Raw genomic sequence first — 64630 nt, 5'->3', positions numbered from 1 at the left:
TAAGAGCATGTTACTTAGGCTTGTGTCCAGACAGCTTTTGAGTATGTCTACAACCTCTCTGGGCAGCCTGCTCCTTTCTACACTTTTTCACAGAAAAGAAAGTTCTTGAACTTTATTTTCTATTCTACAGCATCAACCTTCCTTCCAGAGAACAGAAGTATCAAATCAGCAGAGTTCTGCAATTACAACTACTTAGAAGCTGGAGACTTAAGAGTAAACATTCATTGACCTAAGTTGATGCTGGCACAATCTAAATATGCATATTTACCTGCCACTGCTAGATTTACCTGTGATCTAGAATATGCTTTGAGTTCTACTTTTTCAATAGGAAATGGTTATGTGAAGCACTGAAGCACCCAGAAATGACCCAGATACAGACTTTAAAAACAGGAAGTCCAATAATTAGTGAGCATTCTCTAATAACATGTTGCTACTTATGCATTGTAAGACTTTTTCATGAGTGCAAATTCCAATTAATTATATGCTAGAAATTGAAAAAAAGTACATCAGTTAAATACAGTTCATACCTTGGGAGGAGTAAAATGAGGCTTGTATTATCAGCCTTTTTACCTCCTTCAGTAGTGGGCTATCAAGTCATACGGAGGAAAACTTAGCATGTATAACAAAGAACTGTGATCTTTTTCTTTAATATTCTGAGATTTTAATTGTTCCAGGACCAGATCCTACCACTATTATAATATATAGCATACTGTTAGCAGAAAACATTTATACTTTTCTCACTTAGAGTTCCCTGAACACTTTCTTGCCACTGAAAGTCTCAACACGCACTCAAAGAAGAAAGGTTATGTAAGGTATACCCTCACACTTGTGTGTTACCCCATTGATTTCAGGCTGTCATTTAACTTGAGAAGTCACAGACTTTAGCAGAGTAATTTTCACCCTCTCTCATGCCTTTGTTTTTTCAATGTTTTTTTCTTTTCCTTCTCACTTAATTCTATGAAAAAATAGAGATTGGGTAATACAGTTAAAGGCATATAACCCCTATCAAGTTTTATAGTTTTTATTGATAAGTAGTTGCTTATTTAGATTTTTTTATTTCTTTCAGTTAGTAGAAAATTGAGAATTGCCAAGAATCAAGATGAAACGAGCATAGAACCATATAAGGGTTTGGGTTGGAAGGGAACTTAAGAGATGACTTAGTCCAACTTTGCTGCCATGGGCAGGCACACTTCCCACTAAGACCAAGTTACTCAGAGCCCCATCCACTGTGGGTCTAAACAGTTCAGGGTATCCACAGCTTCTCTGGGCAACTTCTTCCAGCATCTCACCGTGATACAATCTTTCACATGATTTAAAGGGTGGAGCTTTAGGCACTCATGCAGATCTTTTGCAGTACAGAATGTTCAGTCCTGTAGCTGCATGCAAGAATGAGTTGGCTTTAACAAGATCTTCCACTCTTACCAGTATGCACTAAGGGGAAAACGCTGGCCTTCCAGCATTTGCTCAAAGCTTAACAAAAGATTACTCATCCTTGTCTTGCATATGAAGATAGATGCATTAGCCCAAATTAACAAAAAAATGAAAGAGGTCATAAGCCTATTTCTTATCATAATAGTAAAAGAGGCTGAAACTATCAGAAGCTTTTTAACTCGGCATTCCTTAAACATGACAAATCAGTACAGTCTTCATCTGGTTATAACACCCTGTAATTAGGTATTCACTGCAAAGTTTGGCCTGCCAAGTTATGGCTTTTAAGAACTCTATTTGGGCTTAATCAGTTACAAAGCTCAATGCCATGGTCTAGCACACCAAGAGGCTGTTATGATCCTGATGAGCATCCACTCACAAGTCCTGCCTGGGGCCTGAGAAGATTCATTTAGCCTCAGGTTGCTCTATCCTATAGGTGTTACCCCCCACTCCCACATAGGTGTTCTGGCTTGTTGCCTTGCTTTTGCTCTATGATCTCTCTAGAAACTCCGTTGCTACAATCACTCTCCTTTGCTTCATCAGCTCAGGTGTGATTTGTCTGGGCCCTGGCAATGAGAGCACTACTCATACTCTACTGTGGCTGCTCTCAGCTCTCTGTTCCCCTTTAGCTTTGGAGTCTTTCTCTTGCTGCTGGCTGGTACTTGGTGGCCACTATTCCTGTCAAAATGAATGTCTCTTAGAAGTGAGGCCCCTGAAAGTATTAAGCATATCATGCAAACAGCTGTGCACGGAGCAGCTCAAATCTACCACTCACTATGAGCATTCTCAGTTACAAGAATTGCCTCCAGTAGCTTGCATTCTTCTCCCACTTTAGCCACTCCTTCCCAAAATGCACTAGTAACTCTTCCTCAAACATGCACATGCACTTGCAGGATGCTCTGCCTGGAATGGGGTAAAACAACTTGAACAATGCCTTATTTGCAAAGCTACCAGTGGTAAATGAAGAAAGGGGCATCAGACTGCTTTTGGTGTTGAATAAAGCTGAAACCAGTCTGACTCATCAATCCCAAAATTAAGCATTCTGATAGTGAGATGAAGATGTGGTAGGACAAGTAAAGAAGCCAGAAAATGGAATAAAGAAATGATACTACCAATGACTTATCTAAAGGTGCTGAACTGACACAGCTGGCCTGAAGACGCATGATTGAAAGTCAGTCACCCTGTGCTATATAAGGACAGTCCCAAATTTTAGCAGCAGTCTTCTAACACATTCTTTCTTGGAGTGTATGTGTGGAGGCTCCTCCCATGAGTGGAGAAGTCTATCAAGGCTACTTCTCCAGGCTGAGCAAAAGAGATTTGCCTACAGTCATTGGTATGAGTGAGTAACATCCATCTCTACTTAATAATTGTTTTTGCTAGCTTTAATACAAGTGCTTTAATATAATTGCTTCAACATTGCTTTACAATACACTATAATAGTTAATCCTATACTGTGTAGTAAATAATTATGATTAAGATATATTTATATAAGTATGTATTATTTATTATTATAATAATTAGAAAAAATATCTGGTTTGCCATCCTTAATCTTGAAGGACAAAGTTCAATTACACATATATAATCCCTTAGACTGTTGACAAATCTGGGACTAAGATTGGATCCAGCCGCACCCAGGCTCCTTTCTAAGGAGTTCAGAGAGTAAAGGGGTCTTTTCTGCACCCTGTGACTCAACAGGAGGGCTTCTTTAATAAACTTTGTATGAAGCTCCCACTGCCCATAACAAAAGATCTGGCTGTGCTTCAATCTATATGGCTTTGTATGAAAACAGCTGAAGGCAGAAAAGATCTTGCCATTAGTGCTAGGGGCAACAACTGGAGAAATGGCCAAATAGAGAAATGCATACTGTTCCCCATAGCCACAGTCAATTAATTGATTTCAGTGATGGTATCTTACTTAGCTAATATCTCAATTTTTTTACCTTTCTCACAATTGCTCCAAGAGCCAGTGGATAAAATGGGAGAATGTTCAGGCCATTTAATTCTTTTTACTGTATACCTAAGGCTGTGGTGTACAACTGTAGATAAGGGACTTTAAGAAAACACTCTAATTAACTGGTTGAGAACAGATCTGCTCTAGAGATACTTTGCAGCTCTCCTAACAATGACGTTGCATCTAATTTAATAAATAGTGTGCTCCTCAAACACAGTTATGAAGTTTCACTTTTAGTGCCCTTGCCATCTGCACATATATCAAAAAAACTTAATACCCAACTGCATCATCCAGAAAGGGGGAAAAAAAGTGCTAAACTTCTGCCAAATTTGGAGAAAAAATATCAATAGTATTTTTTTTAAAGCATGAGGACTTTGGAGGAGGCTAAAAGAAAAGATTATGTTCTGTTAGAACACTTTCCAAGAGCATGCTGCATCTTAAGAACAAACCTTTTGGTAAGCCTCCTGGATATAATGTAGTATTTGTTCATGTCTCACAAAAATTACTTAAACTGGAAGATATTATATAATATGAACTTAATATATTTTTTAATATTTATAATTTTTTTCCTTGTCTTTTTGGTAATCTGTTGATAAAGGATGCTTTTATACAATAAAAAGAAGACCAAGTTTATGTCTCTAACAACTCAATCCTATTGATTAAGAGATTCAAATTCTCTTAGGGAAAAAAGAAATATATAAACACAACCTTCTCACTTTGCCAATATATTAAATGTGTTAGAAATGGAACTAGAAGCATTTTTTGACACATTTACAACATGCAGATAACTTTCATCATCTTTCCTACTTAACTATAAAAGTTACATGTAATAAATAGAGTACTTGGAGACTATTAGGTATCTGGTAATCAGCTAATCTTAAAAGCCTGTGAAATTATGGAACATAGGCCAGCTGACTACTAGTAAGAGGACTAATGTACACTGTATACACTAATACACTACAGGATATTATCAGCCCAAATACAGAAGAGAGGCTCCACAAGTTAAATTTTAATCCATATAAATTACATATTGTTCCATATTTGATTAACAAAACCAGGCAAAAATAAAGTGAAAACATTTATTATTTTGAGGATAATATTTCTGCTGTTTGCTATAAATACAGCAACTTCCTTTAAATATGACTCATTCAAGGGAAGCTCAGAGACTGTCTTTAAAATATTAAACCATGGTGGCATATAATTTTTCTTGGTTTGAAGGACTCTGTTCCTTCTAAAAAAAGAATGTTATAAATTTAGAAAAGCACCCTATTGATTTAAGCAAAAGATGACATAAAGAGTATGTTGTTGACTCACTGTCAGCTACATCTAGAGACAAATCAACATATTTCCATGGAGAATGTCTCGTGCTTGCAGTTTACAATCAATAAGGAGGACAGAAGTGATAATATATGACACTTTCTGCTTACATATTCATTTTGTATCCTAATATACCTCTGAGACAAGTTACAAATGGTTTAAAGCAGAAATACTAAAGGAAGACATTTCTTTTTCCAATCACAGGTCATGGAAAAAAGTAATATACATGAAATCTAAATAACTGCCACTTGCCTTGGTACCAAATTCTAAAAAAAAAATTTAATATTTGATTGTGTGACTAGATTTTGTAGTATGTCAGCCATTAGCTAGATGTGCTCAGTTTATTGTATTTAAGAGCAACATTTGGTTAAGCTCTTGGCAGTGACTACAGGCCACTGGAATCCTTCTCTTGCTACAACCTCAGGCTTGTTCTTAACAGAGAAAAAAAACCAGGAAAGTGCACACAAGAATTTGGAAGATTAATCTGAAGAAGGCCAAACAACTGATCATGAGAGGCATCCTTAAGACCAATTTCTATGGCCACAGACTCCATTTAATTTCATTCTTCGTTTCATTCAATTTGCATCTTTAAGTTAAAATATGGGTTTCATTGTTTTGGTATTTTTCTTTTTCTAGTATGTGCTTTCAATGTCTTAAAATCTGAACCAAGCTCAGCCTATGTTCTGACAACTAAGATACTTCTAGGTCCACACCATGCTCTGCCCACTGCCAGAAGCTCTCCCAAAAACTGCTCCAGAGGGGCTGAGAGTGCTAACACCACCCTAGCAGAAGATTTCATGGCAAGGAGAAAAAGCCTCATGCACTCTCCTCACAAGTGGTATGTAGGCATATCACTTTTGAAGATCATCACTGCTATTCCTGCCTAGTCAAGACTTCAGAAGAAGATGTTTTTGCTACCACTGTATCACATTTCTTTTAACAAAGTTGCTAAAAAATGTGACCACTTAAATGGTGTGTGAGAGGTGGGATGCACAGAAAAGATTACAGGCATCCCAAACAAATATATGCAACTCAAACCCCAATACATTTTATTTGGTGTGATTCAGAGGAGTATGATTGTGATGCATAGCATTAAAAACATTGTTCAATTGCTTAATGCAATTCATATTTACAAAAAGTGCATTTGAAAATTCACAGCAATGAAAATCCCGATCCCCAAAAACTCAAAATGCCTTAGCAAGTTACAGTAACAAACTGCCTCCCTGAAGGGGGCTAGAAAAGAGAAAGGATGAGCAGCTCTCAAAGAAAAAGTAGCAAGTCTTAAAGACCATTAGGAATACTGAATGGAGGAATCTGGCACATAGACAAGCCATGTAGTAAAGGTTGATTTACTCCTTTTAAAGGCACTCTTTTCAATCACCTAGCTCTGGAGCTTCGGAAAACGTTGCTCTGATCTAAAGCTTAATTAGCATACAACCAAAGCTTAATTACCATACGACCATTTTTATGTAAGACAGTAACACTGGGTTTGTTTACCCAAACTGCAGATTAACAAGGTCAAAGATGCAGACACACTATACACTGTGTATGTAGATCTTACCAGTTTTACAGGTGAAATCTTTCAAGTCTCATCTGCCAAAGCAACATTGTACAAATGTGACTAAACTGCTTTCAGAGCCAGGACACACCTCAAAGAAGCGCAGCTGCAGGTTCCAGAGGCCCACATCACAGCCTATAGATGATGGTTTGCCAGGCTGGTGTCTGGCCACCCATGGGGACTGCAGGTTACACTCTGACCAGTCCATTACAGCTTAGCTATGCGTGTCTTCATCCTGGACCTGAAGGGACTCAGCTTGGACTTGGCACTCTCTGGAGGATGACCTAGCTCTGTTCCTGGGAACTTGAACATTACTTACCACAAATCTTTGGAAATGGCATGATGACTGCTGGGATACAGATGAGAGCCACAGAAGGTACATTGGAACATCTGAAAGCAAAGAATGCAAAACCAGAACATTTTAAAAATATGAAAGGTAGGCCAAAAATTCAGGACAAAATAAAATGCTTTCCAGAAGCGATTCAATATTTTTTCCCTTTGCATTACTTGTGTTGTTTTCAATAACACACTACTTTTACTCTCTGAGATAATACAGTAATGCAGGAAGACAAAGGCTGCAAGACAGGGGAAGCCACTGCATCACTTCTCCATTTCAGGCCCTCTTCCTGAAACAAGCTACACCAATGGGATGTGTGACACAGCGTGAAGTACGTGCTCACTGTATCCAATTGCCAGAAGTGGTATCTGTTGTAGAGAGCAGAGGACAACATCTGAAAACTGGAGCTGCTGGTTATGTAGCATGTCTTTTTTGTTCTACACCTGTAAAACCAACTGTCAGGAAGAAAATCTACCAAAAATAAAGGAAAAGAAAGAAGGCAATCAAAAGAAAAATTAAAAAGACAAAGAAAGAGCTCAGTGGATGAAAGGTATCAGGGAGTTACCAATATGAGAGAATATATAAAATAGATATAGGAAATTAACTGTAATTTTAAAATGTGTGATAACTAAAGATGAAAGAAAAATACAGAACAAAATTTGTCTGGTGAAAGGAAATCTAATAAGATTGTGGAAACTAGAGGAAAAAAAGAGTTGCATGCAAAATGAATCAGAAAATGGTCACTTCAAAATGACAGTGAGTTATAAATATTTTCTAAAAAGCTGTGTCAACATACAAATGTATGCACCACGGTGTGAAATAATTAATTACAAATAGCAATAAACTCTATGTCTCTAATATCCTTATCCTTTCCATTGACTTTCCAGAGATAAACAACAGAAGTTCTTTACTTGGTAGGAATAATCCAAACCTTAAGAAATCCTACAAAACATTATACTGTCACAACTTTATTAAAACTAGATTGCATTGCAGAACATAAAAAAAAGTATTTTAAATAGTATCAGCTTGAGCTCCACCAAAAATTTTACAAATGTAAGCTTTATTAGATTAGGAAAATAGCATATATGTCTAAAACTAAATGTTAAAGAAAAATACTTTAATATCTGTTTTGTATGTTCTTTGTAGTATTAAAAATACTTTAAAATGCTTATTCAACAACAGAACATAGAGTTAAAACTGATTCAAATCAAAGTACCTTAAATGCAATGATATATAAATGGTTTTCATTAATTAGAGATGCGCAAATGATGCATTATTAATTAGCTTTATGCCAACAGGATTGTATTCAGGGAATGTAATTTTCACCACTCTACTTTTAAGCTATTGCTATTGTTAGGAATGCCAAGATGTCTAAAGGACAATTTTTTTTCTACATAAATAAGAAATTAAATATGCCTAATAATATGCCTACTCAGTATTTATGACATGATCTTTATTTGAACCTGTTTTCATTATAAATTGCTGTGTATATCCAATTTTCTGTTCTGTTTCTGTGTACTATAGTAACAGTTAAGTCTAAATACTTTACCATTTCTTTGATAAATTTGAAATTTACTAGGCTGTCTTGAGTACTTATCCATTAGATATCTGAATGTTATAACCTTCACCAGAAGCACAAAATAAAGATTCACCAGAGTCTTCCACATAGTTCAGACTTTATCTGCATGATCATGAAAGAAATAACAAAGCAGCAGGACAAAATACTGAAAAAGTAAATTATGCTTAAATCTGCGGATACAATAAAACACCAAACTTGCACAGAATAATGAAGTTTGGGGGGAAATTTAGCCTAGCCCATTGTTTCATAAGGGTGAAAGGATGTTCACTGTGCTGCAGTTGAGAAGTGGGTTTCGTTATTTCATTCAGTTAAGAAGTGGGAAAAGTGGTTTTGGGTTCAGCAAGCTTACACAGAGCTTGGATGGGCCTGTCACGTAATACTTTAGCTTTTTATGAGACTATTAACTTACATTCAAATGAAAACAAAGGTTGCCCAAATGATGCAAATTTCAAATTTAAAATAATGTGACAACAAATACCTTTCACATCAAGATGCAGAAGTCATATACTGCATCAGAAAATACACACCTTACTTCCTTTTTAACAACGGATGGACAGGAATTAGATTTGGAGAACGATAATGCTTGGGTAAAATTTTCTGCTAGACCTGAATGCTGAAGCTTCTTGTCAGCTCTGAAAGTAGATGGCGGAATGGCCTTCCTAATTGTATGTCCATGTTCACTGCAAATGGAAAAAACAGTATCAGTTCAAGCATGATAACTTTTTTCCCTCTAAATTATCTGAAAAATTCTCTTAAAACTGAATGAACAAAACAGCCATAACATCTGTCCTGACTGAATACTGATTAAGTGCACCTTGTCTGACAGACAATGACTACATGGTGCTCAGGCACAAGAATAGTTAGGATTTGACGGAAAGAGAAGAAATCAAAACCAGGAACTCTCACAACACATACAGTAGGCAGGGAATGATACACTCTTATTATATCTAACTAAAAATTCTTAATAGAAACAAACTTACAATACTCCAGCAAACTTACAATAAGCCAGCAAAAATTATTCGTTTACTGATGCAAGGCATATTTTAATGTAAAAATTTAATTTATGTGTTTTTCTCCCTTCTATTTCTCTCATTCAAGGAGCTATTAGTTACATCACTAATAGGGTGGCAATTTGTAGCACTGTTTGAATCACTCACTGACAGGGAACCTATTTCTGAGTCCCAGCCTCACAAAAACTCTCTCCCTTATATTGCCAATTATCTTCACCTCAGCTGTTGCCATCTACAACCATTATGCACTCCAGGTATTAACTAATCCTGCCCCTCAACAGAGTAATACTAACTCCTGGCCTCTTACCAGCTACACTTTTATGTCCTTCATTTCTCAGGACTTTTAGTTACAAATCCTGTTCCACCACTACTCAAACTTTGGCTGAAGCTCAAAACTTTATGCCTCTCAGCTGCATTTCACAAAACACTGTGCTTACAACACTCCAGATTAAATTATCATTGTAAATGTCTACAAGTTATCTAAATTAGTTTTATTGTAACTCTACATCTTCAGGTTTTCATATCCATTATCCTGAAATCCTTAAATACTACGCCTTTTGCCTGATTGTTTGGTGAACATGAACTTACTGTTATTGAAGTGTGAATGTCATCCTTTTTTCTGATACTGACCTCGGGTGTTTCTCATTCCTTTCCTCAAAGAAAACAGATTAGTCAAGTTGCTACAAATCCTGAAACCCGTGTAACTCTTAATTCTCTCAGTATTTACCAGCTGAACTTACTTTCTCCACTGACTCTCCAAAGCCCACAAATCCAATTCCTCCTTACCAAATCAAACGTGAGACAATGCCTCAGAAGTGTCACCAGAGGCCAGGGCTCAGAATGACCCAACACTCTTCATCACCTTGGGCTGCAAGTCTTCACTGGGGCTCCAGGCTTCCTTGACTTTCCACTTATATATGGCTATTTCCTTCCACACTACTTCTTCCTTTCCCCAATTAATAGAATCATAGAATATCCTGAGCTGAAAGTGTTACACTAAGATTACAAATGTCACACTCCTGGTCCTGCAAAGGACCACACCAAGAATCACACCATAGGCTTGAGTGTTGTCCAAACACTTATGTCAGACATAGTGCCCTAACCACTCCCCTGGGGAGCTTCTGCCAGTTCTCAATAATCCTGACAGTGAAGGATCTTTCCCTAATATTCAACCAAAACCTCCACAACATTTTCACGCTGTTCCCGCAGCCCCTTCACTGGTTACCAGAAGGAAATCAAGTGCCTCCCCTCTCGATTTCCATGGAAGCTCATAGTTTACCACCTTTACAGACCCCCCCCGCTCCCCCCCAGACGTTTTCTGACATTTCTAATGATTTTTCTGAGCTTTCTCCGTGGTCTCTCTTACTTGCTATAGTTTTTCCAACTGTCCTTCGGAGCTTCGACAACAAAGCCCAAGGGCCCTTCTCTGAGGCCTGGGGGAACTTTCTGGTCCCCTTGCGAGAGGCCCTACGGAAAGGTCCCGCAGAGCCGCCGCATCCCCTGAGAAGCCCGGTGAAAGCGGAGCTATTTCGGACAGGCACCGTGCGCATGTTTTTAAATCCGGGCCTCCGCCGCGACCCCCGCCGCCCACCCGCAGTGCTGCCGCTGCTACCGCTCCTCCCCGCCCGGCTCGGCCCTTCTGCAGGGCCATTCTGCTGTCCATCCTGGGCGGCCCACGGGAGACAAGAGGGCCGGGGACACGGCACGGCCGGGGACACGGCACTGTCGGCGCTCCCCGGCCAGCGGGGAGGGCGAGCGAGGCGGGAGGCAGCGCAGGCACCCCCCACAGCCCCCGGACGACTGGTGACGAGCGCCGCGAGCGCCGGCCGCCCATTGGCTGTCGCGAGGGGGGCGAGTGGCCAATCAGGGCCGGGCGCGGAGCGGCGCAGCGCTCGCCCTCGCCTCGCCCGGCGGCCCCGCGCGCGGGGGGCGGGGTCACGTGACGCTCTGTTTACATCCTCTCAGCTGTCGGGCCCCGCCTCCCCCGTCCCGTCCCGGCCCTCGCACCGGCACCGGCCGCCGAACCCACCCGCGCACCCTCGGCCCTCGCACCGGTACCGGCCGCCGAACCGACCTGCGCACCCCCGACCCGCGGCCGCCCAGTGCCGCCCTCCGCTCGTTCGGCCGTTCGCCCGTGCTCGGCCGGAGCGCTCTCCTGTCTGCAATTCTCGCCCCCTCCAGCCCAGCGGTCTCGCCGGTGCCGCCCAGCGCAGGGTCCGGGACCCGTTGCGGAACGGGTGAGTGTCCCGCACTGTGGTGGGGGGGGGTGGGCAGAACTGCGCTCTGGCCGCGCTGTGCGGCGCGGAGGCCCCGTCGGACGGCCGGGACGGTTGGGTTGCGGTGGGGGAGGGGGGGAATGTGGCTCTCCAGCCCCTGCCCTCCGGCCCCTGCCCTTCGCCCGTTCCTTGGGCGCTCCGATCCCCATTGTCCGCGGGCCCCACACGCAGGCGCGGGGGAAGGGGGATGGGGGGGGCGGTTGTTTTCGCACAGCCGGGACAGGGCGAGGGCTCGCCCTGGGGAGGGACAGGACGGGCTCTGTGCGTGCGCCGTTGGCAGCCCCTTCGTCTTCCTCCTCCTCTTTTGCCCGACCCAGTCACCCCTCACGCCGTCTGCGTAATAAATAATCTCTGGCCCAAAACGGGTTGGGAGGAGGAGAGTACGTTGGGCCCGGGCAGCTGTGAGAGGACGGGGACAAGAGAGAAGGTTCTAGCCTCGAACTGCGGGCAGGGGCTGCTGGTACAGGCAAGGTGAGGGCAGCGCTTGTCCCTCGCTGCGGCTCAGCGCCCTGCCTCCCCCCCATGACGGCTGTGCGTTTGCTTTTTGCCTTTGAGAGAATGCAGTGAGAAGGGGAGCCTGCGTTTTGGCTGATTTGTTTGTGCTTGCTTGGTTGGTTTGTTTGTTTGTTTGTTTTTTTCGCTGTCGAGTCTCTACAACCTTAGGGGTTGGTGGGGGCTGCGTCTTCCAGGCCGAGGCATTGTTGAGGGCTGCGTGAGACATCATCGTGTTTTGTTTCAAGAAAAACCCGTGGGCTAATGAAGGGTATTTCTCTGGAGAGTGGAGGAGGCGGTGCGGCTGCAGCGAGCGGAAGATACTTTGTTTACATAAATAAAGTGTGTGAAATACGCGATAACTTCGCTTTTCGCCCGCAAAGCCAGGGTGAGTCGGTCGGTGAGCATTCCTGGCGAGAGCTGCCGGGGGAAAAGGAGAATGCTACTTCTGCCCCTTGCTTTGCCATAAACGCACATTTTCTCTCTGTTTATGTTGTGGTCTCTGTTTTGGCTGGGAGTAAGGGGAGGAGCAGGAACTGGCTCCGGGGCTGCCACCTCCTCCCGGCTGTTTTCTTTGTTGTTATCTGCTCGAGGAGGCGTCCTGGGGTCACATCTGTAGCTGAGCTGCGGTCTGCGGTGTTAATAGGATTCCTCTTGAGCCCGAAACCTCGGGCCACCTTCTGCAGTGTATGTGCGGGTCTCGCCTGCCCTCCGCCTGCCCTCCTCCCCCCTGCCTCGGCAGTTGTCGGCGGCTCGCTCTGAAGTTGCAGGAAGGGGAAGGGAGGGCAGAGGGGGAAGGAATCTTGGCATTTATTTGATACTCGGTCAGCAGCCTGGGCCTGCTTTGTGCAGTTCTGTCATAAAAAAGCCCCCCGAAAATCAAAAAAAAACCCTAACAAAACAACTAAAATGGAAGCAAACACCTAAGGTGGAAGGGTAAGGGGATGTCTGTTTGAAAACAAATTCCTTATGAAAGTACTAAACTGCTCCAGTGTGTGGAAAATGCTTGTGTCCTTGCAGTACTTGCCAGTGCCAACTTACTTAGTGTTCTCCTCGGCGGCATTTTTTTTTTTTCTCCTGTCAAGTAATAAGCACAGTTGAACTGCAGGAAGTCTTACAGGAACTTTAGCAAGAAGGTAAGGTTTCCTCTCATAAAGAGCAGCAAACGGTGAGACACACATAAAAAATACCCGGAATGAGGCTAGTCAGCGCTTCAGCAAATTAATGAAGATGCCAAATTCCTCTTGACCATATGACTTCTGTGTTACAGAGAGTACTTTTTAAGATGCAAGAGACAAAAAATCCAGTGCTTAGAGTTAGTAAATTACAATAATGTGTTGTGAGAATGTCTTTGTAACCTTAGACCATTATGCTTACAAATGTATTATAACGTGTGATACTTTTTTTCCCTCAACAGGATCATTACGTTATTCTGGGCTGACAGTCTTTGGAAGGAATCAGGCTTGGATAAATGGAGCTGTCTTCTCAGAGCTCCTGCCTGATCAGTTGGGAAAGTTTGAAAAGTATTTTAGATGTGTAGGTGGAAAAATGTATGACAGATCTATTGGTATTTTAACTGACTTTGTGTGAATAAATATAATGAAAGGAATGTTAGAAGTATGTGAGTGAGGTCAGAGAGCCACAATGAGGGCTTTGGAAATGGACACTTAGCCAGATGTTCTTAACAACAGTCAGTGTCCCTCAGAAATGCTAGAAAATACAATTGGATCTTGTTGGGAGGTCTGCAGTGAGGAGAATATAATGAAATCGCAGAAACATAAAAAATGTAATGCTGAACAGTCTTGGATGGCCAGATTTTATTACTGTGTCTATGCAGGGTTAGGTTGTTCCCCACATAACCTCTGATCTTCATTCTAGAATTCTAGTAATAATCTTCCTGTCCCTCTAATTGGCCTTCTCTCTGGATTTTCTTCTTCTAATCTGTGTCATGGCATGCTTTAGGTATGTCACTGGCCAGTTTCAATTTTGCAGTATTCTATTTATAAATTATGAAATCTTGCCATTTTTATAATCATAATCTTGGCGTTTTGGTGGTCTTGGTTGTTTACTTTTCTTTTTGCCTGTCAGTGACTGCCCCAACCTGCAGTTCCTTTTGAAGAGGCTTCTGCCGAATAGGAGACCTAAGAATAGGACCTCAGTGTCAGGCATATATTGTAGTTTTTCATGCCTGTGCTGGACCATACCAGAGCAGTCACTTGGCTGTGTTTCTGTAAACTTGAAGCACTTTGAGACGGGAAATGTGTGTTCTGAAGCTAAAGATAGGCTTATTAGGGCATGATATCAGTGCAGGTGGAAGTCTTAAGGCAAACTTAAAAGACATTAGCATAAAATTCCTACTGAAAGACATGATTCTTGTTTTTTCCCCCCAGAACCAGGCAATAAAATCTCCCCATGCAGTGTCTGAGAAAGGTTTATGTCAGGTGTTTCAAAAGTTCCCCAGAACAAATACATTAAAAGCAGTTCTGAAATATTAAGCATTATGGTAATGCTCATGCCAGTCTTATGTGCATGGAGAGAAACACCTGAGAATGCAGTAATTTTTTTCTGGATGAGAAGTGTCTTTGTATGTACCTTTTTTCATCATTTCTTGCTTTGTTGCCATTTTCTGCAGGAATGTCACAGAGATCTGCTATTCTACCCTGTTGAACTGAAAGTGATGGTCTGTAGTTGATGATTAATTAGCTCTCTGTGTAAGAAAAGTGGCTTGAAGTCTCCAGCACTTGGCACTCTTGAATGCAGGCATCGTTCAATATAATCTCGGGGTTTTTTTACCTACTTAGAATGTAAACTCCTCAAAGCAAAAGTGAGTAGAATGTATGTGCAGTTATGTTTTGCAAATGAATAATCAGGTGTGTGCCTAAGGCACTCCAGGAGTCTTCCAGTAGGGTCAGAAATTGATCTGCATGCTTCATCCTCTCCAACCAACAGGCGTGGATTTTTTGGATGGAGAATTCTTTCAATGTATCTACTTAGCAGAACTGTGTTCACACTGTTCTGCTTCATCCTTTATGGAGTTTTAGGGACTGAAGTGTGGTGGCTATATCAAATGTTATGGGTATAATTACACGAGAGCATCAGGAAATAACTACTGTGCTCCAATTCCTTTAGGACTTATTTGTGTGCACTGGATGTTAATGAAAGCCTTCAGGCCTCCTTCATGCAAGTTCTTAAAGCAGCTTCTGCTGCTGTGTTACTTAAGAAATTTGGACTGGACTTCTGGTCCTTAAAGAAAGGGTAGAATTTATAGCAGCTCAGGATGCTGAATATAATTTTTTGCAGAACTGAAGGATAGCTGGCTGGCATTCAGGAGAGTGGTGTTGATTTTCTGTCCTTTTTGTCCTGGTATGTCATGCTTACTTCATGTTTCAGAGAAAGTGTTGCAAAGTCAAGAGCGATGTTAACCTCCAGGAGCTTGGAATACTTACTGAATGTATGTGTGTGGATTCTTGCTGAATCTACTTCTGATCAGAAGCTTATTGGAAATATTGGAAGTAAGAAGTAAAAGTAAAATGTAAGCAAAGATATCTTTAAAAATGGCAGTCCAAATAAATTTATTTTTGGAAAGAAGAAAAGGATTGGAACCTATAGGGTTGGAAATGGGTCTGGGGAATAACTGTACAGTCTTTATTCCTTGTACATTATGACTACAATTGATATGTGACATATTTCTCAATTAGTTTTATCAGTCCTTTAAATTGAAGCACAAAAGTATCAATTGTCCTTTATTGTGAGGAGGAGACAGTGGTTTAGAGGTCATTACAGAAGACTTAAAATGAACAAAATAAAGACAAACTCCACAGCCCTAAAAGAGATTAGTTGTGACATCAGGAATCACCATGGGAACTCACAGACTACAGATTCTGGTGTATTCTCATATGGTGAAGTTCTAGAGTGGGGAATTACTGTGGAACTTCTCTTCTTAGAGGGGGGTGTGTTTGGGCAGAAAAATACTTGAGGCCTGCTGCTTAGAAAATGCATTTAATGAAGGCTAGTTTTGGAGCTCTGGCTTTGTTTCGTTAATGTTTAGTGAAGAAAGCCTGTAAAGATCTTGCTTTTACAGTTGGCGGTTTGAGATACTCTAAGTGTTGTTAAGGTGACATAACAGGTGAGGTTTGGAATGCCTCTCAAGTGTTGCATTTCACTTGATTTTCTCAAAGTACTATTTGCTCAGCATACAGTTGCAAAACAAAGTTTGACTTGCTGTGTTTCTAGGGTGTAAAAGAGTACAATTGGAATTAATGTTGAAAAAATTGCTTAAAGAAACAATTCAGAATTTAACATCAAAACCTTAAAATCAGGTTTAAAAGGCAACAGGCTTACATCGAGTGGTTTGATAGCGACATGAGATGTTTTTAATCCTGAATGAAAGACATTTATATGGAGGTGCTGCAGAGCATCAGTGTTGTCAGCATGGAGCTGATAGATATGGGAGGATTTACGGGAGGCCTACATTATTTGAAGTATTAAAAAAAAAAGGCAGGATAAATCTGAAGTAGAGGTAGCTGAGCAGTTACAGAAGAGAGCCCTTGTCTTGGTTGATGACATATGTGCTTTACTGGAGATGGTGTGTGTTTAAAGACACACATGCACAAAGGACACGTGGACAACCAGACAATTCTGTGGCAGTGTAGAGACTGTAAACAGGATCTCTGTTCTGCATGTTTTTAGAACCTGATGATGACAGACTGGTTACAAGTCAGTGTCTCCAGGTTTGCTCTTTTGATCTCTTTTAACCAATGATGCCTTTTTATCTGGTTGCTTTTCCAGTCCCAACCGTTAGGTTCCTTTCAAAGCAGTCTTAAGTCACATAGAATGAGCAGCTCCTCTGACTTACTTGCAGAGAAGCAAAGACAGGATGTGGGCAGAAGAGTTTTCTGTTTTATTTAGCACTGATTGTTGCTGTAGCACCGGCCAAGTAGCCAATGGTTAGCATGAGCACCTAAAATAGCACTGGAGGTCTGTGTTTGAGCATTCAAGTCACATCACAAGTACCAGAAGCCTTATGTTTTTATTACAAAACCTTTTCTTTGCATAATTTCTAAATAGATAAGTCTTATTAAAGCTGTCAGTAATCATAATTATTTCTTCCTTTTTTTTTAACAATTGACTTATTAAAGTCTTAAGTGATAGGTGCATATTTCTAATGGCAAATTAAGCAATCTTGAAAACTATTTTCAGGATGAATAGTGACAACTTTGTAATACTGGATAATGTTCCTGCAGGAGGCATCTGTCACTGGAAAGTTTTGTTTTTTTTCCAGCTGATGTCTACAAATGTCTTTTTAGATTTAGTGGTAAGAGTTAGAGTCACATCAAAGTTGTTCTAAAATACTAGTTTAAGACGTAGTGAAAGGCAGTATGCAGTAATATTGTAATAAATATGCAGTAATATTTAAAGCATATATTGGTACCATTTTCAAGCAAAACAAATGGAATTTGTTATGAGTTGTCTTCAGGAGTGAAGGGGAGCTAGATTTCAAAGAGATCATCTCAGACGTGACGTCTTAATTATTTGTTCATATTTTACAAAAATACGAATCTGCCTTTCCAAAAGGTTTCTGTATCGGTGTGTAGTTTTGTTAGTGAAGTGCTAGTAATTGGAATTGTGTATAGTAATAGTTAGCTAGTGAATCACTAGCTTGTGAGCAGCCAGCAATTGATATGCCTGTGGCATCCCTGTCCCAGACGAAAGACTTGATTTGTATAGATGATTGTTTTAACATTGAAAGAGGAATTAGGACAATATGGTTGGCAGAAAATGAGAAGTGATTACTATTTTGAGAATCTTTTATTTCTTTAGCAGATATTTGGGAATTACCATGTGGTTTTCTTGCCAAAATAAAAAGACAAGTAATACTAGTCAACCCAGTCAGGATGACTGTGCTGTTATATCATGGTCCATATATCAAAGTCAAAAAAAGAGATAATTGGGAGAGCCACTATCCTCTTGATCATATTTTCAGAACAGTTGTTTTTGCTTGATAGGTATGACTGAAATGAATGCAAGTCAGCATTGCTGAAAGACTGAACTCCAAAGCAGTTGCTAACGGAGATGCTTAATTTTGACAAATGGTTGATATTTCTGCAGTACTAATAAATTCAAGTAATCAAGAATGCTGCATTTCTACTGGTACATCAGTTTGACATTACAGGATTTGACTTTTCTTGGAAAATCTTTGTCTGAGACGCACGAATTTCTCATTTACTCTTGTAGTTCTTGTTGGATTCTGGTGGATGGAGTTTTGCTGGTTCTGCTGGGCATATGATCCTGCTCTTTATTTGCAAAACTGTTTCCTATACCCTTTTGAGACTGAAGTGTGGTTTTCCTTCCATTCAGTGTAGTCCAGTTTGTTAAGCTTTCCTGTGTTCTTCCTTCAAGAAACTCTAAATTTGGCATTATTGTGGTCACAATGTCAGTGATAGTGGAAGGACACAGAAAAGTCAAGCTGCTGAGTTTCTTTGACTTCTGCTGAGCTAACATCTGCAGTATTATAAAATCCCATAGGCCTCAGTCTCTTGTTATTTGCTTCAGTTAATTATGCATTCATCATGACTAAGACTCATTACTGCCAAGTTTCCTGAGAATCTATAATGTTTCTGAAGTAATTCAGTTGTCAGAAAAAGTCAATTTAAAATTTGACTTCTCCATTCTGGCATGCTCTGGATAAACTGAAGTTATCCATGATGTAACTACATCAGGTTGTATGAGTGTAGCAGCCTCTTGTGTTACATCTGTAAACTACACTTGTGTCAGGTGAAAACCATATGCTTTGTATGACTGCAAAACAACTGATACAGTTAGATTGTAGGAATGGTGATTATCTTGAGCTGTGCAAGTGCACAGCTGCTATATAGGCAATGATGAAAGCTTCTCAACTTCCATTTCTTGCTGAAGTATTTGCATGAATATCTTGGAATGGTTACTGGAGCATTTACAAATGCTTCAAATCCCTTCCAGACAACATCTGCCATTGTTGGTACTGTAAGTAAATTATAACTTTGGAGCCACATTTACAGTAGTACTTGATTCATACCTGAAGATAAAGAAAACCAATAATTCAGAAACATTTTCAAATTTAACATGTGCTTATGTATTTTGGTTTGTGCCTTAAAGAAGGCCTATAAGGAGTTTTGTTCAAGTATTTCTAGTTTTCAGTTTAGGTGTCCATGGCCTCAGGTGCGGTGAGTTGTGAGGCTAAGCACGTATTGCCAGTAGCAAATAAACACGTGTATTCAGCATGTACGTATATAATTTGCCACCACACCAACACAGGAGATGGCACTAATGCAAGCATAAACAGCACCAATGGCCTCATGCTGTTACTCTTTCAGCATGGCCAATGAATGTTTGCAAGCATGTGTGTATATATTATGAAACTTTCCAAGGTACTGGGGTTTAGGCACTCATTCTACCCTGGAGCTCTTCAGTCTGTTTGTGCCCCATTGCCTTTTACACACGTGCACATGCTCAGCTGCCAATCCCAAATACCACAGATTGTCTAGCAGCTCACCTTGGACCCATCTTTGTTTCTCTAGCAGCCAACTCCCTCAGCTGCCTCACTCAGCCGGTGTGTCCCGTCCCAGTTCCAAGGCCACTCTGCGGGTTTGCTGGCCAGTCCTGCTTGGTACTCCCTGTGATTACACCCAGACCTGCAGAAGCTCACGCCCTGCTTTGCTGGCACCACAGACCCAGCAGTGACCTGTGGTCTGACTCCACGTCTTGTAGATGTATATGGGAAGCAAACAGAGGCCCAAGAAAGAGTTGCAAAAGGAGATTTAACAGTCCGACAGGATAGGCAAGGGCACAGCTGGACACACACGCTGACCTGCAGCCTGCTTGCAGGTGACCCATCTCTCTTGTCACCGTAGCCCTGGCTTTCCCAGGCTTGTTTCTCCCCTAATCACTGTGATTTTTCCCTTTCCCTACCTCTGGTTTTTCTCCCAAGCATCCCCTCACAGGACTTTTGCCATCCCCAAGTCCTTTTCTTCTGCACTCCATGGTAACTTTCTGCAGCTCTGTAAGAGTCACACCTTTGTATCTGAGAAATGCCTTGGAGAGGCACGGTGCTAGTTGGGAGTGTGGAGAGAGCTGATGGTAGCCTATGTCAAGATATTCAAATGTGGTTCCCCCACTTGTAAGTGCATCCTGCCCTGCTCCTTTATGTGCGGAACAGCTTTCTATCACATAACCCAACAAGGTTAACTTTGATATATGCAGTCAAATAATCTGTTTAATCATTTGCAAACCCTGTGGAAAATTTAAGGTAGAAGGTACTGGCTGGCCACAGAAGTGTAAATTAAAGTAATACTGTTACAAAAGCAATACTTTGAAGCATTACCTCAAAGTAGGGAGAATAATGAAATATTTGCATGAGGCTTTGTGAAACAGACTTTGATAACAGTATTAATACTGTAACCTTTTACACTGTAAGCTAAAGTGTTGATTTTTTTTTTTCCTGGATGACTAGAGACTTTTTGTTGGAACTTTAATACAAATTTAGTTCATACTTGATGTATGTTTTGAAAGTTTTGATAGATCATCACTTTCTTTTGGTTAGAACCATGACAAGAAATGCATTCTTTGACAAGATTAGACTAATTCAGTGTGCAAGTGTTAGTAAACTAGTTACATTTGAAAAAAATGGTAATTCCAGTGTGATGCTCCTGGAAGATTGCATCAGTGAAAGAATTTTGTTTTGTGGCTCTGAGGAAGAGAAGCAAGAAACAGGAGTAGGCTTTGCTCATTCTTCCCTCTTGAAAATTACAGGACTAAGTAATAGCATAACTTCTCAAAACATACTGTTGTATTGCACTGTATTGTTTTAAGAATCAAGAAAAAATAATTTGGTTTATTTTTTCCTTAAAGTGTATTTATTTAGCATCTCGTAAGAAGAGGATGCATAATAAATAAAAGTTGATTCTCAGGCTGTGAAAGTAACCATCATGATAATAAAGTATTTAAGTTATTTATGCTGTGATTATTGCGTGCTATTTTGAAACTCTTTAATACACTTCTGAAGATTAGAAACCAAAAAATTTTAGTGTACTTGGAGATTGATAAAGTTGATTGATATTTTTTTTAATTTGGCCTATTTTTTTGTTTTTGTTTGGTTTTGTTTTGTGGGTGGGTTTTTTTGGTTTTGGTTGGTTTTTTTTGTAGAGACTGAAGTAAATGCATAACTCCAAGATGAGGTTTCAAGTGTCAGGAATGCAACTATCTTCTATTTTTACACTTGACCTCATTTCTATTTTCTTTTGCTAAAGGCAACAGGCGTATGTTGTTCTGCTGCTGCTAGAAGTGAGTTATTCAAATAACTTGAAATGTTTATGTGCATTAAGTTTTTGAACTTTAATACTGGCTGAAATAGTGAAATTTTTGTCATGGGCCACATTTTGCCTAGTCAAAGTTATATGAAGTGTGACTTGATCTGCTTAAGAGCTGTGACTTTTATGGTAAAAGGTTAGGAAAATATGTTTCAGTTCTTGTATAAAACCTGTTTTTTATAAAAGAGGATTCTCCTTTCCCATCTCCCATTTGTTACTGGTTACTCTCTGAAGGTTACTCCTGGTAAAGGAGCATCATTTTTATGTTCTGGTCACCCAAACTAAATTTTTAACCATCTTCTTTCATTAAGAGAAACAAGTTTTGTTTTAAAAATGTTGGCTGTTTTACTTGTTCTTTATATATATCAAGGTGTCTTAGACGGAAAACGATCACAGTGTTAAAATTTGCAGTAATGTTTGTGTCACTTTTATGCCTTTTGCCTTTTCAAGCTAAACAGAATTAGATATACCAGAACCAGTTCTTTTTACACATCTCTCTATAGCCCTTCTGGTTCTTAACATTTGCCTGTTATGGCTTATATGAATCTGCTTGAAATGAGTACTCTCTGTTAAATATCCTTCTGCAAAGCTGTCTATTGTAGCAGTGGGTTTTGCAGCCTGGTCACTCTGTAGCTCAGTAATTTGTGAAATATGTGCACAGACAGCAGTTTCTGATATGCAAAACAGGTGTGTGAGACAGGCACAGTGAATATCAGACATCTGTATGTATTAAACATCATCGATCCATATCTCTCACAAAGTCTTGATATTTTAGGCAGTGAACAAATTGCTATTTCCTGGTACCTCCTGTTTCTGTGGGTCTGTTAGGCCCTCGTGAGAAGCTTTTCATCTTTCCCCTTTCTCTCAGCCAGTCTGTGATAAAGCTCTTTGGCTAGTTTATATTGGACAAACTAAAAATAGTTGTGGCCTGGGAACAGATAGAGCTGTAGGCACACCTCTCAGGAGCTGAGACCTTTACAAAATGTGCTGACTGCCAGGTTCTGTCACAGACACTGGTATCAGAGGAAGGATAGGGGATCTTCTGCATGCTAGACCTTGGGTTAAACTGATGTCCTTTGCTTAGGAGATCTTTAATGGGACTTTGAGAGGTCACTAAGTCTTGTTAGGCTCCCCATTGACAAGAGCATTTTGCACATTGTGTTACAACTAAGCAACACGAAATGTTTTGGGCAGTTGTGGGTAGAGAAGCAATAATCATTATTTTGAAGTCTGGAATTGATGGTGCACTATATGGTACTCAGAATCAGGGCAGAGCTGGCATTCATTCAGTCATAAAGGTATACATACAACCTGTTAAGAGGTAATCACTGCTTTGCCTATAACAATTAATGAGTCTGTGTTTGAAGAACAAACTGCTCCTGAAGCCTGAGAGGCTCAGATTTGCAAAAGTTTTTTGGTTGCCCAGATTTTAAGGAGTAGGGAGAGCTAAGTTAGGATGTGGGGTTAAGCTGCACATTAAAATTTTAGTCCAGGAAGTATGTAGGATTGTTTGCATTACTTTGTAGTAAAAGGTAATGAATTTTCAAGACTTGATCAGCATACCTGAGAACAGGTCTGACATACAGAACTATGTATAGAAAAATGCTCCTTTCAGCATTCAGTCCTTGGTATGGTGTGAAGAGGGTAGGTAGAATTTCAGATGAGAAGAACAAATTAAGTACAAGAGACAGCATAGACCAAGAAAGGAATGTCTCCTAGTTCTAAGAAGAGAGAAAAAAAATCAAACAAACACAAAGGCAACTAAAAAACGTTTTATGTTGTTTTATAGGGGTTTTTTGTTTTTTTTTTAATTCAAGTTCCTGTGAACTGTCTCAATGTTAAAAAAAGTTCAGTAGCTACTCAGCAAGTTAGTCCAAAATTATGCCCTTGTGTAGCTACCAAGGTTAAATTCATTTGATCATGTGCTTGTATGCTTGTCACTGCTCATACGTTTGTGGAGTTCTGTAAGTTTCAGAACCTCTTTTGAGAGCAATGCTGTACCATGTCTGCTGTTCAGCATGCTCAGGTGACGAGGTGGAGGAAGAGTGAAAGCAGGCACATACCTGGAATCTTGTGTAAACAGCTGTTGAAAGCTCACCCAGGAAGATCAGGGCTTAAGCTTACATCAGACTTGACAAACATTTTCTGCCCAAGTAGGTCAATGCAATTCAGGTTAAGTCAGTAGTTGTAGCTGTTTACATTCATTTGACTTAACGCTAATCCCGTGGTCTATTTTTTGTTCCATTGCTATATTGAAAAGAACCTCGAAGAATGCTCTGTGGAGCGCACTGCACTGGAGAGCTGACTCTACTTGGTTTTGTACTTATTTCTGTTTTACTTGAAGAACTTCTTGAAGTGACCCACTGAACAGTGGTTTAGGAGTAAATGTTTCAAAAAGTAAGATTAGTCTGGAGTATAAACTTCAAAAATGTGCAGTGTTCTTGACAGATTTCCCTTAATGCACCAAATAGCATAATATATCCTAAAACCAACTGATTTTCTTCTTTCAGAGGTGCTTGGAGTGACAAAACAAATAGCTGTGGAAGAGAAGGTAGTTCTAGTAGTTGGGTTTCCAAAGCACTTATAATTTTTTTTGCCTTTAGTATTAGTTTAGCAGTGAGGTATATGTGTAAAAATTAAAAATAAAAAAACTTTTGAAGATTTAATTCCAAAATACCTCTGTGTCCCACATTTTATTCTTAATTCTTTATAACTACTACAGTTACTGCCAGCACATACTTCATATTTTGGTTTTCTCCAGTCTTTGCTGGATGAAAGTAGTATTAGAACTATTCTTTTCCTTTCAGATCATAATCAATCATACTGTTTGTTTGAAAGCTCTTGCTGAAATCTTAAGCTCAGGTCTGCAGTTTGAGGTTGAATTTCCTTGTGGGAGTCACTATTATAATACTTGGGACAAAAAGGGAAGCTAAATTGGAGTCCTGTGGTTGTAGGAGTCATTGGATGGGATGAGGACAGGCAAAACATGATCTTGAGCAGGAGTATCACCTCTGGGGAGAAAGGAGTGGGTCTGATACTAGATTGGTAGCCTGGGGAACTTTAAATCTCTGCTGATTAGAGTGATGTTGCTGATTTTTGCCATGGGTAAACTGAAACTATTAACTTGACTGAATTGTTTCAGGCCTGTGTGTACATTCATGGTTAACCCTTCTATTGCCAGTAACAGAATATTCCTTTTTGGGGAGACTGAACAGCTGAATCCTAATATTAATTTGCAGCTCAGAGGCTTGTTGCTGTCTTCTCCCTCTCCCAGTAAAGAGGGACGAGTGACCAAGCAAGGTTGTATTCTATATATGAGTTTAAAGTAGTGTATTGTACTCCTGATTCAGTGTCATGTTTCTCTAAGCTGACGTGTTAGTGAAACTAGTTGTCAGGAGGAGACTTCAAATACGGCTAATTCCATTTATTATTCTATTTTCTATTTTTCGTTCTTTGAAACAAAGTAAGGAGATTAAGTTAGTTGGCTCAAGTAGCTTGTATTTCTGAGTAGATATCTATATGGAGTTCAGCTTGTGTCAGTATTACAACATACTAAATTTTAAGATACTTGACATTGTATGGATTTAGCAATGTCAGTGAGGTTTTGTCTGGCAAATTGACTGGATACCTTGCTAGCGTGGTGTTTAAGCTGTATTTAAGAGAGTGTGCTAGTCCTTAGTGGCCCAGGAAAATAGCTTGAAGTACAAATACATTTGTAGAAATTCTGAAACATGCAAAACTTGTGCCCCTTTAAAAGCTAGAAAAAAAAATTGGTTAACCTTATACCTTGTTACTAACTTCTCAGCTACTAGTTTTGCATATCTTATTAAACAGTGAAGAATTAAAATGTACTCAAATTGTTATCACTTCTTAGCCACATAGCCAAAAAATATGTGTTCAATTAATATGACAATATTAAAAAAAAAAAACAGCAAAAAAACCCCCCAACAACAACAACGAAAAAACCCCAAGAAATTATTTAATGTATTTCACTGAAATTGGTTACAAGTTAGATCAGAAACAGTTCAGAGGTGGTGGTATACAGTTGTGTGCATTGGTATGTAAATTTGAAAGTGTGTTTCCATTTAATTTTTATTGTGAATATGAGAAACTTCAAGACAGAGTTACAACTTCTGAAAATAAATTAATGAGCAGTGCAGAATGAGAAATTAAGATTGTTTTAATAATTGCAGTTGGTTTTACTAACTGAATTAACTTTTTCATCAAGACTATATTAAAATTTTAACTCCTACACTATAATTTCTGTTGGCTTCTGTATTCCAGAGATTCTTAGGGCGCTAAAAGCAATAGCTGTATTTTGTTAACTTGACAAACGTTCATCTTTCTTGTGAAATTATTATACCTTTTAGTGTAACAGGCAGCAGAATGCTGCTTATGCTCTTTATGAACTACATATGTTTCAGTTTTAATATCAGGGAGCTTCACGGGATGTTTCTGGTGATCATTCAGCTGTGTGAAAGTTTTATCAAAGTATGCTCTGCTGTTTTTATCTGGGTCCTGGGTCAGCTGTCACAAGGAAGATTTTACTAACTTGCCTTTTTTCTCCAGCTGTGCTAAAATGGCTTCCGAGATGTTTTCTTTTGTGTGTTTAAAATACCTATCATCTCTGCTAGTAGTTTTACTTCATAAGCAAAAGATTATGAACATAAAAGCATTGGAGGAAAGTGAACTATCAGAAAGTATTTCTCTGCAGCACAAGAAGCCACTTCTCACAAAAAGATCTATTTCTTTAACTTCCTATGGCATTCTTTGTTTTTGAGCAAAAATACTTTCCATTTGAGCAACATTTTTGCCTACCTATAGCTGTAAAGTGGAGAGTAGAGCACTGTAGATGACTTAATGAAAGCAAACCAAAACAAGATGCCTAAAAAGCAAGCACCATCACTGTCATCTGCCTAATGTCACCTGCTTCAGACAGAGCCAGTGTATCCAGAATGAGATGTAGCCTTCTACTGCACTGCCAAATTGCCACGCTGTTTTACTGTGTCTCATTCTTGACAGGAGATTTCATTTCTCTTCTCCCCTATTGCCCTCAATGTCATGGTGTCAACCATGACATTTTCTGTGCTTGCCTTTGAGATATTGTATGATAACCATTATTGAAGCTGAGACACTTAGTAGGTGTCATCAGTAGAAAGTCTTGTGATACTGCAGTAACTTGAGCCATCATACGATGCCAAGAATAAAAAATTACCAAATACCTAAAATAATTCTGTTTCATGCTGTGAATGCTGAAAATTAGAAAACTGTTATTTACAGGAAATAGATGTTACGTGAAATGAGTGAAAACCCTTGTGGATGGAAATGCTGAAGCTCTAGGTTTTCCCGTCCCCGGGCTCTGCACGTTTGCTGGCGCACTGCTGATGGCTAGCCGAGTTCTCCATCTGCTGGTGTGAGGTGGTGGATGCACCCTGCAGGAAGAGCTGAAAGCGGCATTCCCAATTCTCAAATGTAGCCGCTGAATTTAGTCGTTAGGAAACTCAGTTCTTATTTTTGTGGTTTTAGTTAAATTTTTTTCCAAACATATCTCAAGATAATAAGAAACTTTTTAATATGAAAGAAGGTAGAAACTATTGCTTTGGTCACTGTAGATTATTTAACTTAAGTATCGTTTGATTCATTGAACCTTCAGGTGTGGTGCAAGTGCAGACAAACAAGTAGAGCTGGAATATTTTTATAAACTATACTTAAAAAATGTCTCTCTCAGGTTTCATGTTTTCTGTCTAAGTTGTCCTGTATTTTTTTCACAAGTAGAAAGAAATATTCCTGTGCAGTTTGACACACATTAAGGTGTTCAGAAGTCTGGTTTTTTCTACTTTAATCGAAGGTTTTGTTGCTGGATAATTACATGTGATGACTTTTTACCTCTTCTCATTCCTGAATGTGAGTGGGAATTGATTTTGCTTCAGAGGAAAGCACACGGCTGAATGGTGAACAGTCATTATTGCACCTCTGATTTGCCAGCCCTGAATGTTGCACCCTCATCCCCAGTAAACTCTCTCCGGTTTATATACTGGCCATGACACTGTATGGTGTGGAATATTCTTTTGGCCAGTTCTGGTCAGCTGTCCTGGCCATGTTCCCTCCTGGCTTTTTGTGTGCCTGCTCGCTGCAGAGTGTAGGAAATGGAAAAGTCCTTGGCTTAACACTACTGAGCAACGATTAAAACTTCAGTATGTTATCAACACTATTCTGATACTTAATGTGTACTCTATTTACCTAGAAGTGGTACATTACACTTCTGTTTTCCTGTCTCCTAGTTTTCTGTTGCTATTTTACTGGTAATCCATGCAACACTAAAAATGTTAACATCTGGATTTTGAGTTTAGTAATTCATAATGAAAAAGCTGCAGATAAAATAAAGATCTGAAGCAATTATTTTGAAGTTAATATGACTTATTGCAGTGTTCTGTGTAGAACTTAGGAGCTGGAAAACTGTTAAAAACTGTTAAAAATTTCTAGGTACTTAAAGAGATTTTATTCCTCTAGTGGATATGACAGTTATTAGGAGATGCTCAGGTATTTTTTGAGCTTTCCTGTTTTGATTCTAGATGAGACCAATGTGCCATTGTATCTGCACTAATATTCTGTTTCAGCACAAAAGTGAACATCTTAAAAGCATCTCCTGGACATCATCCCTTAGTGGGCTTTGTTTTCCCCCATAGGGTGATCTTGGAGCATGGAAACAAATTTTCTTTCAAAATTTCTTTCTCCATCTGCTGTTGGACACAGTTCTTAGGATGGAGCTAGAGCTCGCCCAAGGGCAGCTGCTATCCCATCCATGCCCCCTCAAATATATAACATGGGTGATGGGTTCTTAGCCCTGTAGTGTTTGCAGTGTCTAGCAAGGAACGTAGCGTAAGGGTTTGCGTAATGTAGACAGCCCATGTTGACGTATTAAGCCAGTGTTTCTCAGCTCTGAGTTAAAATTTGAGGAGCAGAATTTTGATTGAATACTAGCTGTCCTGACTCTTAGTTCTACTTTGTAAAGTTACCCAGTGCTAGCAATATTTCATTACTTGCTAATGGTTGTTAATTTCTTTGTCTTCTGAAACTCAAGTTATGTAAATATATCTGTTTTGCAGGATTCACTTGTGATGTCCTTCTGAAAAAAACAGCTGAGACTCCATTACATACGTTTACTTTTGGGAAAACTCTCCTCCTAATGTATTTTGCAAACTAATTGAATTACCACAGAAGTTCAGCATGGGAGGAGCTGTGAGTGCTGGAGAAGATAACGATGACTTAATTGATAACTTGAAAGAAGCTCAGTACATTCGCACTGAGAGTGTGGAGCAAGCCTTCAGAGCGATTGATCGTGGTGATTATTATCTGGAAGGATACAGGGACAATGCTTACAAAGACTTGGCCTGGAAGCATGGAAATATACACCTGTCAGCACCTTGCATTTATTCTGAAGTCATGGAAGCACTGAAACTTCAGCCTGGATTGTCTTTTTTAAATCTGGGTAGTGGAACCGGATACTTGAGTACAATGGTGGGATTAATATTAGGTAACCTGAACGTTTTTATTCAAATATAGTGGGTTTGCATATTTCAGAAGATTATGCAAGCCCTGTAAAACCTTACTATTACTTTTTTAACAATGACAATACCATATGTAAGGCTGGCTCTTTGGGATGTGTTGTTAAAATATTGTTTGTTATTTACAAGCAGTTCACTGGTGCTGTAGTTTGTGACATTTCACGGGTGTTTTGGAAGAGGCAATTTTTCATGCATTCTGTAGTCTAAAATTCTCATTTGAAAGGAAACGATCCTTATTTTTGTTTGAAAAGTAAAGTGGAACAACTTCTGAAGACTAAAATTTTCATCTGCATTTGCACTCTCTCTGTGCCTTTACTGCAGGTTACTGTTTTGACCTTCAGTTTATGGAAAGGAAAATCTAAATTGTAGAAACTAATTTCTCTTGAAGAAACTGAAAAATAAATCTGTGGCAGTGTGCAAACAGTTAGTTTAAAATATATTTCATCAATTTTTTAGTGAGAAAATTTTGGTATGTTGGCTGATGAGACATTTTAATCAGGTCTGTAGGTTTTCAAGAGAATTTTAACATACTAGCACTGTGGGGTTTTTTTCTTGTTTTCAAATACATTTCCTATACGTAAAAAGATGGAACTAAACAGGGTTGCCTAAATTAAATTTTAAAACCTGGAGAGAAAAAGGCATTAAATCTGCTCATGCCCAGCATTTAGATTATAGAGCACATGCACCAAGGACTAATTTTTTTACAAATAATTTTATTGCATAAAACAGCTGTATAGATACAGTTTTGTTGACCATATGACATGCCGTTTTTCTTTGCTTGCAGAAATCTTGCTGAGAGGTAATATACAGATTTTGCTTACATTTATTTATATACAAAACTAAGGTGTCAAGACTCGGTTTATTTATTTTCGATTAATTTAGTTACTTTCTGTCATGAGCTCTTACTTATTGAAGGAACAAATTTTGGCTAATAGTGCATAACAAACATCATTTGTTGGTATCTGCAGTATGTTTTGTTCTAATAAATACTAATAAATAAAAGAGATTCCACTGTTTTGTGGAAACAAGAATTACGGTCAATCAGAGGTAAAAATAAGGTAAAGCTATCCACTCTCTTAGAGTGTTGCTTTTCTCTGTTTGGAAGTGTTTCTAATAGAGAATAGTTATTTTAAATTGGATTGTAATATTTAAAGTTCAGTATTAAAACAGTTAGTAAATATTGCAACATTTTTTTCTTTAAAATGTTTCTTCAGGGTAGTGACTAATGATGCTTTTTTATTTCTGTCTTGTGGAAAGCTTTGTTACTTCATTACTCTTTCTTAACGACTATGTTTGAAAAAAAGAAGAAATTTATATTTATTGCACTTGATTCTGTATATTGCACTTTTATTTCTGTACTTAACCAAGTTTGAGTGGCTGGTGAATGTTCCTGGATTTGACCTCTCCATATCAAGCAGAATTCCTATCCTTCAGAATAGTGTATATGCAGTTGAGGGAATTAAACAGGAAAAGCCTTACCTTCTACAGATGGTGAGATTGGCTGACAGCCCTTGAGGAGCACAGTTACCCTACAGATGTTCCCAAAAAGGCAGCTAAGGTGCTGATAGTCCTTAGCAGGGCTTGAGCAGCAACTGCTCAGCTACTTCCCATGTTTTGGAGTGCTGTACCCTGTCACCAGAGTTGTAGTGTTGTAATGTGTTTTGAGTTCTAGGCTGGGGCACAGAACATATAAATGCAATTTAATGTGTCTTTATTTTCTTACTATAATCCTTCTGATAAAATTAGTTACGTATAATAATTCTACTTTAGTGTTTGTTTTAAACCAAGGAACAGTTACTTTAACAAAGAAAAGAAAAACAGATGTAATTTTCTGACAAATAAACCATATTCATTTTTAAAACTCAATTTTTTTTTCCAAACCAATTTCAGCATACACTGCAGTGAGGAACAGAGCCATGTGGGTTTTGACAATAGTTGGGTGTCTTTCAATTTGACAATGCAGTGAGTAATGTTTCTGCCACACTGGCAGTGTCAAAATGACTAGGTTAATTTATCAAATAATTTGAAACTGTGATCATTTCTAAGTATAGCAACATATTAAAAAGACCACACGCTAATCCACAGAGATTAAATTAACTGTTGCTGATACTGTTAAAACGTAAATGAAGTTCAGACTAGGTGGTGGAATTGCTATCTCATTATGCTGAAAGAGGCCAGTTGATTACAGAGAGTAGTAGAGTAGCTGACTCTGCTTATATGTCCAGCTGTGACTTTCCCAGTGAAAGAAAAGAACACGTTTCTCATCTTTCTGTTTAAATTATGGATACTATGGAGTATGATGATGTGGTAGTGTTCTGCATTCATAGTTTGAATTTCAGGTTGTTGGAGCAGCTGACAAAGTTAGGTACTTGAAGGAGTGTACGTGTAAATTTTTGGACAGATGATGTTTATGCATTTTTAATTTACTTTTAAATTATCAGTTTAACGGAATTGTGATTAGTTTTTAGGTAAAGAAAACATACCTTGAATGATGCTGTATGCTGTAGAACTGTTAGAAACATCATAGCCTATTACGGTACAAGGTAATATTAGACAAACAGCTAGAAAGGAATTGCCTATGCTAATGCTTTTCTTAAAATGACCAATAATAAAATGAATTTACAGTAAAAATGAATGTCAGCAGGAGGTAAATGCTTTCACAATTTCTAAGAACATCTCTTGGATGAAGAACATCCTCTTGCCTGCAATCAGTGAGGTCTTACAAGCACTGCCAGTGGTAACCTAGTGGATAGATTTTATTTTGCCCTGCAGAAAATGTTCTAAATTATGTTAAGATATGCAGTTATTGATCAGATTAATGGTATATAGCTATATGCTATATTTTTGTTGCAGTAAAAAAAAACCTCACTTATCTGTGTCCTAGAAAAGACAGATTGAATTCTGTTTCACTGGAGTAACATCATGGACCTAAATATTTAGGAAAGATTCAGAATGCAGTAGAGGATATAAATATAAGTTTTGTCTAATCTTATTGATGTTTACTTTCCCCCTTCCCTCTCCCTTTTCCAATTCTATGCTCCAATGACTAAAGACCCTGGGCTAGGAGTGTATGTTAAATTTAGAATCCTTACAGCAAATGTGACTGTCTGATTCAGATTCTTTCCTGATGTAGATAATCCTCATAATACTGTCTCATGATTTCTTCTTGTTCCTGAAATATAGCATTAACTTTTAGCACACAGTTTGACTTGGAATTACACTTGGATATGATCACAGGAAGGCAATGCAGTTGTGATGGAATTGTGATGGGTGAACAGGATGTATGGGAAATTTCACTGTTCTAGGTGGAAATTAATTATTATTTATAACCAAATCAAGAACAAATTTCTGGTTTTGTAACCTGCAAAATAGAAGAGCATATGTGGCTAAGGAATATAATCCCCAATCTAAATTTTCAAAAGATGAGAGGTTTACCATAAGAAAGCTTCAAAATCTAAATATCAAAATACAGACTAATTTACAATTTTTATTTGATGTCTTTCAAGTAAGTAATGTTTTGAAAAAGAATTTGATCAGACCGACTTCAGTGTAGTCAGCTTATTTTCGACATGCTTACAAAGAAAATTCATTCTGTATTTGTTTTGTTGTAGTTCTGTCCCTGCCCTTTTATTGAACCTGTGGCCTTTTACCTTCCTCTTTAAGCACTGGTAATGCAGATGAAAAAAAAAACTTTGTCTAGCACTGTTTGGAGACTTCTTTGTGTTTTTAATGTTTTCACGCTATAATGGTGTTCCATGCAGCTTTGCTGTGCTTAGAGAAGAAACATTACAAAAATACACCATGCTATTTTTATTTACAGGACCTTTTGGGATAAATCATGGAATAGAGCTTCATTCAGATGTGGTAGAATACGCCAAGGAAAAGCTGGAGAGCTTCATAAAATACAGTGATAGCTTTGATAAGTAAGTATCTAATTTGTCTACCTTGGTTTGCAGTAACATTTTTGGTTTTAAACTCAGCGTGTCATTGCTTATGAGCTTAGGGAGGGGAGAAGAATGGCATCGCACAACCAAAACCTAAAAGTTGCAGTTTGTGGCTCTTGTTCGTGAGGTAAGTTGAGGCTTAAGAGAGCCCTCTTTGGAAGTATGGGGGTATTTCCGCTGTGCAGTGCTTAGCAAAGTGGATTTCCCTGCATTTTGGCGACGTGTATACATACACAGACATGTGTGTATGTGCATATACATGCATATATGCATTTGGGAGAGTGACATGATACATGGGTGTCTTTGCATGTGTAGAGCAATTTTTATCCATTGTCAGTTTTTATTATGTAGTTTTACATTATCTCTGTACACTATTAGCTTTTTTCTAATCTACCCCTGTTGAGCTGTAATTTTTTCTGATTGCCTTTATGTTTACCTCCTGAAGAGATGGACTTAAGAATATTCATCTATGCTCATAGCACTACTCATTTTTATTTCTGGTTATAACTCTGGGTTCCAGGGCTTTGAACCTGATTGCTTCTACATATTCAAATTTTTTTTATTATTTTAAGTTGGCCTGCAAGTGTATTGGCTATCTCTGCCTCTGTGGAAGGGAAAGCAAGGTTCTGGCTAAGACTTCTTTCCTTGCAGGCAATAAATTCTTGAACAGTGATTATAAGGTAACTTCTGGAAATGCAGAGTAGCTTTTCAGTTGTAGGAATAGCCTAAAAATTGCATTCTGCACTTCTTTCTTCCCCTGTGTAAGAAAATTCTTGCTAACCTTTTACCTGTGTAATGTGCTTTATAACCACCACATTCTTGATTATGTTGTCTGGAGCTCAATCTACTTTTTCCCATACCCCAAACTTCAGGAGATCATGTCTGACCACTAGCTTTTCTCTTCATTCTCCTAAGTAACAGAAGAGTATCTTCCTAGCGTTACCTGTCAATTTTGTAATTCTGACACTGGCTAGATAATTTTAGTACTGTGTTAGCCCAGTAAAATAAACAAAATTGCATAGGAGAATATGCAGATCTTTTATTACTCTTCTTAATATAAGCATTTATGAGGTTGATCTATAACGCAAGCTAGAACAAATAAAAATGGATTCAGTGAGCAGCTTTATGATGCAATTTATGTGTCTTTAAAAATGTGTGTGAAATATGGTCATTTGTGATCACTACTAATAGTGCATTAATGGTTCTGTTATATAAGATGTACCTGCTAGCTAGTGAATTCCTGCACATACCTGTACTTGTGCATTACTATAGGTGTCTGTACAAGACATATAAAAGCTGGTTTTGATTGGACTGTATTTCCAATCAATATAGGTTTATGTACAGAAATTAAAGAAAATTGGGTTAGCAATGAAGTTTTGTCATTATTGAAACAAAATTTGATTTGGATAGTTTAGTAAATGAATAGCAGAACACTGGGAGTGTCGATCACACTTTAAAACATGGAAAAACTTAAAACTGTTAAATATGATGTAAGCAAATGCTAGTGGTGTATGTGTTTTTGATACAAATGATACAGCACTTGTGAAAGTGCTTTTTGATACAAATCTGTCTTTAAAAGCTGCAGTGCAGCTGATAAGATAATGGTTGCCTGGTTGGATTTTGTGTTTTGGGGGGAATTTCCAAGTTGTCTGTACTGCTGATTCTGACTGGCTGCTTTCTTTGTAAATATTATATATTTTAATGTTGTTAATGAACTTTTTCTCTGGTAGGGTTCTTTTGTATTCATGTTTACTGTAAGTGTTAATATCATATTTTGAATTTTAAGCTGACTCTCAAAGTAATGTTCTTTGGCTCAGTAAGTCGGGTTTTGCTTCTTGTCTCAGTAACTTTTTTCTGCATCTTCATTTGTAAGTGAAAAATTTTTACCTCAAGTTACGGGACTGCAGCATATGACTACTACTTTGGTCAGCTTAGTATTTGGCTGAAAAACCACCCAGGGAAGAAGTGTGCAGGATCTGTGTGGTGCTGAACACTGGTGTATTCCAAGCAGGAGTCCTCACTGAAAATAGATTACATGGCAGACTGGTATGAATGGAGTTAATTGTCTCAGTGAATGTGTGTGTGAAAAAAAGCTTCCACTTGACCAGCAGCCTCTATCAAGGTACCCAGGAGACCTAAAGAGCACAGAGACCATGATGTGTGTTCCTGGCAATAATGGAGTTGTGCAAATGGGAAATTCAATAAAGCTTTGGTTTGCCACTTACCTGCATTCTATCTTTAGCATATTATGTTCTGCAGTCTGATCTGAATGTTCTAAGCATTCTGCTTTTGAAACAAAAACCAGGACTTTAAACTGACGGGTAGGTACTTGGAGAGCTTCAGCATGGATCATAATTAAACACCTTGTAACTTTGTTCGTTCTCTTGGAGTAATAGGCCATTGGTTTTGCACCTGACTTTTGCGTGGAGCTGGGTCATGATGATTTAGGTTGGTTCTTGCCCAAAAAGATGGAATATTGCCTTGATGCCATTTGTATGGGGGAATGTTCCAGTGCTGTGTGATAGTTTAACTTGCTTTTTTGATTCCTGATAATAATGTTGTTGAAGTACAATTAGATGTTTGCTTCAGTATTATTCAGGTAAGGTACTTCATCAGAGACCTGACATTATATAAAATTAGCATGTCCACAAGGATTTGAGACTCTCTCTCAGGGACGGCTGTCTATCTGTGATAGCTGGTCTTATCTCAGCTTTGGCCTCTGGGACTGTTCTTCAGAAGAAGAGTTCTCAGTTACCTATTTCAAATAATTGCAGTAATTACTTGTATCTGTATCCATATCCCACCAATCTATAAAAACAGTTTTCCTCTAAATGGAGGTGGAGTTGTACATTCTGAAAGATAAAATGGTGCTTTGATTTACTTGATGATATTTGCCAGTAAAAGCAGAGGAGTTCTTTCTTGAAAACATCTGAAAGTTTTATGATGGTTGAGGTACAAAGATTTTTAGGTATAGACTAAAGAAAATTCTGTGAGTCTGATATATATATAAGGCTCTCTTTCATTCTTGAAACCTTCAGAGAGTGCATGCCAATTAAGAGGAAAAGAATCATTCCTTAGGAAGGCTCTATCTAAAACACATATGTTCAAGTACCAGGCCCCGCTTCACCTGTTTATTGAAGGGGAATGTGTTGTCTTTTCTGCTCCCATTCAACTTCTAGACCTAGAATATCCTGCTCGAAGAGAGAGCCACAGGGCAAGGCTAGGTTGCCCATCTTCTAGCACCCTATCAAAGCCCAAACCTGGGTAAGCTGGTGAAGTCCCTGCTGTGAAAGAAAATCACCAACCCTTCTCAGGATCAAAAGAATCCACTTCAATGGTAAGTGACAAGAACCCTAGTACTAATTCTGAGATAACTGTTATGGGTGAAACTTCTTCCTGAAATCCTGTACTAGATTGTGATGGCATTAAAGAACAGTAAAGAACATCTTCCAGCAGAGTATTTTTCTACATTGAAATGTAAGGCTACTACTGGTAGGACTCTAAAGGCTCACTTTTTAAATTAAATTAGATTTGAAAGGCACATCCCTACTGTACATACAAAGAAAAATAGAGCTCTTCCTTGCTGGTCAGCTGGCTAGTGATTTCAGTAAAAATCCAAGCAGGAAAAGCAAACTGTCTACAAAACTTACTGATGGCTTTCTCAGTTTTTAAATCTTACTGATAACTTAATTTCAGATAGTGTGAATAATGCTTTTTTTAGAGGAGAGTGAATTCTTGTGGAGGTTTAATCTAATCAGAGCAACACAGGCAGTGGGATTCTTTGATGCCAGAGGCTATGTTAGACAAAAAGGGAAGGAAAATAGGGGCTGAAACATAGTCTTTTTTTTTTTTTTTTTTATTTAGATGTATGAGGGAAATACTATTTCTCATACTTTACCTTGTAAACCAGAAGGCTCCAAAGATAATTGAATCTGCTCTTACCTGGGAAGGAACTAAACCTGCATTTTCCAAGTATTTGATAGTAACAAAAAGTAGACATTCTTGCCTTTATAACAACAAGTAAAATACCTTTTATAAATAATTCCCATCGTGGACACTGCCTATGGAAATCTCTTTTGTCTACAAGTTTTGATAGTACTTAAAATTCTTCTTACATTAAAACAAGTGATGACAGTATTTGGTATATGACTCCTATAAAAGCTGTTGTTTCACAATAATCCACAGTAGAAAATATGACTTTTTAAACGTATAAAATAATTTTCTGCTTCAGTAAAAATAGAAAGAAAATACTTCTCTAGTTTTTGTTAACAGACAAATCTTTCTCTAGACGTTTTCTATGGGTATCATAGGGCCTTGACAATAAACTGAACTGACAAATTCTTTCTTTCTTCCCTATGCCCATTCACTTTTCTTAAGATTCTCTGTGGAATTGCTAAAAAGTCTTCCTTCATTATTACTTTGCATCTTACTACCAAAATTTAGATATAATATGATGAAGTTATATTATTAAGGTTAAATTTTGTAAATCCGTGCTGAAGGAAGGGTATCATGAGTCATAAGTATTTTTAAGAACCAGTGTTTGACTTTTTCTTCAGAAGTGATTGAATAATGTGCTTTGGTTCACTCAGTAAAACTGCTGAGAATATCAGAAATCATGAACAATATAGCTAAGAAGCAAGACAGTTTTACTCAGATATAGAAAACTGACAAGTACAAATGAGGTAGATACAGAGATTTTCCACTATGCCTATAGCATTGCCTGGAAGCTGAAAAAACGTCCAGGACAAAAGTATTGAATAGAAATTTTGCTAGCATCACTTTTGGTTATTACTGTAATGCTGATTAAAATTGCTGTTGTAATTGGATGTAAGGGACTTAATTTTAAGTCTTATGATGAGAGCTTTTCAAAGATACAATATTTTAATTTGTTTGTTTTCTAGTATACATGCAAAAGGTGTCAACAATACTGGTCGATGAAAGGTGTGTAACTTTTCAGCAAAACATTCTAGAAATACATAAATATGCATTTATACAGGAATGAAAGACTAGTTCAGAGGGCTTAGAAAAATACTTAAATGAGATGGAACGAACAATGGAGAAAGAACAAGAGGAAAGGTGGAAAGAGCTTGAAATCTTGCCCTGATACTGCCCCATTTCATAAGAACAGAATTAACACACTCTAAAAATTGTTTACCTTTGTATCTGCCTGGTGTTAGCTCAAAAGCATTTTCACTGTCAAGTGAAATGAGAGAGACTTATGAGTCATAGAAATCAAAAAAATATTTCATTAATCTTTTGCATGTTCTTGTGGCATGTTATATTACATGAAGCCATATGAATTTTCACCTTCATCTGTGGTTTTTAAAGAAGAAAAGTTTTGAAACCTGAAAAATTTACTAAATTATTTGAAAACTTCAAAGTTTCTTTCAGTGAATATATTAGTGTTTAAACACTAGGTTCTAGGAATGCTTGGAGTAAGATTACTGATTTAGGAAATTATTGGATATAAAGGGAACTCTGAGATTTTATTCTTAATGCAACTGCATAAAGAAGCCACACCTTTCTAGGTTAAATTATGTGTAGCTTTTCAATCTGTGTCTTCAAGTCAGCATGGGAACTTATTTTGCAACTGCAGTAGCTTTATACACCAGTTTTTGGGTTTGAGTCTCTTCACCAACAGATGTGCCAGAACTGGTGGGGGTTTTGTTTCTTGCTTTCCTCTCGTCCACAATCCTGAGGACTCAATTTTTGGAAAATATGGCCAGCAGTATATTCGAGCTAGGACAAAAATGCATTGGTATGATTAGATTACTCATCGCAGTAAGGAAAATTGTTTAATGTTTTATCGCGTATTTTCAGACTCTACATATTTTGCAGATTCTTTTCAACCTCTGGTTATTAATGTATTTGATGGTTTAAGGGTAATTTGATATAAAGCTAATTCCATGAGTTCTTATGCTGGATTTACTATTCTGTTTTGAAATATTTATTAAGATATGTTATGTTTTGGAGGTTTTTTCGGTACAAAGACTTGTGTGAAATTCTTTCTTGTAATGTAGTGTCACTGTAGTTCACATGACAAATGTGAACAACTTGCCAACCTTTTCTTATACATTATTAAAGTTGAAGGTAGTCCTTTGTGCCCTGTATTTAAATAAATTTAAATAAATTTCTCATTGGAAGGGTATTAGTTAAAGCAGTTTGATGGTACTGAATGTGAATTCAGACTTTTTAGAGCTTGGAGTTGACCAGCTAAAGGAAATGTGCGTGGATGGAGAAAAAATCATACTAAATTCATCCTGACATGAGTTTGGATTTTTTTCCCTAAGGGCTGTGAACAGTAAACTGAGATGTGAGTGTGGTTAGTATTTGTGGGGATAGGCAGAAGTGTACTGCCAGATGATATTTTGATGTGAATGTAGTAGTTGAGAGGTGTAAAATGTAGCTGGAGTGGTGCTGGTTTTAAGAAATAAATAATTCTTCTCTTAGCAAAAACACTTTAAAGTCGTTCCCCAGTATTGTTTGGTTTTGGTTTTTTTTTTTTAATCTTATAACATGTTTTAACATTTCCTTCAGATACAAATCTGTGGATGCTGACAGGTTTTGTTTTTTTTCCCCTCCAGATTACTTGATATTTTTTCTCCACATTGACCTTGTTCTTTTTTTGAAAAGTTAAGTCTGTTTACTACTTAAAAGAATAAAAAAAGAGACAGTCCATACCTCCATGCACTTAGTTTTGTTTTCACAATACATCAGCAAAACATCCTGCATTCATGGAGGTTGTATAGGTAGAAGAGCTTAGCCCGAGAAATGTCTTGTACACATTCAGAGCTGGAAGTAATTAAAGGTAGGGTTCATGGGTGATATTATGTTAGGACCAACCAGTGAATCCCTTTGTAAAAAATCCTGGCTACTAGGGAAGGTTAGTGCTATACTCTCCTGCTTCTTTATTTAGTGTTTTGCTATGACAGACACACTAGATTGGTGGATATGGATACAAGAGCAACAAATTTAACCTTAGGTCTTTGCTGTAAATATTTTAAATGGTTGCTTATTTTATTACAGTAGTAATAGTTTGCTGTGTTGCTATTTATAGAGAATCTAACTTAAAAACATTGGCAGTTACAATCTATTAATTTAAGTTTCTTCAGCAAAGGCAAAAACTCACTTTAAATTTTACAGGTTTGTTTTGTTTTTTTTTTAATTTAGCTGGAAGAAAAGTACCTTGGCCATGTTGAATACGAACTTGAAATGCCCATCCCATGCAAAAGTCTTACATGCTTGAAAGTGCTTGGTTATCTTGGGCCATTGCTATATGTGATCTGTGTATGCTTGAATTTATTCTGTGGCAAGTGTTTGTTTAAACAGAGATTTTCTGTTGCCATGTTACCGGTAATGGGAGCTCTTACTAATTTCTGTGTTCTTGGCTGTTGGTTCTCTTGTAATCAAGGTAGCAGATTCATCTGAAGAACAGGAAGTGACTAAACTTTTCCAGATAGTTCCAGCACTTTTTTCCCTTCCTTTGTTATCTGATGTGTGAAATAGGGTTTTTTGCATGTTACCAATGTAATGCTCTGTAAAGCCACCCTGATCACATACTAGAGGTGAACAACATTAAAGAGCACTTAGCAATTCCTAGCTGCATTTCAGCTTGGAAATAAAAAAAATATTTAAGTGAAATATTAGCTCTTCTTGATAGTTATATTACATGTTTGTAATACTGCATGTTAATGCAATATTTTATTTTCATCAATATTAATAAAAGATAGCTCTGTGTAACACAGAATGAAGTGTAATACCTAGTCTGTTTTGATACCCCAGATGCAATAGGAATAAAATAAACTTTTTGGATGTAGCGACAATTAATACTAAAAGAATTGGGGTTTGATTGGGGTTTAAAATGGAACTTGACCTAATATGGTTGATACTGCTTTTCTACTGTAAGACTAACACGCTTGTGATGCGCCTGTTAGGTATTCTGAATATGGAATACTTCCTTGTATTTGTAGAACCTTTGTATTTAAGTTTTAAGTGATATCCTGATCAGTTGATGGGGTCTCATACACTGGAGTAAAACCAATCTAAACTTTACTTTTTTTGAAAATTACTTAGGCAAGTTAGCAGAAAAACTTTTCAGAATTATACTTCAGTCTGTGTTTGAAGGTCATCTCTTATTACTGGATTGGATAAATACAAGAAAATGGTACATACCTTTATCAGCTCTTTCTGACTCAGAGGTGTGTGTATAATCGTCTTAAGATTCAGGGATCTGGGAGTCTTGCTGCATCATTTAGATCTGTGTTCCATACGAGTGTGGAGGAGCAAGATTCACTGTTTTACAATTTAACTAGTCCACGAAAAGTCCATGGTGCTCTACTAAGCAGGAAAGCAGTATGCTTTTCTTGTATTTGTGGTATATATGCTATGAGTCACTGTTCATACCCTAACACATGAAGCAGTTACTTTGGAATAATTTTGTGAGAAGCACAAATGAAGAAGGATTGACTTTTAAACAGGCATGTTGCTGTTACAAGAGACAGTTTATCACCTTTTTCTCCCTTTTCTTCTACCTACTTTTATCTTTCTGGATAACAGGAAGCTACATATGGCAGTTGCTGAACTAGAATCATTCCAGCAGCTAGCACACCAATTCAGGCTAGCTGGGGGTGGGCATTGCATGACCAGGTGAGCTGAGAGGTGTCTTCAGAAATTACATGTAAGCTAGTCCATAAAGTGTTTAATTTGGCTGTAGGAAATGAGTCTGTCAGGTAAACCACCTGTTGACAGACTGGGTTGAAACTAGCTGAAAAACTATATGGAGGAAGAAGGTATTTTTTGAAGTAAACGGAATAATAAATAAACAGCTCTTTTGGTCATGAACTTTGGTCTTCATAAAACTCTGCTAGTAGTGTGGAGGGAGCACAGTCTAGACAATTCAAAGTGCCTATAGACAGAGTTGGTCTCTAGTGCTGAACTCATTCTTACAAGTGTATTAAGAAGTTGCTTCTGTGTCTTTATTTGAACTTTGTGCTCTTCTGGTTGTAAGCTGCAGAGCTAAATGACAAATTATCTTCCGCATTTACTAGATTAGTGAAGACTACTGTGAATTTTTGTCCTCCCTCATGTATAGAGTATTTTGTGTCTGGGGAATGTTTCATGGGATTCTGTTGTGTCTTAGACAGTTTGTTGTTCCTCCTTGTTTGAAGAGGGTGTGCCCAGTGTATTTGTGAGCTTTTAGGGTGGTTTCTAGTAGAGGAAACAGGATTATCTGGTAATAAATCTGATAGGTTTTAGAGCAGCATTCTGAGAAGACAAGTTATGAAAGCTGTGGGGGGGTAGGCAGGCAAGAAAGCCATCTTCATTTTTCTAAAACTAAGGGACTGTGTCAAGATTTAAAACTGCGTTTTAGGAAAGTACCATATTCATTGTCTCCCTGCTCCTTCCCCCTTCCTCCTTTACTTTTTAAGCCCACAAAAGTACTTTGCTCAAACCCTCAAATTAAATTGATGTGATAATGCTTGATTTAAACTGTAGGCAATCTGAAATGAAAACTATAGCATAAGTTGCCTGATTGACCTGTGTGTGGAATGTAGAAAATATAGGAAAGAGCATGGTAGCCCAAGTGCTTGTGAAATGAGATTTGCTTCTTCAGCAGATTGGTAAGTGTCTTGGATTTCATTTTCTTCCCAGCATTTAGCCTTGTCTAATGTATTCCTAGATCTTTCTATGTTAATCTGGAATTACTTCAACAACAGTTCAGGCCAGTCTAGCTTCACCTCACCTTCTCAGTTTTGTGCAACAAGGCAATTTATCCCTACTCTGCTTCCATCTCCATTTTTTCTCTTCAACTGACCAGTGTTGTTTGTACCTTTCTTTTTTTTTTTTTTTTTTTTTTTTTCCTCTCTGGATTTGGAAGAGAAAAATCAGACTGTTGACCACAACAAGTGCGTGAGAGAGAACCGTGCAGTAGTTGTTAAAAGATTCTGGGGTCTATCTGGACTAGTCAAAGAAAGAAGTGTTAGAGTATTTACAAGATCAAGCATCCCATCTTGCAGGGAAAAATATGCTTCCAGCAAAAACTTCAATTTCCTGATTTGTTAATGGCAGCACTCTAGATCAGAAAGTCAGCCAAGCCTTACAGGCTTCATCCCTAAGCAGTGAAAGCTGCCAACTTTACTGTAACTGAAAAAATATTGATTTGAATGTTGTCAGGTATTGTACTGGGATTTGCTAATGCTAGCCAAGCAAAAAGAAAAATTACTTTCCATTGACAGCCATAAAGTTCATAAAATGCCTACATGTATTTGAAGTTCTTAGAAAAATTAATTCCTTCTGGATGCTGTTAGAGATGCATTGGACTTTAATACTTCCAGATGAAGTTTATGAACTTGTTCATGCAACAACAAGGATGTTAGGTTTTATGTAATATTTTTTTTCAAAGAAAACTATAAATCCTTTCTATAAGGTACTTTGTAGCCTCTCTTCTTATATATAAAGTGCTTGGGGAAGATGTACAGTTATTCACTCAGGGAATTTTTTTACAAAATGGTAAATTTTATTATAGTGTTAACAGCTGAAGCAATAACATGCTTCCGAGATTTAAAAAAATGTCAAAAAATAACAGTGTTGTGGAGAATATATGCAGCTTTAGCAATAAAGTACTGCCCTGTCCGTTTTTTCCTTTGGTATTGTATGCAGTGGCAGAGAACACTCAGTCTTTGCAACATGTCCTCTAAACTTAGGTCTACTAAAATGCAGTTGTATAGCTTCCATTTACTGACGAAAATGAGATGTTTCTGAGATAATGAATCTTTTTTTTTTTATTTTTTTTTGCTTTCTGTGCCGTGAAAAAAATATCAGACTTTTCCATTGAATTCCTTTTTGGGAAAAAGTGGATTGGGCTCAAGGTGGAAAATTGAGAGGTAGAGAAAAATGAGTCTTTAAAAAGACCCTAACTGGTTGAAAATGTCTAAGAGCTAAATGAAACTTTCCAATGTTTATTCAACAGCCTGAATATCACTCACTATTGATAAATACGCCGTTTTAGTGGCATTTGTACCATATGGCTTAAGATTTCTTGGATGAATCTACTTGCTTGTAGTTTCGAAGCTTTCTCTGTTTTGCATAATACATAACTGTAACTGCTTAAGAGTTTTTCTTCAGTGGTCCCTGATGTAGCAGAAGAAGACCAGATTACTTTCAAAGTAATGTCTTAATGTAAACTTTTAAATTATGTATGCTAATCATTCTTCATGATATGTGATATATTTTTCTGTCTTTATCTGGACTGGCTTTGCTTAAAAATCCTTATTTGAAATGTGTCCTCTCTTTCTTTTTTTTCTTCTTCCCCCTAGATTTGAGTTCTGTGAACCTGCCTTTGTGGTTGGTAATTGTTTGGAAATAGCCTCAGACAGTCATCAATATGACCGGATTTACTGTGGAGCTGGAGTCCAGAAAGACCATGAAAACTACATGAAAATTTTATTGAAAGTTGGAGGCATTTTAGTAATGCCTATAGAAGATCAGGTGACTTAGTGACAATTTCCACTTTTTATCTTCTAGTATGAGGAATACGTAATTTAAAGAATGCCTTTGAATATATATTTGACTGAGTTAATGTTCAACTAACGATACCTTGATTTGGTGTGTTGTTGCAGTTAAGCAGATACTAATCTCTTTAATGAAGTCTTGAACTGTTTTCCCTTAAATCTGTAGGAAAGCATCAATATCCTGCTTTTAACAAAGTCTGTTTCCGTACTATTTTCTGTGTGTTATACCAGAACTGCTTTGAAATCTCCCTGCCCCACAGATGTTTTCAGTCAGTACTTCGAAACAAAGAAACCACCTCTAAATCAGGAAAATTGATTTCAAAGAATACAAAATAAATATGATTAGCGGTACATAGCGGGAGAAAAAAAACAAAGGAAAAATATGTCTGTATTCATAGAAGTTTTCTGTGTTGCTTTTCCATGTTAGATTTAAAGCTTTTCAGACAGGGGTATATTATTTTAATAATACTTCGCACTTTTATCACTTTTCATCCTTAGACCTCAAAAGGCTTCTCAATGGTAAGTATTATTCACCCTGTTTTACTAATAGGGAAATTGAAAAAGGCACATCATGTGATTAAAGTTGATGTCCTCCTAAATACAAATAATTACTAAAATGGTTGTTGATAAGCATGTTAGTTACTTTCAGAAAAGAATTCTCACATTATCTATCTGCTTTCTTAAAAGACCAAAGGGATTTAAGCATAGCCTGCATGATTCTGTTCCATAAATAATTTCATTATTTATTCAACTAAGATACTGTCAGTTGAAATTGATGGAATCTAACTTAGTAGTCACAATGTAAGAGAGAAATTAAAACTGTGACTATTTTTACCTTATATGCAAATGGATAGGGGCTTAAAGGATGTAAAGTGTGAGGAGCAGCTACATGATCTGAGATAATCTAGCTTGCAGAAAAACGCCAAGGAAATGTTTAATTCCTGTTTTCTTCCTGAAGGGGTGGAGAATTTACCTGGTAGACAGGACTCCAGTTCTCTTCCCCGTTGCACAGCATACTGGAAGAGCATTGCAAATTGGCAGCAAGGGAGCTTTCTGCCTGCAAATAAGGAAAGCAATTTTTCGTAGTAAGAATGGTTGAACACTTACATCAGGTTGCTTAGACAAATGAGGAATCTCAGTCCTAGATCTTTTTTTCTCTTAATCAAAAAAGCTTCTGATTTAACTTTGAAGTTGTCCCTATTCAAGAGGTTGCTTCCAATCTAAAGTATTCTTTGATATTTTGGAAAAATGAGAAAAAAAACTTACCTTAGGTTTTACCTTAAAGCCTTAGTTTTCCAGCTGCATCTCTTCCCATTACCAAAGAGCCTCATTCAGTGTTCTAGTGACCAAGTGATATTTCAAGGATTACCAGTCCCTTCTGTTCATAAAGAGCTTTAATTCCTTAATTTTGAAGCAAGACGAAATAGCAGTGTGTTTGAAACCAATCTAAATAGTATTGACTGACAAAATTGCAACCATTGATTTATATTGGTTTTGTTTTGCAGCTAACACAGATCTTGAGAACAGGACAGAACACATGGGAAAGTAAGAATATCCTTGCTGTTTCGTTTGCTCCACTAGTGCAACCAAACAGAAATGACAACGGCAAACATGACACTGTAGGACTGCGTAAGTTTGTGCTTGCTCCCTTTGTTTTGCAGGGATGTTACAGTGCCTGATGTTGGAGGTCTGGAAGTTGAGAGACTGTGCTGTAGAAACATTCCATTTAGCAAAGCAGTAGCTCACTGATAAGTTTTTGTGCTCCTGGTGCATTGTCTGTGTTGCTTCATGTATAATATTCTGAATTTAAGTGATAGAATTTTTCCAGTTTGTTTTTCCAGACACCTTTTCATTTTAAGTTCAGCTTCTCTATTGCAGCAGTATAGGTAAAATAGCCAGCTAATATTAGGTCCCTCATAGTGCTAACTTTCTCGTGGTCTACCAGAGATTTTTTTTTTCCCTCTTCTTCCTGAAATGGAAGGAAGAGGTCTAAACTGGGTCTGTGATATGATATGATATTAATAAGCCTAAATGTGCTTTATGTCTGTTTGCAGTGGATATAGTCATACCTACCTGTTATTAGTCACTGGCATTAGCTTTCTAGCTGCAATGCTTTGAGCAGAGGTAATAAAGGTATTTAGAAAGTCTTTGGAAGTATACTTGTTGCCAAATGGTAAGATAGGATGATAACAGGGAAGGAGAAAAAGCTGACAAAGAAAAATGTAGAGTTGAAATTTTCTGTCAGAGTTTTCAGGGCTAGGAGTAGAGCACAGAGCTATGGTAACATATGGGAAATTGAGTAAATCAAGCAAAGAGCCTAAAAGATGACAGATTTTAACTATGAAACTAGTATAAGCCCTTCAGGAGTCCAGGACGTCCTGTCAGCTTGCATCACCTGTAACTGCTGATCTGGCTATTAATTTTGAGTGTGTGTGAGCTTGCTATGATAGGTACTTTTACGTTTTTTATGCAAAATGTAGAAGATCATTTCCTTTATGTAATGTGTTCCTATGCAGAAATAATTACTTTTTTTGTTACAATACTTGTATTGAGCTCTCAGAAGTAATTTCCTGAAATTAATTTACTAATTCAAATTTTTTTTTTCCTCTGTTCTGTCCATAATACATAGGTTGTGTCATATCTAACAGTGAAATACAGAGGTGGCTAGTCAAACTTTATGATGGTTTTATACAGTCTAATTCCCTAGAACAAAAGAGGTTTTTCTAAAAACATTCCTAAATTTTCAGATTGAGGAGTGCAGACCATGGACATTCAGAGCTGAATAGTAGTACAAGAAAGGTGTTTCCTGTGTTACAATTTCAAAATGAACTTTTAGTGAGAAGAGGAAAAAAATAAATGTGGCATTGTTCACATTTAAAAGAAGAAAGTATTGGAGGCTTGAAGTTGCTCTGTAAAATGAGATCAGTGAGAGAGGCTTCTTTCCACTGCTCAGGTGGATCTGGTTTTATTTAAAGCTTAAAAATAAAGAAATAAAGGAGAAGTGTTCCTGTGGATGTGTTGGGTGTACATGGTAGGGGTGTAAAAAGGAGTGTGCTGAAGTTCAATAAATAAAATTTTTAGCTATTTGCTTTTTTATAGTAGCATTGTCTATTTGCTTCAAATCCACAGGCCTATAAATTATCTTAAAAGTTCAAAGTTGTTTAGGGGACATGCTTCTTCTATAAACTTTAGCCAGAGGTTGCAGATGTCATTACTTAGCAAACATAGTGTCTGTCCCATACTTTGGACAACCCTTGAATGCTTTTTGACACATATAAGGTTATATATAGACTAAAATAACTTTCATATGTAAAATATCAGTCAGCCATGCTCAAAGTAGAGTCTCTTTTTTGTAGAAAACTACAGAGATGGTGTTAAAATGTTCATTTTATCAATTTATTTGTTAGTATGCAGTTCACTGATAGTAGACAAATGGAAATGCATGGACAGTAAATATCCAAAGTTTTTCATCCTGTTCCCCTCATTAAAAAATGTACTTGTTATAATTGGCATACAGTCTGCAATCGTGGTTCGTTTCACTTGAACTTATAAACTGTTCTGGGTGGTTAGATAGGATTTTGGTCTTGAATTTTGAACTCATTTTACACTAAAGAAATGGGACTTTTTTTTCCCTTTTTTTTTTGGGCATGACCTGAAATCAGTGTTGTCAGTCTTAATATCCTTTCTGTCTCAGATAAATAATTAGTCTGCAACTGAAGTCATTGTATGCAACAATAGATCTTGTTTAAACTACATTGGGAGGTTTTGTAGCTGAATGGGATTTTCTGGAAATGTAATTTTAAAAATTACTTCTTCAGTAACTTCTTTGCTAAAGTCCTCGTAAATTGTACAATATTCTGTACAGCAAGGAAAGTGACAAGTAAGAAAGTTGAACGACCTTCAGCTTTGGCTGATGTGCTTTTTGGTTTTGTTTTCCTTGGAATTAGCCACCCGTAGCTCATCTAGGGCAGGTGTCCAGCAGCCAAGCAATATTTTATTATCACCTGGCTATCATTGGAAAACAAGGTTTTGGCTTTTTTACTTGTTGGTTTGGGTTTTTCTCCCTGTAAGACTTGAGTAATTTTGATTCCTTGTCTGCTGCAAAGATACAAAGTGACTTATCCAGTTTGTCACCTGTCAGTTAGACATGTCCCTCCCTCATCAGTTAGATTCAGTAGGAAGTGAGCAGAAGAAAGGCACTTGAATAAACAAATGTGGCACAGGGGTAGAAATTATTTTCCTATGACAGGATCAGTAGGTGGCAAGACATGCTAAGTGCTAAAAAGTGACGGTACTTGTTTTATAATTTCTTAAATTTATTTTAGTGATCTGTTCATGCTTTCTACTTCTCTTGCACATCTGTCAGAAGACTTCTTTGTTCCCTGGACTGTGCCACAGGGTTTATCAAGGTGATACTAAATAACCTTGTGTCATTTGCATATTGTATCATTTACTAAAATTTCAATTTAATAGTTTTTGAATGTTAGTCTCACTGCCTTGCAGCTAGTTTGGGGTTTTTTTTTTGCTAGAGGGAAATTTCACTTAGTATAACTTAACTTTTCTTTCATTTTAGCTCCATGTGCTGTTAGGAACCTCCAGGACCTAGCTCGAATATATATCAGACGCACTCTTAGAAACTTCATAAACGAGGAGATGAAAGCCAAGGGTATTGCTCAGAAGGCTCCTCCGAAACGCAAACGCAGGAGATGTCGTAGACGCAGGATTAACACCTATGTGTTCGTTGGTAATCAGCTCATTCCTCAGCCTCTAGATAGTGAAGAAGATGAAAAAATGGAAGATGATAACAAAGAGGAGGAGGATAAAGATCACAGTGAGGCCTTGAAGCCAGAAGAGCCTCCTCGAAATCTATTGAGAGAGAAAATTATGAGTCTACCATTACCCGAATCTTTAAAAGCATACTTGACCTATTACAGAGAAAAATAACTTGTTTTAAGTAGAAATAATGCCTACTGATAGTTCCTTTATTCTTGAAAATGTAGCATTTATTAAGAAGTAGGTGGACAAATTATTATTAGTCTTTCATCAAGACTGAAGTACAGCGATAAATGGTAACTTGTCTCTATCTTGTCTTTGCTACAAGGAAGACTTGCATTCGACAGTAGAATCCCTTTTTAAAAGTCTATTTTTCTTTAAATTTTGAAAATGCTGTTTTAACTCTGATAGAAATATATATTCCATTATGCAGCACTAATCAATATTTTGCATGGTAAGTCTTTTTTGGATCCCTAACAGATTTGTATTGATAAAAGGATGAGTGAAATTTTATATATGCTAAATAATTGGTTAAACATGTGCATCTGACTTGATAAGCAATTTGTCTGTATTTATCACTATTAGGGAAACATTTTAAACATGCAGACACTTATCCTCTAATGTCCAAATCAGACCCTTTTAAAGTTTATTTTACTATGGCTTTGTTGCAATCATTATTATTACTATGTTGGTATAGATGTATTCCAACAACACAAGTGCAATAAATGTATACAGACACTGAATGAGCTGGCTTTAGTGAAACATGAAAATACAAGTTCTGAAACGTCAGATGACCCTGCTACTTCTGCATTTATCTTTTGCCAAAAGATCTTGCAACAGCTAACAGCTTCTCTCAGAGCCTTAAAGAAACACCATATTGAATAAGAAGAATGCTTACTTCAGCTCTGCTTATACTTAACTCTGTTCTACACTGTCAGTATTTCTAACTAGAGGCAATTCCTCCTTTGTGGGAAGTATAGGACAGTACATTTTGTTTATTTCTAGAGCTCACAGCATTGAATCAAAAAGTTTGGCAATTCAAGATTGTAATTTAGATTTCAGTCATCTATATTTACTGCTTTTAAGTAGAGGTAGAATTTCAACAAAGTTTAGTTTGTATTGCTTATTGGGATAGCTATAATAGTAGAAGTTAGAATTTGTTCAGCAAATGCACTTTAGTAAGTGAATTTTATACTTAACATGCATCTCCAAGAAGGTAGACTTGTGCCAGCCTATATTTTGTTTCTGAGCATGGCTCTTAGCACAAAAAATATTTATAAAATCATATGCATCTTTTGGAAACCTAAGAGTAGCAGTGCAACTGTGGGGACCCACAATAGTGCTGATTTAAATCCTTCAATGAGTTTTCCTCTTCTAGTTGTGAAGTTATTTGCAGTTCTCATTTTTAACTTTGCTTTTACCATCTTAATTTCTGCATTCTGTTGTAACATAACCACGAGGGTAAACAGTTAATTAAGAACTTGGCATGATATGTATTAAAAACCACAATCATTGGAAATGTGGAAATGTATGCTTGTTAGACCCAATGAAAAACATTCCCATTGAAATATCCCCATGATACATTTTATAATACTGTTGACACTTCCTTTTGTGTAAAACAATGAACAAAATAATCACATATTTCTAAAGCAGTAAATGTTCCTATTCCTAGTATTTATCACTAACTAGTATTCATGTGGTCTAGGAGTCCAATATTTACTTCAAAATACATTAGCATTTTGTTGCGTCTGAGAAGGAAGGTCAGACACAATCCCATGACACTGACTCTTTTTGGTGCATTTCATGCTGTAGTCCCTCTTTTTAAGGTACATCATAGTAATGTTTAAATGGAATTTCATGAAGGCCTGTTGTACCAGCATGTGGAGTTACTTTCCGCAATATATTTAACGTAGAAGTAAGCAAAAGTATTTGAAATAAATATTCTGACTTTATTTTAAAAGCAGGAAAACCTTATAGGAAATAGTTTTCCAAAATAATGATACTAATAAAGTAATTGTGATGCTTCAGCTATAAGAATTGAACATAATCTTGTTTTAAATGGGTTGGTTTAGATGGAGGCTAAATAATCTGAAGTTTGAGATGTTTGTCTCTTCTTTCCTTGGAATCTACATCCATGCGCTCAAGAATGAGATTACTAAATATTACCTAAGTACTTCAAGGACTTTATACAGGATGCTTTTTGAGAATAAATTTCTGCATTCTTTCCTGCCTGTATACTTGGAAAAATGGACAGTGGATGACTTGTCATGAATTTTCAGTATGTAAGTTTTTTTTGGAGTCACTGAAAGAGAATGTTTCCTCTGTGTTTTATATGTGGATTTATTTTACACTCTTGGATTTATATTTACATAAATAAAAAGGTAGAAACGCAAATTAATTAAATTTAATTTTTGCCATCTCACTTGATGATGGGGACATTGTTGCAATAAAATGGTTTTTTGTGGTTTCTGCTTGCTTGAATTTCTGTGTTTCTGTGGAAGTATTTTCAGTTATCTGGAAATTCAGGTACCAGTTGTTTCATAATTAGGTCAGTCTCTTAATAAAGGCTGTTATTGAATTTCAGAAGTATATATTCTCACTAAATTATGAATTTTTGCAAAGGTTGAAAGATGAGATATTACTCATGACACAGGGAAAGCTGTTTTGGTCCCAGCACTACTTTTGAAGTACTCATGTGGAGAGTTTCCTCTGGAGAGCCCAGAAGCTAAACTTGAGCTATATACTGAAGAACTTTTCCATGATGGTTTTTTTTTTCCTAAATATTGAAATTTCTGGTTTTTTTTCTAATCCTCAACTGAGCAGCTATCTGAGTCAAAACAAATAATGCAAACTTGGAGGTAAGAGCTGCAAGGGTGGTGAGCAACCAGTGAGACACACTTCTACTGCAACTCCTTCTTGATGCAGCTTTGTTTTAGTGCCAGGTACAGGAAAGATTCAGGGTGGGTCAGGTAGGCTGATGAGCATTGTTACAATTGTGATCTCTGGAAGGAAGGGGTGATGACTTGGAACTTCAGGGGGATTAATCTTTGGTCTGGACGAGGACTCAAGACCAGTGCAGTCTTTTCAAAATACGTGAATTTTTAATCCCATGTCTTTCAGGAAAAACTAAGCAGCTACCTCCCAAAAACTTGAGCAGTTTTCATTGCAGTGAGCCTGAACAGCTGTGCTTGGCTGAGCACTCTGTTGTTTGTTCAGGTGCTGGCAACTTAAGTCTATTTTCTTTTTTTTTTTTTTTTTTTTTAATCCTGTATTTTTTTATTCTCTAAACTCTTTTTAAAATGCATTTCTGCCTGTCAGTTTGAAAACAAATAGGGAATGTAATTAAATGTGCTCTGTTCTGATTAAAACTGGTTTAGCTCATTAAATATTTACCCATATGTCCTCAAGAGTGTCTCCTTCCATCATTCATGTAATTGAGTTAAACTGAATGCTTTGTGATTTACTAATCAATTATGAAAGATAAAGGAGTGGTGGTCTGTGTTCTTCTTAGAGGTGTATATACTGAACTTTAATGAGCTGCTACTGATTTTGACAACACTTGAATCATGTATGAGGCGTTTTGCATAAACTTGTTCTGAGAAGGTCATTGGAGTGTAACTGGAACAGTGAGGCTTTAAAGGTGTGTGGATTTTGAGATGTTTTAGTAAAACAGCTTCAGTAAAATTTAGATGACTGGCTTGATCACTGCCTGTCTCACTTCTGTAGCTTCACAGTGTACTTGTCGAGTTGTTGAATTACTCTGTTCAAGTAAAGCTGGCTTGTTTAGCTACAAGGCTTGCACCATATTTGTGGTCAGTATGGAAGCAAGAATCTAATGGTAATTTGGCAGTGGTTATCAGCATGATGGTAACTTTTTCTTTCCAGAGTTTTCTGTCATCCTTCATATTCTGTGATGCTTTAAAGAGAATTTTCAGGAGAGCAAGGGGAACTGAAACATCCTTTTTAAAGCTCTATCCTCTTCTACTGCAAGCAAGGAATCTATGTAGTACCTTGCTAGGATATTTTGCAAGATACTTCCATGCTAGAAAGAAGCAAAAGCACTGAAATATTTTCTGCCACTTTTTCTTCATACATTCATGACTAGCCATGATTTTAGAATAAAGAGAAAACAGCAAAATATAGGCATCGGTACATTCTAAATGCTGGTAATTTTTGTTTTGTAACCATTTCCTTTCCATTTTGATAACTTTCTTATCCTGGCTGAAATATAATTCATTAGGGTTTCTTGCTGCTATGTTGCTTCCATGGATGAGTTACATAGATGATCTTCACAAACTGAAAAATGTTGCTTGCAGGCAAATAGATATGAAGAGTTAAATTGCAGTTCTTTATATTACAGTAGCACATACTCTTAATTTCTAGTCCTCCTCTTGGAATTACGCTCAATCTCCCTTTGTTTCCCTTGAGTTTTAGATCCACAGCTAGGGAGGGTAACACAACGTTCTGCACCTCTGCCATTTTTCATGGGCAGAATATTTTGTTCATGTTGATGGTTCCTTCTTACCCTCCTGGGATCACCTTGGGAGTCATTTGTACGTTGGATAATGTGCTTTTTGCACCTTCATTCGTTGTTCTGCATCTCCAGCTTGTATTCAAGTTATCTGTATGTGATAATCTGCATATGTTAGATACTGTTTTGTTTCAAGGTTTGGGTCTGCATATTTTTAAAACTGACTATTCTAGATCTGTGCATAGCTCTACAGTGTCCAGTACTAAGAGTGGCCCACACCTTGATCCCCTTGCTGCTTCCTGTGTCTCCACTTTTCTGCTCTCAGACCAGGGTCCATTTTCTGCACTAGAGCATTGTGTGAGAACGGTAAATTGCTTGTTTTTTATAACAGTGACATGTTACCTATGTAAAACTAGGCTCGTGCCACACAAGCACAGGTCAGCCAGAGAGACTGACGTGTCTGTCCTGCCATAGGCGATGTCATACGTGGCATATGAGGCAGAGCTACACAAGCATGAAAACAAGCTTTCATATCTCGACTCAGTGATCAAAAACATTTTTCCAGGATTGGAATAGGAGCAGGAATGAAGAAGGAGAGATGAGTAATTTGTATGGAGAAGTTACTGGTAAATGAACAGTAACAGTAATAAGCAGAGTGGTTTATATAATAAAATTAGCTGCAAATTTGGATTCCTCGTTAAAATTTTAATTTCTGCCATTTATCAGGTCTGTATAATCCATAGTCTTTGTATATATTAGCTTGCTGCTGTATGTTTTAACCACTTTCAATACCTGGTTTAAATATTTCTAACCTGTTTGTTTGTCTTGGTCTTCAGTTTTCCCCTTTACTAAATGGCACAGTGTGGATTTGTGCTGTAGTCAGTAAAAGCAACGCTGTAAAGCACTCCTTTTGTGCTCTTTTCTCCACATCTAACAAAATCTCTATTATTGACTTTCAGTAATCTCTTAACAGTATAGCCCTTTTTAGATCAACAGCCTACAAAACTAAGTTTGTTATTTGTGGCACTTTGCTTGTTTTAGCTTGTTTTTCTCAAAACTTGGCATGTCTCTTTTCTACACAGTCAAAAGTAGCACAAAGCAAAAATGTTTTTTGCCTCGTAGAAGAATTTTATCTAAAACGTTGTGGGTAATGAAGGATACCAGAAGAGGGCAGTATTGTCTTTCGGGAACAAAGGCTGAGTGCTGCCAACTGTTAGGAAAGACAAAAAATCTACGTTGATGTTTTTATAGTGAAATATTTCTTTGAGTAGCTTGCTTAGATACAAACGCATATTTGTAAAATGTAGAGTCAGTCTCAGATTATGATTTTACCAAATAATTTTCTGAAATTCCTTTGTTAGGTGTATAATATATTTTCTTCTGAGTTGTGCTTTAATGCACTCCGAGACCTTTGCAGAACTGATAGTGTGGATAAAGCTTTTCATTCATAACCGTTCAAGGTGCCACACTGTAAAAGGGTCAGTAAAGGTTTGACTAGCTGTGTAATTGGGCATTTGATGTCTTCAGCTGCCAGAGTTCCAATTTGGACTTCATCTTAATGCGTACTTGAGACCTTGTGTTGAGAGCTGGGCATCTGGGCACATGAGGAGAGCATAGCTGTGCAGAAGACTGCTGTGGCTGACACACCTCATGCCTGTGCATGATTTACAGATGTGTAATGCAGCAGCTGCCGTTCCTGCTGCACAGTGCTGCTGCTCGTTTCCTGCCTGGAGCAGAGGCAGAGGCTGGGAGGCCTGAGATGCGAAACAAATACACATTATATGTTCTGAAGCCTGTGGCAGTATAGCCTGGCCCCCTGCAAGGCATTCTCGGAGAAAGAAGTGTCACCTGAAGGAAAGTGCCTCAGAGCCATGCTTGCCACTCTGCTGCCCAGGGCCCCAGCAAGACTTTTGTGTCCATTCCAGATACTTAAGCTATGCCACAAACAGATCCCAGTCCTACCTTCAGCATTTGCAGAAGCAACCAGCCTCACTGTCCAGCCAACTGGCAGCTTTTCAGTCCCAGGAGTTTATAGTCTCTGGCAATTGTTGATTTACATTCTGAAAATTGGGCAAAATATGAAATGATGGCCAAAAAAGCAAGTATCATATTTAAGGCCTAAACCAGATCTATCATAATGTTTCCACAGCTTGATCTCAGCTTTGCCAATGATGCCAGTGCAGAGATGAGTATTGGCAACAATCTTGCTCAGATTCAGTTTCAACTTTTATTGAAAAAACCAATAAAGCCAGCACATTCCCAAACAATTGCAATAGCAGAAGAAGGACGTACTGAATACTGAATGTTCCAAGGCCAGAGTAGGAATTTGCATAGGCACAAATGTAAGGCTTGTTAGCCCAAATAACACAAAATGCCAGTAAACTACTGTGAGAAATGGAAAATGGGTAATGAGCTATCTCCTTATGAAAACCTCTAGTGCTTCATTCCACAGCTCTTCTTTTCTACTCTCCAAAATACAAATTGTGTGAATGTGTTTGTAGAAAGGTATTACAGGATCATCATTTTAAGTATGTGCATTAAGTGACTTCTCCACATTGAAGAACCAGGATTTTAGGTTTGGTTTAATTCTTACTAAAGCTTTTTAATTATGACATTATGCAACTCCAGGACCTTATCTCACTTCCAGAAATTTGGTTTAAAAATAAAGCAGACTATTATCCCTTTGATCACAAAAGTATATCCCATTTTTAATTTTTGTTTTTGTGGATAAGATAGTGATGATGATGTGATACTAACTTGAGATTTAAAAATAAATAAATGATATAGGCAAAGATCCACAATGGTGTTCAAGTGTCCAGTTGCCTTTAGGTACCTCAAGTAAAAAAAAAAATACTGTATGTCCATATCTTCTCCAATTCTACCTTTCTGCTTTGGAGTTTAATGTAACTTAATTGTCACCCAAGTCCCAACAAGAGATCATGAAGCAGCTGGTTTTACTTTGTCCTTAAAGCACAAAACGCTCCTGCTGGGTTAGGCCTTGAAGGTAAATGAAGCTGTTGCAAACAATACTGGTGCAACTGCTCTCACAAAGCCAGGAAGACAAAGGTTTCCAATGGGAGTTCCCTTGTGAGAGGTAAGAAATCTAAATTCCATGCTGGGAGAATTTAGGGAAGTGAATGACAGCCATATTTTCCTCTCTTCAGCTTCAATATATGGAGCTGGTTTTATTAGATCCCATGCTGTCTGCACAAATTATCTTGGATGTGTGGTGGACAGGTAGCAGGACACCAGGTTTCAGTTCATCTGCTTAACCCTTCTGGGGAAAAGAGGCCCCACTATGGTCTTGACACCACAGAGAAAAGCTTACATTTGCTTGCATGTACTGTGTGAGGTTGTGAGATTCAAATTTTATCTTTTTTTTTTTTTTTTTTCCTCTCTCCAGAGATTATAGTGTTTGTAAGTTAATTGCCTTTAATGATGCAGCCTTGATTTGCTGCTAAGTTGTTCAGAGATTTCAGGATCAATATTAAAAAAGATAGATTGAAAAAGCTGCTAAAAGTGTTTAGTCACAAACAAGAATGGCAAGAACACCAACTATGCTGTTCTGACAATTTTTAAAGCTCTGTGTCAAAGCCATTTTGTAATTAGAACTTGGGGATATGGCTAAGAACAGATGATAAAATCTTTAATGAAAATAGCTGAACACTCTGCTTCTGACTGTATTGTTCTCTGACATCCTAGAAGTAAATATTTTAGAAACTTTCCCTCAGAGTAGAATAGAATTTTCTGGCTTGTATTTTGCCTATAACATCAACAATACTAGAACAAAAAGCAGCAGTCTATTTAAGAGTACCTGAAAAAGACAAACTCCTGATTCCTTTTATGTCAATAAAGAGTCTGCTATTGCCTCTTGACTGCCAACGGGTAGCAGATAGGGGTAAAAGATTGGGGCGGGGGGGAAGATGCAGAGATGAGGGGGAAGGAAGACCTGTGGATGCCTTTAAAAGAGAATTGGGATGAACTCACAGTCACCAAGTGCTGATTTGGCCACCAGTTCCTGCTTTAGTATGGGGTCTGGCCAGTCCTTCTCTAGCTGGGGCTCACAATGACCACACCATCTCACACCAGTACAGCATATCTCCCTCAGGGGAGCGGAGAAAATAATAGAAAATTGTTCCTGCAGTAATTCAGCTACTGAGGAAAGAAAGTGCTGACATTCACACTTTTTTTCACGAGAAAGGAGCAGTATAAGCCTCTATGAGGTGAATGCTCAGCCCTTTCAGTTTCAATGAAGATAAATGGTCAGACACGATGAAATACCCTGTTCCTAGGGCTGTAATATTTCAGACTTACCTTCCAGTCCCACCTTTTCCTCAGCATTTCCTTTTTGCTGAATATTCTCCCTAGCCTTTGCAGTTTCCCTGTCCCTCGGCTCCAGCCTCAATTTGGGGCCCTTACAGAAGGAGGGGATCAGCTTAACGCGTATGTCATGCATACCCTAAAATCTGCTGTTAAAAGAGCTGACTGGAGGTGGCGAAAGTGCTGCACTGGATTAGCTCTTCGATATGGGGCACAACAGGAGTCTGTGAATAAATATAGATGCTCCATGCTGTAATCCAAGGGAACAATATTAATTTCCTCTGAAGATGCCAGTCTATTTCCATGAAAATGCAAAGCTGTAAACAAAGAGCTCGTCTCCAAAATTTTCTTCAAGCTTTAAATGCTGCCTAGCAATGGGAGCATTTATCATCTGTAGGCAAGATATCCAAAAGTTAGGGAATATTATGCAATATTTATGCTAAAACTAAGAGATCTAAGTTTAGTGGATCTAAGCACAAATTTCGAATTCTGCCAACGGATCTGAGAAAGCAGCCTATCTTAATAGGAGGGATGTGAGAAATCTGAGGGGAATTGAAGATTCCTTTCCTGGTCTGTAGGTTACCATACGTGTCATTAGCCCATGCCTCAGTTTACCCTTTGGGAAAACATGCTTTGTGGCACTTAACCCCTCTGGCAAATGCCTCTACAAAGAGGACTTCTCTATAAGAAGCATTTTGTTATTTAAATGAGACCTTACCCAGCTGGCCCTAGATCCTGGTCAAGGACAAACCAAGTCAATGATCTGCTTTCCTCCTGATTTCTTATTGGAAAAAAACAAGGTAAGGCAGCAGGTGAAAGACGCAAGAATGAGGAAGAGCAAAAGAGAGGGGGGTTACCTGCCCATTCTGCAGAGAATGTGATGGAGCTTTGAGGCTCTGAATCTATACAGCTTCTTGCTTATCACAGCCTGAGACTGACACTGTCTCTGAGGAATTTTGGAAGAGCAGGCCGTGTTTGGCAGATTTCCTCTTACAAGACAGTTTGGCATCAGTAATTTTTGCCCCCTTTTCCTGTAGGCATATGCACAGCTGAGTTGTCCAGCCTGACTTTCATTAATTCTCAGTGGAGGAGAAGCTCTACCTTTGTTTTCTCTTTCCCTTTAAAAAGTCACAGCAGAACCTTGAAATGCCTGAATTTCTGGAAATATCAGAGGTGAAAGCGCAGCAGCTCCAAAGATCCTAGTGCTGGCAGGACTTCTGAGCAGAATAAAAAGCGGCAGCAAGAGGGCAAAAAATTGTCTGCTTAACTGAGAAGGGCTTGTTTCGTACATCATGTGGCTGAATGAAAAAGCTGCTGGATACTGAGCTAATATAAATACTATGTAATGTCTTCATGTCCGAGGAAGCTGAAGCATAGTGGATGGCAGGCTTTAGGCCACACAACAGGCAGTTGCTGGTGGAGGAGGCTGATGTGCATTTGAAGGTTTGGGATTCGCTGGCTCTCCTTGCCAGGATACCTTTTTGTCTGCTCACAAGATAAGCCTCCCACACTGTAGTTTTCAGAGCAAACTTCACTGCACAGCCAGTAATGGCAGATGGTTTTCAGCTTGATTACTTCTACTGTCATTTAGTTAAGGTTCCCACATGTAATTTTTGTTCTCCTTATGTTTGTACATTAGAAGGGGATGCTTGGAAATGCTTGTTTTGTGGGAGTGTAATATGAACAAGGAACACTGGATAATGATTACAGCAGCATGAGATTATCAAATTACTATTATTTTAGACTGTGTGTTTGTAATTAATTAGACTTTTGAGTCTGCCACCTCCTTGTGAACTGCTTATAATCAAAATGATTTTGATTGTAACTGATAAAAATTTGTGGTCAAATATGCCTTGTTTTCCTGACTCATTCTGTGTGTGTGTATAGGATGATCCAAGTGACGTGTTTGTCTTCAGGAAAGACCTACAGCATCTCTGAGAGCTTTGTAATCATTGTTTTTGTCTTTATAGCCTTGATAAGGGTCTGTCTGATGCTTGGTTTTGGGTTTTTTTTGAGCCTGGGAAGAAAGTAGTAGTTCATTAAAAGGGTGAAAAATAGAGGGCAGGAAATTATTGCGGAATGAAAGAACTTTGGATTGCATTTGATCACAATTGAATTAATCTTTCCAAACAGAGTATATTAGCTGAAGCTGTTAAGCAGTAAGTTTTATAGCCACAAAATTGTGGGAAGTTCCTTCAAGTTCTCTGTCCTGAAACTCAGATCAATGAAAATTTCACCCTCTCACACCCACTTACGTCTCCTGAAAAAGAAAAGAGCAATTCACAGTCACAGCATCTACCTACAGAGGAGTGCTGGAGGCCTTAGTTAAAAAGTTAAGTCATCTGTGGATTATATTGGCATTAAGTGATGAATTACAATATGATTATCAAAAGCATTGTCACTGTCAATGTAACAGTGATCATTCATGACGGGCCCACGTGCCAAGCTCCTTGCACAGTCCCTGCACTGCCTGGCAGCTCAAAGTCACACCCTGGCCATCACTCCTGCATGAGGGAGCCTCTTCTGTGGAAATCTCCTATGGAAATCCTGCTGTGTCCTGGGCAGTGCAGTTTGCCCTGTCAGAGCCAGGGACCTGGAGAGATGTTGTCCATAGCTGAAAGAAATGTGGAAATGTGTAGTACAGGAAGTGGAATAGCACTGAGAAGACAGAACGTATGGTGCAGTATGGAAGAGAACAGGGGGAAAGTTTGTTGAGAAAATCACTTAAATGTTTTCTTGGAGGATGCCTGTGAACGCCTTTTTGGTCAAGAGTTGTCATTTGGGAGGGCACCAGCCCCCTCCAGGCTGCTGCCCATGAGGGACCTACCACAGTAATTATCACTGGTTCATGCCTTCCACAAGAAGGAACATAGTTTTATCTTGGCACTTCTCTTTATTGTTGGTGCTATACAATTAATCAGTGCTTTGCACGGTATTAATATGGGATCTTCAAAGATAATTAAGTCTGTGCCCTCCACAGAAGGTGGAACACATATAGAAAATGGAAACTTCTAGGAGCAGAGAGATTAATTTTAAAATACTTGAATTAACTTAATGGTAACAAAGGTTTGTGATGTATCATAAGAAATGTGTTGAACTCCCACAGTGTGCCATTTTTCAGGCCTGTGACCTGAGAAAAAGAAGAAATAAGTGGTAAAACCTCTGTTCTGGAACAGATCTACTAACCATTAAAAAAAAAAAAAAAGAAAGAAAAAATAAATCCCCAAGCCCTGTAAACATACCCACCAGCACACTAGGTAAGGATTTGTGTGCATGTGATTGACCCTGTTTACTTTACTCATTAATATAAGCTGTAACCTTATTCTGTTCCAGTGTACAAAACTAGGGCTGTTTAAATATAAGCAGATAAACCAAATAAACTAAAATTAAATGCAAAACTACATTTACTCAAAATGTTATCCTTTTTCTTCAGTATTTACTTGGTTATACATTCACATTGCATGCAGTAAAGACCCTAAAAGAGGATGAACTCCCATAGTAACCTAAAAGATGCCTAAATCCTCTGCTTTTTGCAATGGATCAGAACACTGGAAGATCTAAAATACCTTGGTAATAAGCTGAGGTTTTAGATGCAAAATAGCTGCTTGCTAACAGAGAGTCTAACATTGTGTCAACTGTTTCAGCTGAGTGCTCTGCATTGTTGCAATATGTTGTTCAATTCTCTAGTGAACTGTATGGGAATCTGTACAGAAGATAAACAACAACGAAAGGAAAAGTATAAAAAATCAGTACTTGGTTGTCATTTTAAGGTAGGCAGTGCTTTGTCAGATATAAATTTTAAATACTTTTTTTAAAAGTTTGGTGGGTTTTTTTTTTTCATTCTGTTCATATATTTTAGGAAGTATTCCTCTCACTTGGATTGTGTCAAATTCATATTTGATCTATTCATGGCATGTTTTGCTTGCTGTAGAAATGAAGAGTTTACCTATTCCTGTGAAGCAATGATGCAAATAGTAAAAAGAGTAATGATAGTCAAAAAGATACTTTCCATCCTGAAGAAATAATGTCTTTTGTCAAGGAGAAAATTTATTTTGCTTGAGATTTGACAGTTCTCAGTCCAGCTAGAAGTTACTTTTTCCTTAGCAGGTATGAGCATCAAATACAATTTAGTTTTTCATGTTTTAGATGATATACCTAAAGTTGTGATCATCTGTGGAGGGGGGCTCTTTCTTTAATTGTGTGTTGTTATTCTTTGAGCTGGAAACACTTTCAGTGGACAAACCCTTTCAGTGTGGACAAACATTTTTTTGTGTGTATGAGATGAAAGCACCCTGTAGTAGAAATGTTGTGGGCTTGGACTCAATTTGATCCCTGGTTTCTTTCATGGTGACTGCATTCTTCATCCATCCCTCTCTACTTGATGTCTTGTCAAATGTGCCACTTTCTGATAGCCATTCAATAATGTCTTGGGCATTTTTTAGTGTGTTAATTATGTCTAATTACAAATCTCCCTACAGCTGAGCAGTCTCTTGTCACAGGCTTATCTGAACTGACTTTAGAAACAAAGGAAATGTGGATAGGGTCTATCCAGCCTGAAGGTTTTTTGCTTTGCAGTTTATAGTTATGAACATTCCTGATGTCTTACCTCTCTAAATTGAAAGGAAGAAACAAAGAAGACATGAAAATTTTATAGTAGGAGTGCCAGATAGTCAGGTTTGAAGTCCATCAGAAAGATCAAGTGATGTTCGGATTCCAATTGTTTTTTCAATGGAGCATGTTAATAAAAGAAGCATGCTCTTGTTCTTTCAATGTCTGTTTAGTTTTATGGTATCATATGGCTGCAAAAATTTGCTTTGGTACTGCCAGTGTCCTGGACTGTGGGATGTCTTGTCAGACATCTCTCAGGAGATGTGGGATGCTGTGGCATGCAGAAACAAGTCATGGTTATGCTTCAATCTTCTGTAGGTACCTGTTCACATCTTATTCTGTAGTTTTTAGCAGTGAGATTTGGCAGAGGAGCAGTTTTCTCCCCCCTACAACAATCCATGCCAATTCTAAGGCTTTCTAAAAGTATTTGTGATGTCAGGTTTAAAATCAGAAATTTTGTTTTAGCGAATTTATTGAGCATTTTGTTAAATGTTCCCCTGTACCCTTTAAAAATGTCTTTTTCTGGGGTTTTTGGTTGGTTGGTTGGTTGGTTGGTTGGTTGGTTGGTTGGTTTGGTTGGTTTGGTTGGTTTGGTTTGGGTTTGGTTTGTTTGTTTGTTGATTTTGTTTAGGGTTTGTTTTTTTTTTTTTTTTTGTGAGGAATATCCTGTTCTTTAGTGTAAGTATAACTAATCTTCAGAATGGTTCTAAATAAACGACGTAGGAAAGTCCTGCTCCTGCCTTTTCCAACCCATACCTGAAAAATACTGTGGTGCATGCAAGACTCTAATCTACTGTTTCAATTTCTGTTGATGAAAATCTAGTCATGCAGGAGAGCATTGGAGGAAATTGAGCTTCTAGTAATAATGAACCCACTCATACTAGTCAAATTTAAAGTGCATATCATGAATCCCTGTGAGAAAACTTGAAGTATATTTTCTGCAAGCAAAGAGTCTCTGTGTACCCCTTCCAGATATTTTGTGTTCCTGAGCCCATGTTAGATTTCCCTAAAAACCTCCACCAATTCTAAATCGAAGCATCAAGGAAAAATAGAGATTTTTTTTTTTCCCAGAACAATTTTCAGCTAACAATTCCCACTCTTCTCTTTAGAGAAGTTTCTTGTAAGTGCTTCCATGTTTCTTAGAAATCTATTTTTCACTCTACTTTTCCTGGGCTGACAACTTGTTTTCCTGAAAAAAAAAAAAAGCTGAAGGAATAATCTTTTCCTTCATCAGTGAGAGCTGGCTGATTATCTCTGCCTTTGAAGAGCCCTGTGGAACAGTCATCTGGTTTGGTGCTGTTGTAGCACTAATGAACTGCAGCTGATGCCTGGGATGTGCAGCTTGTCATTCATGAAAATACTTTCAACACACTCAGCAATGGCACTTTGAAAAGCATTTAATGACACATTTCCTTTTGCAATATATAGCCAGAAAAATTTCATGTACATATGCAGGGAGAGATGGATAGCAGAGGAATCTCAGGACTTTGCAAGAAAATCCTTTCAGTAGAAAAAGAAATATATTTTAGCAAAACTTTCCAATTTAACTCTGCTTGTAGGGCACTATATTGTATTTTTGCACTCTGTTTCTTTTATGTGTACTAAACTGAGAATAAATTTTATTGTATAGAATAGGGAGAAGTAGAGTTTATTTTAGTTTTTATACAATTCACTGAAATTATTTAAAGAATATTATTTTAGAGCACTATTCAAAAATTGTCAGTTACAATGGTAACTGGTAATGATCTATAAAATTATAAACTTCTCAGTTTCTGGGTACCAATGTTATGTTGTTATGAGCTAACTGTTTAGTAAATTCCTCTTTGTCAGGACTTTTGTTTATGCTTAGTTTCTTCCTGGGTAGCAGTGAAACTGATCCATGGAATATATAAATTAGAATGATTTTGGGCTGGCTGCTCTTTGGTATAAGAAGAGTGAAAAAACTTTACATCAGACTGTTAAACATTTTCTAAAAACTGACAGATGGTTTATCACACTGGTCTTTCATTAGATTTTTTCTTTTCTTTTTTTTATAATACTGGCCCAATTGTAGATAAATCCTATACTGATTGCATGGTCAGCCTGATCCTACAGATCTTCCCATTTTATGTTTCTAAGCCAGCTGCAAGCCTTGGCTGATGACTGGGT

General features: G+C 37.8%; 1 protein-coding gene across 7 annotated transcripts; it reads left to right on the top strand.

Annotated features, from left to right (window-relative positions):
- The first annotated feature begins 11054 nt into the window (after positions 1 to 11054).
- PCMTD1 (protein-L-isoaspartate (D-aspartate) O-methyltransferase domain containing 1) lies at positions 11055 to 51564 on the top strand. 7 transcript variants are annotated; one of them, XM_088174840.1, is made up of 7 exons: positions 11057 to 11416; positions 28398 to 28825; positions 32677 to 32779; positions 44116 to 44287; positions 44809 to 44829; positions 45816 to 45939; positions 48884 to 51564. In XM_088174840.1, the coding sequence occupies exons 2-7, from the start codon at positions 28519 to 28521 to the stop codon at positions 49252 to 49254; spliced, it is 1098 nt and encodes a 365-aa protein (XP_088030966.1). In that variant the 5' UTR covers positions 11057 to 11416; positions 28398 to 28518; the 3' UTR covers positions 49255 to 51564. The 7 variants fall into 7 exon arrangements, with proteins under 7 accessions (XP_014737107.1, XP_088030966.1, XP_088030994.1 ...); XM_088174849.1 differs by lacking the exon at positions 11057 to 11416 and adding an exon at positions 11775 to 11926; XM_088174860.1 differs by lacking the exon at positions 11057 to 11416 and adding an exon at positions 12150 to 12335.
- The last annotated feature ends 13066 nt before the right edge of the window (positions 51565 to 64630 follow it).

This window comes from Sturnus vulgaris, chromosome 1, assembly GCF_052056855.1.
Source record: "Sturnus vulgaris isolate bStuVul1 chromosome 1, bStuVul1.hap1, whole genome shotgun sequence".
Classification (NCBI taxonomy): domain Eukaryota; kingdom Metazoa; phylum Chordata; class Aves; order Passeriformes; family Sturnidae; genus Sturnus; species Sturnus vulgaris.
This window is presented reverse-complemented; position numbering and strand designations above follow the sequence as displayed.

What these genes read in the sequence shown, in the direction of transcription:
- PCMTD1 (XM_088174840.1), top strand. Translation starts at nt 28,519, where the DNA reads ATGGGAGGAGCTGTGAGTGCTGGAGAAGATAACGATGACTTAATTGAT. An exon ending in TAATGCCTATAGAAGATCAG is followed by an intron (nt 44,288 to 44,808) that starts GTGACTTAGTGA and finishes TTTCATCCTTAG; the next exon opens with ACCTCAAAAGGCTTCTCAAT. An exon ending in CCTCAAAAGGCTTCTCAATG is followed by an intron (nt 44,830 to 45,815) that starts GTAAGTATTATT and finishes TTTGTTTTGCAG; the next exon opens with CTAACACAGATCTTGAGAAC.